At 42.0% G+C, this 72,089-nt stretch overlaps 2 protein-coding genes across 2 annotated transcripts; both read right to left on the bottom strand.

Annotated features, from left to right (window-relative positions):
• Window positions 1-47,545: 47,545 nt before the first annotated feature.
• Window positions 47,546-61,495, bottom strand: LOC120304092 (metal transporter CNNM4-like). Its single transcript, XM_039334235.1, has 7 exons — window positions 58,794-61,495; window positions 56,942-57,082; window positions 55,497-55,625; window positions 51,186-51,355; window positions 50,898-50,997; window positions 49,396-49,565; window positions 47,546-48,592 (listed from the first exon to the last, which is right to left on the bottom strand). Exons 1-7 carry the CDS (start codon window positions 60,148-60,150, stop codon window positions 48,431-48,433), a joined length of 2,229 nt encoding a protein of 742 aa, XP_039190169.1. The 5' UTR covers window positions 60,151-61,495; the 3' UTR covers window positions 47,546-48,430.
• Window positions 61,496-61,645: 150 nt separating this feature from the next.
• TRNP1 (TMF1 regulated nuclear protein 1) lies at window positions 61,646-66,490 on the bottom strand. Its single transcript, XM_039334236.1, has one exon. It carries the CDS (start codon window positions 65,958-65,960, stop codon window positions 65,343-65,345), a length of 618 nt encoding a protein of 205 aa, XP_039190170.1. The 5' UTR covers window positions 65,961-66,490; the 3' UTR covers window positions 61,646-65,342.
• Between the last annotated feature and the right edge of the window lie 5,599 nt (window positions 66,491-72,089).

Here is a 72,089-nt window from a genome sequence, read left to right as displayed (position 1 = left end):
AAGCTGGCTTTGAGGAGCTGCTTGAAGAGATAGTCACTATTTAACTGAGATCTCCATTTACATATTGTTGGATTCAGAGATGCACATGTCCTCTTTGACAAAAAGGTTTGTTTAAGAACGGATTGCACCTATCGTCCTCTCGCCAAATAACAGAGTGAAGACAAAATTCAAAGGAATGCAAAATGATGTGGCCCCATGACGGCTTCTTGAAGTGTGAACTCTGATGAAGTGTGAAGGAATGGAAAACCCTAGGACTCCGTGGCTTGAGCTAAACAGATGCCAAGGCTATTTCTCATGTTGCTTTCAGCTATAGTGCTCCACATGGTCTCATGCTTCAGCATTCCTTTCCTAGTGAGACACACACACACAGGTAGATCTACTACAACATGAAGTTGGATGTTGTATGCTTTGGTCAAAAGAGGTGTGTCATTTTTGCAGGTGGAGTGGTTATGGGAGCAATGATCTCAGCAGCGAGGCTAAATTGGTTCTTCTGAAGAAGGATGTAGGGAGTAGAATGCACTGAGATGGGTAATGGTTCTCCCCATACAGAGAACCCAATGAAAAGTTCCAAGAATGATATTCCCAGATGCAATAGTTTATTCCAGAGATGGACATCCTTTCTTTTGGGTGGAATAGGGTGTCACACATTTTAAACACTTTTTCAACAATTGAAGACCACGAAGTGTGTGGGAGGGGAGTGGCAGGCTGTCTCTGTGAAGGACCAGAATTTTCAGTCACATTTTCAAAAGACAACTGGACTTTGTTTTTCCTTGAAGATATTTCATTTCTCAGGAAATAAAGAAAAACAAAGTCCAGTTGCTTTGTGAAAAAAGCATCTTTGGGACAACTATGACCTGGATGACTGATAATCTCCATGCACAATAAGGTATTTGCGATTTGATTTATTTATTCATTAAATTTATATGCTGCCCATTTCACCATCTGGAGTCTCTAGATAGCTTACAAGATAAAAACCACAATATAAATCATGAAAACAAGGAAACAAATTTAACATTGAAATTAACAAAATTTTTGTTTTGTTTCCTTTAAGGAAGGAACCAATCTGCAACCAGGTGAAGATGATTTTTTTTTCTTAAATCCATTAACTACCTCCTTATTTTGAAGGATAAGGTCTTATGTTGATTGGAGAAAATATATGAAACTCAAAATTTATGATAATAAAATGCTATTGTATAATCTGATATTTCAACCAAAACAAAGCCTAATGCATAAGCAGCAAAAAATTAAACTGAACTGATTATCAGCCTAATCAAAATATTACAGAGATAATGGGGAAATCTAGGCTTTTGTCTCCATAGGAAAAGTTTACATTATTTGCGTTCAGTAGAAATTAACTTTCATGTAAGATTCTACTAAACTGCAGTCTCTATTGAACTGATTGTATTTTAATCTGCATCAAGAAACATAAAAATAGGATAGTTCCTTCTCAAATTTGATGCCAGCCATTCAAATGATACATCGCAAAAAAGAAACCCTCAAATCTCTTTTTTTTAAGGATAGTCCTCCACTTGTGACTGGTTGCTTAATGTCTCTTTTATGTTATGACAGACTCAAAAAAAGTTACTTATGATCTGAACCCAAAGATTTAGGCTTTCAAGTTTAGGAGTTTCTTCTCCCAGCTGTGCTTGACAATATGAAACAATGATTAGATTAACAGAACATGCAAAACTATAAAACTACAGTTTTACAAATGCAGTAGCTCAGTTCACATCTCACTCAAGGCTAAAATAAAATAAACCACATTACACTTCAATGCAAAGTTTATTACTTATGAAACACAACCACAGTTACACACAGTTATTGCCAGGTTCAGCCAAAAATAAAAGACTGTTAGTGGCAAATTGGCAGCCTAGCTGGATGATTATCCTCCTTAGTGAACCTTACTGAACTTTAAGCAAAAGTTAGTTTTAAAATCAAAGACCGGTAGAAAACTCCAGCCCTGTAAGTTAGGCAGGAGAGTTTTTAAATATCACAGAAGAGGGTAATGGAAAATCACTTCTCTATTGTTGCCAGAAAACAGCATGCACGTGACTATGAGGTCATCAAAATCACCCATGACTCAAAGACTATCCTAAAGTTGTTGTGGCATGTGAGGTACTTCACAAACACTTCCATTCACTGTCGGTTAAAATACAGAAACAACAAATTAAATTGCTAAGGGCTTGCTGTCAGTTGATGACACCCCCAATCTACATCCTGGGGCTGCCCTAATGGGAGAGCCAGCATTGATATTTGCTTAGGCATACATATTTAACTGATGATGCATTTCCTATGACTTTGTCAGGGCAGAAGAAAACCTTCCGCCAGGGAAAGGCAACTAGTTTTGCAGTTGTTCATAGCACAATAGAGCTTTGGGTGAATGGATGGGTCCAGCTTTTTTCCTGTAGCAGAGAAGCTGATATTGCAAAAGCTTAAGCAGGGATGAGAGCAAATGTTAGTCCAACACCAAGAATTTATTCTTTGGGTATCAGACAGTCCAGGCATTTTTCATATAGGGAAAGAAGATATTTTTATTTATCACTTATTTCAAAAGCAACATAAAATTTGTATGTTACACGAATCAAAGCACAATAGCTTAGATCTCTCCATTCATATCATGAAACATACAGTAGGTACCTGATTTTATTTAGAAGGAGATATTATATTAGTCAAACTGCCTTAGATATGAGGCAGGTTTTTGACAATATTATGTTTTACTGTATAATATTATATTGTGTTTCAGCTGTGGTTGGTTGGTCGCTGTCAGGCTCAAAGACCAAGGAGGACATGAACAATTTCTTCTAAGCACTTGGAATACTGCATCCAGTTTTGGTCACCACAATGTAAAAAAGATATTGAGGCTCTAGAAAGAGTACAGAGAAGAGCAACAAAGATGATTAGGGGGCTGGAGGCTAAAGCATATAAGGAAAGGCTGCTGGAATTGGGTATGTCTAATTTAATGAAGAGAAGGATGAGGGGGGACATGAGAGCAAGGTTCCAATATCTCAGGGGCTGCCACAAAGAAAAGGGGGATCAAGCTATTCTCCAAAGCACCTGAAGGCAGGACAAGAAGCAACGGATGGAAACTAACCAAGGAGAGAAGCAACCTAGAACTAAGGAGAAACTTCCTGACAGTTAGAACAATTAACCAGTGGAACAATTTGCCTCCAGAAGCGGTGAATGCTCCAACACTGGAAGTTTTTAAGAAGAAACTGGACAGCCATTTGTCCGAAATGGTATAGGGTTTCCTGCCTGAGCAGGGAGTTGGACTCGATGACCTCCAAGGTCCCTTCCAACATTTGATGATGATGATGATGATGATGATGATGATGATGGATCATCGCACAGTCAGCCAGATATTCAGACTGGATTTGGCATTTTGTCTACCTATCGAGTCCTTACCCAGGACCTGGGATAGGGAGATGTGGATGTTTGATGGTATTACAGATATCGTTGCAGGATGGAAGCAGTTCCTCGTAAGGCCAACTTTTGCAATTGACTAATAGCGAATTTGTCAATGCCAATGTCAAGTAGTGCTCCATAGGTTCGCCACCACTGGAATATGGTCTCTTGGTTGAGCAGGGGGTTGGACTAGATGATCTCCAAGGTTCTTTCCAACATTATTATCGTTACTATTACTATTATTATTATTATGGATCATCGCACAGTCAGCCAGATGTTCAGACTGGATTTCGCATTTTGTCTACTTATCGAGTCCTTACCCAGGACCTGGGATAGGGAGATGTGGATGTTTGATGGTATTACAGATATCGTCGCAGGATGGAAGCAGTTCCTAGTAAGGCCGCCTTGTGCAATCGCCCATAGACAGAAATCTAAAGCAAACTACTTGCACCATTAAAGATATTCTCTGAGAACTTCTAGGGAGGAGCTGTCTTGACCCTCTTTCTCCCAACACAACTGCCTCTTGTTCCTCTGAAACATAGCCCGTCCCTCCTGGGAATCCAGCCTACATTCTACCACAATTGCATCTAGATCCCATCTCAACTCTGATAGCTCAAAGGGATTAGAATAAGGGTCTCTGTGGCCTTATCCCAACAAGAAAAACACTGTGGATATGGGGACCTGTCAGGAACGGAGCCTGTCATACTTTCAACTGGTCCTCACACTTATGATGGAAATTCCAACCCCAATTGTGGTCATAAGTCAAGGACTACCTGTAATACAGGCAATAGGGTCAATAAATCAATCATGACCATCTGTCCATCCTCACAAGGCTATACTTTTCTTTTCTTTTATTCTTGCCTTTTCTTTCATGTACAAGAAGAGGAAAGAGTTCCATATAAACCAACAAGGCTGTTGGAATTTTGTAATGCAAGAACGGTTGCTGTTCCATACCTGACTTTTATCAGCAAGGTAGGAAAGGTATTGCCATCTCAGATATTAATAGCCCTGGTTGTTAATATCAAGTTTTCTTACCTTGGTTAGCCACTGATTTTTCCATTTGATACGACACTAATGACACTAAAGAAGTGGTGAGCCTTATCAGAACATACAAGGCTAGGGAGAATTTCCATTTGCTTTTCTTATCAAGAGATAAAGACAAATTTCAGATGACTGAAAACTAGAGGGTTTCTCAAGGGGAAAAAAAAACAAGAACATATAGTATTCTTGCATTACTCTCTGTAGCTGATTTGCTCTGAGATCACCATTCCTATCTACCTCCTTTCCCCAAGGTTTTGCTTCCACTGAAATAATCAGCAAAGTCATAAGGACTTATCTTTGTAGGCAATATATTAGCTCTATTCCTGCAGCACATTTACTGGGTCAGCTCATATGCAGTGACAATATTAAAAAGAGCAAAATCAACCCATTCAAGCAACTGCTAGAGAATATTTTTAGGTTCTAACAAACCCCATCTTACATAAACTGATTCTACCCAGTCAGATCTGTTGTGGGAACACCAGAACCTAACAAATCCATGTTACTTGCTGAATCTGTCAAGCTTATGAGAAAGAACAGCTGAAAGGCGAGACTCAGGCAAGACCCAATGCCTGACAATCCAGAACAAATGTTGGGAGCTGCCCCTGAAGACTACTCAGAAACTTCTACTTATCCAGTAAGTAGGATTACCTATTCCCCATTGCAGACCAAAACATGTTTGGAGATATGCACTCATATTGTCATAAACCTATAGATGTTTATACAGACTTTTTTTCTTATCACCATTATATATAAAATGCCTTTTATGATCCTGTAGACCCTTAATTCAGGGTATAGTTGGGGCAACTGGATCGAGCTGAGCATTTACTGGCTGGATGCCCTTCCTGATGCCACACAAAGTTCACAGCAGATTTTTTTTCTTTGCACCCTAGGAGAGATACACCCACAGTTACCGAGGACTGAATTCTCAACCTTCTGAGTGGGAGGTGAGCGTCTTCAATACTACTAGGCCACCATGCCACTCAATCACCATTATATATAAATATACAAAAATGAAAGAGTTCAGTGCTCAGTTTCTGAAAACTTGGGAAAAGCAACAAAAGTTTGTCAAATTTGTGAAGAATGGGAAGCTGAGCGAGGAGGAATTAAACTGACAGATTTGCGGAAATGAAAAACCTAAGAGAACCCAAAACGGATAGATTTACTCATCCGTAATTGGAACAAAGGCAAATTCCATGGAGCTTATGCAACATTTCCTAGTGGTTTTTTTTTTTTTTTTTTTTTTTTTTTTTTTTTTTTTTTTCCGCACTGACCAAACTTTGTTGGCAGCTTTCTTTACTCGCTGGCCTTTCTCTAATGCTGCTCTGTACCAGATTCCCTCTCTCACATATCTAGCTATTAAAAGCATAGAAAATCCGTTTTGGTTTTTTTTGTGTGTGTGTGGTTGTCCCTGATTGTCCCTGATTCAATCCTTCTTTTCTCTAGGGAAAGTTCTCAGATTCAAAGGAAAGAGATTTTGACCAAGACCTTTTGAAGAACCCTTCTAAACTATCACAGAGAGTGCAAGAGACAGAGGGGTTGTGGCTGTGACGAAGGAACTTATTTTTATCCTTGTGATTGTAGGCACTAGACATATTTTGCGTAAGAAACTAAACTGGCTGAGACCCAGGTGAAGAATCTGCCCACTCCTTTTCATGCCTTCCAACAAATCAGCATACGCATTGCTAAAATGTTTGGAGCATTACACTCAGGCCACAGTAAATGAGATGCATGCATTTGATGGGATTACGAAACAGCAGCATGGCAATGTAATTTTTCTGCAAATAATAGAACAGCAGGTATACATTTGCCAGTTTAATGACCAGGATAATCTGCAATATGAAGCCTGGAATGAGAATGTGAATATTTTGGGAGTGACATTTAAACAGTGATCAATCTACTGGTGAAGAGCTGGCATTTCACCCTCCCCACCCCCTCCCCCCAATTTGGGACTGCTCCAATTTCCACATGTTGGACAAACTGAGCATATGAAACACTGAGTTGCCCGTCTTTCCAGATCCAGGATTCCATAGGGACCACATTCTCCCACAACAGCCTGGGTTCATTCAAATGTTTTATGGAGAGAATTTTCTCACGATGTCCCAAATGAGGCAGGAAGATAATTGGTGGGAACAAAAAAGAAGCATTCTCAATGGTTGCATACAAATGATCGAATCCCTGTCCTTGGGACTGGGTAAATACCTAATACCATCCCTATTTAAGAAGGCATTCATTCATCATTTTAAATTTTGCATTGTAATAAGTTATGACCCTAACTCTTGCTTATACTGAATGATCATTTTGTTCTTCTTACATAATTCAGCTTACGTATTGTTTGGGCCTAAGAGATAAAGAATAATAAAATCATGTAAATTAAAATCATCTTTTCATAAAGTGGCCAGCTCATACACAAACTAAAGTGAGAAAAGAAGACACAGATTCACGTAAAATTTCCAACTGCTCAGATATATCTGAAGAGGCACATTCAGAAATTATTTCTGTGCTATACTATTATTTTCCAGACAGACAGTTCTCTTTGGTCAGGAATTTATGGCCAAATCGGGATTCAACAGCTAGTTACCTGTTTTGTAAATTTTCTATTTGAATAGTGTTCACGGTCTTCATTATTATATTTTCAGAATCATTTGACTGTCCTTTGGAGTATTATGGGTCAGCTACCTTAATGTGTTTCTAGTGAACAACCCAAAGTCTGGTGACTGAGGGCGGTAGATATATGTTGTAAGAAAAAAATAAGCTTATTATTAATTCAATGGGATAAAGAAATCTCACAACATTAAGGTGAGAAGACACATGAGTTGCAGGCTTGTGTCCCAGATGCTGTTATTAATGGGCAATCCAAGACTTCCCTTCTCAAGGAGCTTATGTTTTAAGAGGCTTGGAATGAACAAGGAAACTTTGAAGAGAAGTGCTGTCCTCTACAGGTAGTATAATCCTTCCTCACACTTATGACGGTGGTAGCATTCCCACATTCAAGATCAAAATTTTGATGCTTGGCCACCAGCATATTTTTATGACGGTTGCTGTATCCTGGGGTCATGTTATCACAATTTGGGTCCTTCCCAACCAGCTTCCAAAAAGCAAGGTTAATGTGGGAAGCCAGACCTGCTTAATGACCATGTGATTCACTTAACAACTGCAGTGATTTACTTAATAACAGTGGCAAAAATGTTGTAAAATTGGGTGGTGACTCCCTTAACATCTTCCTTGCTTAGCAATAAAATTCTGGTCCCAGCTATGGTTGTAAATAGAGGTCTACCTATACAACAGGATACAAAACCTTTCAACCAGATTATCTTAAGCCCAAAGCAAGATTTAAGCTAAGGATGTCCTTATTTGTAACTTAGTCGCTTTAGTCACAACTGTGTACTAATTTGATAGCCCACACATTGCAGGTAGCTATACCCCTGCCCTTAGGTTCCTGGAAGTCTTCAGTGTAGGTTCCAGAAACCCCCAAAATGTGTTACAGAACTGGAATATCTAATGTGACAAAAGGGAGAAATGTGTGGCTGGATGTATTACAACTAATCTTACCATCTGTTTATAGTTTGAATTAAATTCAAAGTATTGGTGAAAGCAGAGTTTTGCACAGAAATCATCTACTATTTTGGACAATAATCAGGAATCTATCTGGCAGCACTTTTTCCCTTCAACACATTGTGTTCAAAGGCGCAAAACAGGGGTGTCCAACCTTGGCAACTTTCAGTCCTGTGGACTTCAGCTCCCAGAATTGAAGTCCGCAGATCATAAAGTTTCCAAGGTTGGTTATCCCTTGGAAATAATAAAATAGCATATGGCTTTTACTAAAATAGATTAACACAGCTCTCCTCCTACACTACTTACTTTAGGCAACATGATTTCAGACACCCTGAAGCAGTGCACATAAAGCACGAAGGAAATTCTCAGCCGGAAAAAAAATTGCATCTGAACAGAAAGCATCCGATTGAGCAGACTGAGCTGACTTTGAGCGTGAGTTTGAAAGGGTCCTCTGTGTGACTTGGGAACAAATGAGTTAATTATAATTTTCACAGGGCTCTAAGTTTACTGTAGCCATAGTGTTTGGGACGAGTAGATTCTTGGTGAGATCCAAGTAAGGTCTTTAATAAGGAAATTTCACTTGGAGTTTTCCAGTCACAGCAGCTTTTTCCTCCCTCTGGCCCCACCAAGGGCTGCCAGCTGGGAGTTGGAGAAGTAACCAATGTCTGGGCTTTGTTTCAAGAAAGAAAGTAGATCTGTTAACTCAGCGGGTTGCTATTTCAAGAATTCCGACCTCCGCTCTCTCGCTCTCTCGTTCCATTTCAGGGAGACATTCCCAGCCTTCTTTAGTCCTTGGGCAAGTCAGGGGAAAATGCTGCAATTTGCCTGGGGGAAAAATGTTAATAGGTTTGGGAGGTCATTGCATAACTTTCAAATATTGTTTATAAAAGTTCTAAAATAATGAATTGGTCTCATTTATTTATCTCCTGCAAGTCCCCTGGACTGCAAGGCATTCAAACCGGTCAGTCCTAGAAGAGATCAACCCCGACTGCTCTTTAGAAGGCCAGATCCTGAAGTTGAAACTCAAGTACTTTGGCCACCTAATGAGAAGGAAGGACTCACTGGAGAAGAGCCTAATGCTGGGAAAGATTGAGGGCAATAGAAGAAGGGGACGACAGAGAATGATGGCTGGATGGAGTCCCTGAAGCAGTAGGCGTGAGCTTAAATGGACTCCAGAAGATAGTAGAGGACAGGAAGGCCTGGAGGAACATTGTCCATGGGGTCGCGATGGTTCGGACACGACTTCGCAACTAACAACAACAACATGGCATATCATACATGGACTTGCAGTATATATTAGCATTCTGCCTAGACTAAAAAAAAACATAGTGAAATCTGAATGTTAAAAAGATCTATATATTCAGATACCAATGTCTAGGCCAGGACAATGACTAGGGCAGGGGTGGGGAACCTTGGCTCTTTTATGACTGGTGGACTTCAACTCCCAGAATTCCTGAGCCAGCATGGCTCAGCTTGGAAACCTCTCCCTTTCCCCTCAGCATGGCTGGCTCTGGAATTCTGGGAGTTGAAGTCCACCAGTCATAAAAGAGCCAAGGTTCCCCACCCCTGGTCTAAGCCATCTAACCACTGAAGCACAGCATCATTTATATGAAAAAAAAATCAGGTACAGATAGTCCTCGGGTTACGACCACACTTGAGCCTAAAATTTATGTTGCTAAGTGATAAATTTGTTAAATGAGTTTTGCCTCACTTTTCTTGCCACGTTTGTTAAATGAATCACTCCAATTGTTAAATTAGTAACTCGGTTGTTAGGTGGATCTGGTTTCCTCACTGACAAAAAGATATCCTCACAAGATTCCACTCATGACGAATAGGCTTAGTAGCTATTCAGTGCCAGCTGACAAGTGAACAGAGTGCTTGTGGGCAGAGGGGTAATGGATTGTCATATGGTAGAAGATGGCATGGTTGAGTGCCAGTTTGGTCTAGTGCAAGGGTGGGGAACCTTGGCTCTTTTATGACTCGTGGACTTCAACACCCAGAATTCCTGAGCCAGCTATGCTGAGGGGAAAGGGAGAGGTTTCCAAGCTGAGCCATGCTGGCTCAGGAATTCTGGGAGTTGAAGTCCATGAGTCATAAAAGAGCCAAGGTTCCCCATTCCTGGTCTAGTGGTTAAGGCACCAGGATAGAAAGCAGGAGACTATGAGTTCAAGCCCATGAAGCCAGCAGGTCACTTTTGGGCCAGTCACTTTCTCTCAGCCCAATCCACCTCACAGGGTTGTTGTTGTGAAGAAAATAGGAGTAGGAAGGATATGTTTGCCACTTTGGGTTATATGTAAAAAATAATAAAGGCGGAATACAAATCAATCAGTCAATAAAAAATATGGAAAATAAATGGCTGGCTGGCTGGCAGGTTGGTTGGTTGGTTTTTTTGTGTGTTGCAGCTTTCTTTGGTAACCTTTCAAATACTTACTTTCCTCTTGGCTCCTTCCTCCATGTCATTTGGGTGATATGGCTGGAAAAAACTACACTGACTCACTTTTTCCACTACCCAAAGACCCAGGGATCCACCCATGAGATCTGTCCTATATGATTCTGCACGGGGGACTCACCGCTGCAGGGCTGGGTGGAAGGGACTGTTTTTCTGTATCTGCTGCCTATCTCTGACGGGGGTAGGAGTGGGTAACCGATTAATCAGAGGGATGGGAAAGCCCAAGCAAGTCCAAAATAGAGACCTGGTGGTAACCAGCAGATACATTCTTCAGCTTTGGTAACAAAAAAAAAAAATCACTGTAGTCTTTCCCATCATTCAGATGACTTTACACAGATCTAATTGCACATCTTTCCACTCTGATGTTAGTGAGTTGTTTAGAATGTCATGGCTATCCTGTGCAAACAGATGATCAATAGAATAGAATAGAATAGAATAGAATAGAATAGAATAGAATAGAATAGAATAGAATAGAATAGAATAGAATAGAATAGAGCTGGAAGGGACCTTGGAGGTCTTCTAATCCAGCCTCTGCTCAAGCAGGAGAACCTAGTCCTATACCATCTCAGACAGGTGAATGTCCAGTCTCTTCTTGAAAATCCCCAGTGATGGAGCGCCCACGATTTCTGAAGACAAGCTGTTCCACTGGTTGATTGTCCTCACTGTCAGGAAGTTTCTCCTTAATTCCAAGTTGCTTCTCTCTTTGATCAGTTTCCAACCATTGTTTCTTGTCCTGCCCTCTGGTGCTTTGGTGAATAACAAGACCCCTTCTTCTTTGTGACAGCCCCTCAAATACTGGAATACTGCTATCATGTCTCCCCTATTTCTTTTCTTTAGACTAGCCAAACCCAAGTCCCGCAGCCGTTCTTCGTATGTTTTAGTCTCCAGGCCTTTGATCATCTTAGTAGCTCTTCTCTGATTTTTTTCCCTGTTTCATCCTGGTTTTTCTGGCTACCTAACTTAATAGCAAGGTTCAGCCCAGAAATGTTTGCAGCTTGTAACCGGGATTATCCTTAAGCAGGCAACATGGCATTCTATTCCCTTCTTATTGGATAATTACAAATGCTACCTTGTTGTTGTTGTTGTTAATTGCGAAGTCGTGTCTGACCCATCGCGACCCCATGGACAATGTTCCTCCAGGTCTTCCTGTCCTCTACCATTTTCTGGAGTCCATTTAAGTTCACACCTACTGCTTCAGTGACTCCATCCAGCCACCTCATTCTCTGTCGTCCCATTCTTCTGTTGCCCTCCATCTTTCCCAGCATTAGGCTCTTCTCCAATGAGTCCTTCCTTCTCATTAGGTGGCCAAAGTATTTGAGTTTCAATTCTGGCCTTCTAAAGAGCAGTCAGGGTTGATCTCCTCTAGGACTGACCGGTTGGATCGCCTTGCAGTCCAGGAGACTCGCAGGAGTCTTCTCCAGCACCAGAGTTCAAAGGCCTCCATTCTTTGGCGCTCAGCCTTTCTTATTGTCCAACTTTCACAGAAATGCTACCTATGGGAGTTCAACTACTTCTTTTCAATTTGGAGGGTGTGACATACTGACCTATACCACAACTTTCTGATAGTGATGGAATGGGACAATTCGCTGCAGTCAACTCACCACAATCAACTCGGCAATGGGCAACTCACCAGGGGACAACTCGCTGCAGCACAGTTCAGTTTAATTATTTAAAATAGTCAAACCATTTTTTTTTAAACTTTGGTCATGCACTTTTTTTTTTTTTGTCTCTTCTTAGGCACTCTTTTTTAAATGAATCTGTTAGACTATTTCTTCAATATTAGTGTAACTTGTCCCGTGGTGAATTTGCCATAGTGAGCTAGCCATGGCGAGTTGTCATAGACCCTCTAGCACAGGGGTCCTCAACCTTGGCCACTTTAAGACTTGGGGTCGCAAAGCTGGCTGAGGAATTCTGGGAGTTGAAGTCCACAAGTCTTAAAGTGGCCAAGGATGAGGACCCCTGCGTCTAGTAGTAAACTGCACTCTGTTTGGAACACTGGAAAAGCACTAAATTAAACTGAATGGGGAGAATTCTTATAATACTCTCAGTTTTTATTGTTGAGTAAATGAAGGAAACATTGCATTTATGACCCTCATGGCTTGCAATTCCTATCTTTTTGGTGGAATCGTGCTTCGGTCCTGTAGTTTTCTTAATTGTCTTCTATCTTCTGTCCTTACACAGGAAGGAGAGACACAATGCCTATAAGCACAACTTTTTATAAGTATTTCATTTCTTTGATTAGGCTTTTTATACTGTTGATGGTTTTGATGGCAATTAGCGTACAACTGTGCAGTAATGTGTTGGTGTCATAGCTAAAGCCAGAGATGTGTACCAATTTTGGAACCAAGAACCACATTTGACCTTTTAGGGTGCCATGTGAGAGAATCTGCATACTGATTCCCTTACATTAATTAAATGTGGTAAATACAGTTGTTCCAGTATGCTTAATAGTTTCCCCTTCCGTGATACTAAAAATACAAGTGGATGGCAAATTTTAAGGTTTTGGGAGATGCTCTTCAAGGAAGTTCTCCAATTAGGCAGCTCCTGCTGAACTGCTTGTGCCAATACAAGTTGTCTTCAACTTACAATTATTTATTTAGCAACCATTTCAGGTTAGAAGAGCCCTGAAAAAGGTGACTTGCAAGTGGTTCTCACAGTTATGACTGCTGCAGTATCCCCGCGGTCACTGCAACAAGCATGAATTTATGATGGGTGCAGTGTCCCAGGGTTATGTGAGTGCCATTTCTGACTTTTGCAGCTGGCTTCCCACAAGCAAAGCCAATGGGGAAAGCCGAATTTGCTTAACAACCATGTGATTTACTGCCGTGATTTGCTTGACAACTGTGACAAAACGGTTGGTAAAATTGAGCACAACGTACTTAACAATCCCCTTGCTTAGCATTGGAAATTCTGGATGGACCTGATTGTGGTCGTAAGTCAAGGACTACCTTTACGGGGGGGGGGGGGTTAGCTTGGTTGTTTACAGACCTTGGAAAAGTATTCCTCTTGGTGAGGATGTTCTGTGGCAGGTTCACTTTGCGTGGTGGAAAAAAGTCCTGCAGCCCCTCGGCCTGGTAAAAAGTGGAAGGTCCAGGAGACACGAACCACCTAGTCTTGCCTTGCTTGCCCCTTTGCAAAAATCTCAGACTCTGAGACTCCGTGTTTGTCATCCTCAAAGTGCTTGGTATTTTCCACTGCTCAGTAGCTGGTCCCCAGCCATTCCTAACAGCTGCTTCCAGCCAAGCCAGAGTTTGTGTGTCTTTTTTTTTTTTTCTTCTCTCACAATCTAGAGAAATGTCCTAAGCCGCGTGCCAAGAGAAACAACTCTGTGTTAGCAACTGCAGCTTAGGGAGTGGCAGACAGGGTGGTTGGGATGCAGGCCTCACAATGAGGCTAAGCTGGATTGATGACGTTCATAACGCTCCTGAGATGGGCCGTCTCTGTTGCTGGGGATGAGTGAATGGAAAATAGAGGCGTTGCATTGACTTATGCATTTAACAGGAATCCTTGGAGGAATAACATATATGGGAAAGGATAAGGTAATAATAAAGTTGGAAGGGACCTTGGAGGCCATCTAGTCCAACCCCCTGCTCAGGCAGGAAACCCTATACCATTTCAGACAAATGGCTGTCCATTCTCTTCTTAAAAACCTCCAGTGTTGGAGCATTCACAGTTTCTGGAGGCAGATTGTTCCACTGGTTAATTGTTCTCACTGTCAGGAAGTTTCTCCTTAGTTCTAGGTTGCTTCTCTCCTTGATTAGTTTCCATCCGTTGCTTCTTGTCCTGCCTTCAGGCACTTTGGAGAACAGCTTGACTCCTTCTTCTTTAGGGCAGCCCCTGAGACACTGGAAGACTGCTATCATGTCCCCCCTCATCCTTCTCTTCATTAAAGTAGACATACCCAATTCCAGCAGCCTTTCCTTATATGTTTTAGCCTCCAGTCCCCCGATCATCTTTGTTGCTCTTGTCTGTACTCTTTTTAGAGTCTCAACAAGGTGAGCATTGCCAGCTTCCATATCAAAGGACATGGGTCCTTCAGACTCAGGTTTCATCTTTTACTAACCCATGGTGGTTCCAACCCCATTTGTTAGAATCAGCCAAACTTATAGGTTGTCCTCCACTTACAACCATTTGTTTAACGACCATTCAAAGTTACAACAGCACTGAAAAATGTGATTTATGACCATAAGTGTGACTTATGTCACCCTTGTGACTGTTGCAGCATCCCCTTGGTCATGTGATCAAAATTCAGATGCTTGACAACTGACTCATATTTATGACAACTGTGACCCAGGATTATGTGATCTCCTTTTATGAAAATCAAAGTCAATGGGGAAGCCAGATTCACCTAACAACTGTGTTACTAACTTAACAACTGCAGGGATTCACTTAACAACTGTGGCAAGAATGGCCGTAAAATGGAGCAAACCTCTCGTAATAACTGTCTTGCTTAGGAACAGAAATTTTGGGCTCAGTTGTGGTCCTAAGTCAAGAACGTATGTTGACACATATTAAGCCCAGACCAAATGACTCATATTAGGGCTTAATACAGTGTGGGAACCAGGTCCCTCAGTTAAAAGTTGTGTTATAATTACAGTGACTATATTTTCTCAGAAAAAAGGACAACCCTGAAAAAGGAGCAAAGCTGAAAGAAGTTTATAAGAGTAAAAGAGAATAATAATTGTTTATGTTTGCAATTTTGCTTCCCAAAGGAAAATTCCAGGGCAAAACTAAGACAGTAAAACTTAATTGAAATATATCTAATAATAAAGGACATAGGGTCAGTATAGTAATAATTAGTTTCCTCGGTAAAGGAGTAATAACATTTAAAAAATAGTCAGCAGTGCTTTTATTACTGTGATGCAAGAAAATGACCCAGGTAGAGGAGGATTTAATCTGTAGTGAGCATAACCAGGCAAGATTGAAATAGGAGGGAAAAAAAGTAAAAAAGATTTGTGGAGCAGCAGTGGTGGGAGTAGTGGGGGTGTCATACAAGTCAAAATCGCAATCACAGCAGTGTGAGCAAAGCCTCAGAAAGTATGGGCCTCGGTGCTTGTCTTTTAGGGGTGAATAATGGAGGCCCAACTAGCATATTGTTCAAACCCCTGCAATACAGGTGGTCCTTGACTTACTCAGTGACCATTCAAAGTTACAATCACCTTCCCAGGGATACTTACGACCCAGTTCTGGAATCTTGATGACCGCTCTATCTTGTGTTCCTCTAATCCCATTTTGGATATTCGGCAACTAGCCTACATTTACAGCTGTTTGCATCTTCCCACGATCATGTGACCATGTTTATAATGTTTTTTCTGAAAAAAGACTTTACTTTTTCATCAGAACTGACCCATAGCAAACAATTGGTTCATTTAATGAATGCAGCAGTCACTTAATGACCATGGTGGTCATATCAAGACTGTGGCACAAAAAAGAGTGTAAAATCAGGTTGGTCACATGGGTGACTGTTTTACAACCATTACTTAATGACGGTAATGGCAGGTTCCATTACAGTCATAAGTCTAGTACTATCTGTAAATCTACGGCAAGTAAGCAAAATTAAATAATCCAGAACTGATAGCCCTAAAAAACATAAGCAATGAAAGAATTATATACAGATGGAGGATTCTGATGGTTTTCTTTTTCTCCTAATTTTTTTTTTTTAAATCATCCCATTTATGACTTGTGCAGATAATGAATTCTTACCAATTCTTTGGTTTTGTTTTTGTTTTTGTGCCTTCAAGTCGGTCTTGGTGACCCTCAGGAAAACATCCCAACAGTTTTCTTGGTAACATTTTCCAAAGGGGTTTCCCTTGCCTTCTTCCCAGGGCTACGAGAGAATGACTGTCCCAGCTTCACCCAAACTGGTTTTGTGTCTAAAGCAAGATTAGAACTCACATTTTTCCATTCCTAAACTAAGGCTTAACCACTAGACAAAACTGGCTGTCCTCATTTAACCATGCCATTCATAATTCAGTCATCACCGCTATTCTAGGTGACTTGGCTAGATATTTTGCCATGCAAATATGGGGCCTGGTGGAAACATTAGGATGTATCCACAGAGGCATATGATGAAAACAGACAAAAACAGAAATTCAAACCCACATTCTTAAGAGCTAAAACGACCTGTCCAGACAAAGCTGTTTCTCATTTTTCCAGATTCATTTTTAAAAAAAGAAATAAAGCTCAGTCATCTTCCATATCAATTATGAAGAAATGTGGTACAATTTTACTTTCCCCCCCCCCCCGAAAAAAAGCAAAATTAGTCCTGGGCATATTTTATTCTGTGCACAGAAATTAATTTAATTCCTCCTTTTTCAGCATTTTGAAGTTCATAAAATGTGCATACATGTGGGGAAAGTATAAAAAAGTGAGATATTCATGTAAATATAGAACATATCTGAGAAAACTTTGGAAACAGTGCAAATGCCTATGTGAGAAATCGCCACAAAATTAGCCCACATTTTGTTTTTCCACAAATTCTCTAACTGAAATGAGATAAGCCTAGGGATAATGAATAAAGAACTGAGCGAAATCAACCCGTAAAATTTGCCCTTTCCACTTAAGTGGAATCCATTAAAAGTAAAAGCGAATGAATTCTGTGCTCGTACTGAAAGATATTAAGATGAAAACCCCAATCCCGTGGAAGGAAAACATAGCTGAAGATGGTATAGGGTTTCCTGCCTGAGTAAGGGGTTGAACTAGATGACCACCAAGGACCCTTCCAACTTTATTATTATTTTTTATTATTATGCTCAGGTGACATAAAAATCTGTGTCCATTGATGAGAAATGTCAGGAAACTGGACGGGAGTAAGAATAACATGTCTTGGGGAGAAAGGGCAGGAGTTCTATTCAAACATAGAACATAGAATCATAGGGATGGAAAAGACCTCAGAGGTCTTCTAGCCCAACCCCCTGCTCAAGACAGGAGATCTTATACCGTCCCAAATGGTTTTTCAGTCTAATTTTGAAAACCTCCAATGATAGAGCAGCACAACTTCTGGAGGCAAGCTGTTCCATTGATCAATTGTTCTTACTGTCAGGAAATTTCTCCTTACTTCTAGGTTGGATCTCCCTTTAACAAGCTTTCACCCATTACTTCTTGTCCTGCCCTCTGGTGCTTTGGAGAATAAGTCAATCTCCTCTTCTCTGTGACAGCCCCTCAAGTATTGGAAAACAGTTATCATGTCCTGTCCTAATCTGTCTCTTCGATAAGCCAGACATACCTAGCTTCCTCAGCTGTTCATCAGGTTTGAGCCTCCAGACCCTTCATCATCTTTGTTTATCTTCTTTGAGTACTTTCTAGAATCTCAGCATCTTTTTTGTATTATGGTGACGAGAGTATTCCAAGTGTGGCCTCACCAGTGCAGGATAAAGCAGTGCTATCACTTCTCATGATCTGGATGCTGTCCCTCTGTTGATGCAGCCCAGGACTGTACAGGTAGTCCTTGACTTACAACAGTTCACTTAGTGACCGTTCAAACAGCACTGAAAAAAGTGACTTATGACCATTTTTCACACTACGTCCTTTGTGGCATCCCCTTGGTCATATGATCAAAATTCAGACGCTTGGCAATTGATTCATATTTATGACAGTTGCAGCGTCCCAGGGTCATGTGATCACCTTTTGTGACTTTCTGACAAGCAAAGTCAGTGGGGAAGTCAGATTCATTTAATAACCATGTTAATAACAACTGCCGTGATTCACTTAACAATTGTGGCTAGAAAGATTGTTGAATGGGGCAAAATTCACTTAACTGTCTCTCTTAACAACAGAAATTTTGGGCTCAATTGTGGTCATACGTTGAGGACTACCTTATAAAAAAATAGCATTATTAATAAATAATAAATAAAAATAAAATAAGTATGAGACACTAAACTATAACACTCTCTTGCAGGTTTCCATAAATCTTAATTAAAACGGAGGCATTAAATTCACAGCTCTTGGGTGTTTTTTTCTTGATTGAACTGAGATGAAAGGAAAATCAAGGTAGCTCAAGGCATGCACATCCTGCCAATAATCTGTTATATATTTGCATTAATTTTTAAGAACTTGACATCCAATCATCTTTCCTGCATTGTAAACTCTTTTGCCCCCCAAACAAACAGGTGTGCATTGACAATCTCCTTCCAATTTCTAACTAAACTCTCTTCCACCCCACCCTTCTTTGGTTGCCAGTTCAGGTCCCTATAAACAGTTTACAGATTTACAGTTGGGGAAGTTTCTATTTGCATTCCAGAGAACCAAAGTTTTCATTTCCCACATGTTAGAAAGGATGTTGGGGTGTGTTTGTCAAAATAGGTGCCTGCAAATCCATTGGGTTTATTTAGGCCTACCACGTGTGCACTATAATCATTTGGATGACAAACAAGGTGGCTGGAGAGAGATTCAGAAATTTCTGGCTTTTATCTCTTTGATATCAAATCCCAAGTGTGGTACCTACTGATCGCAGACAGATGTTGTTTACTGATGATGTGTCAGGCGCAAAGAATCAGGGTCATTCGTAAGGTTGCAGCATAGAAGATTTATTCAGACCTATACATAAGAATCTGGTCGACTGAAGCTCAACACTAAATTGGCGCTAGATAAGGGTCAACGGAATTCAGGGGGGATAGATTTGGAGCGCTTATGGCAGTGGTGGCGAACCTATGGCATGGGTGCCAGAGGCGGCACTCAGAGCCCTCTCTGTGGGCACATGCACCTTCGCCCCAGTCCTAGGCCTTCAGCTGGGTTTTGTAAAACCTTTTTGTTTTAGGCCTCCGCCGCCATGTGCAAAAAAAAAAAAGGTTCAATCAGTCGATTTCAACTTCTTGCGGGAAAAAAAAAGATCTTGCAAAGTTGGAATTGATTGATTGAACTTTTTAGTCCCACCCAGTCTGCCATTACCACCACAGCCATGCCCAGCCAATTGGCCATGCCCAGCCAATTGGCCACACCCACCCAGCACTCGACGATGCATAAGTGGGTTTTGGGTTGCAGTTTGGGCACTCGGTCTCTAAAAGGTTTGCCATCACTGGCTTATGGGAACGCAATGACTCTAAACTGATGACACATTTAACTCCCCCCCCCAGGTCTGCCTGCTGTTCTCATACATGATGTGACCCAAGTTGTGACTCCTTTGACATGGCACCAAGCACTTCAGGGTAGTCTGGAAAGACCCTTGGGCTGGGGTCCTCTCAAGTTCAGCTGGGTGAAAAATAGCTAATTTACAATGCCATCAGGATATCTTTCTAGAAAATAAACCATCGCTTTCCAAAGCCATAGACCCATGACACAGCTGCACATAATGCTTGGTGGACAAGTATCTTTTCCTGTGATAGATATCAACTGCTGTACACCGACAGTATATTTAATGGACATTTTATGTGTTCTACTTTTTGGGAAATGCCTGGCGATCAATGGTTAAAAATAAAACTCAAGATGGGGACTATGATGGCATAATTGACCTCTGGTTGGCTTTTATTTTTTTAAAAAAACATACCCTTGATTTTTTTTTTTTTTTTAATCAGATTCTGTGAACTCCCCTGTTTATTTGGAAACATTACAGAGCCAAAAGTATTTCAGGAGAAGTTGGGATCTTCAAATAGATAAGCCTATGGCCTGAAACAAAATATTGGATCACACTCGTGAGGGTTTGATGTGTTGTGTCAATTTTGCAATAATTCTAAAAGGGGGGTTTCGTTGTAGGTCTAATAATAGTAATAATAATAATAATAATAGTAATAATAATACCAAAACAACTGGAGCACCACTTGAACACCATTGGCATTGACAAATTTGCTATTAATCAATTGCAAAAGGCAGCCTTCTGCTGCTTCCATCCTGCGACGATATCTGTAATACCATCAAACATCCACATCTGCCTATCCCAGGTCCTGGGTAAGGACTTGATCGGTAGAAAAAATGCCAAATCCAGTCTGAGCATCTGGCTGACTGTGCAATGATCCATAATAATAATAATAATAATAATAATAATAATAATAATAATAATAATAATAATAATAATAGTGGGAAGGGACCTTGGAGGTCATCGAGTCCAACCCCCTGCTCAGGGAGGAAACCCTACACCTTTTCGGACAAATGGCCATCCAGTCTCTTCTTAAAAACTTCCAGTGTTGGAGCATTCACTACTTCTGGAGGCAGGTTGTTCCATTGGTTAATTGTTCTAACTGTCAGGAAGTTTCTCCTTAGTTCTAGGCTGCTTCTCTCTTTGGTTAGTTTCCATCCCTTGCTTCTTGTCCTGCCTTCAGGCACTTTGGAGAATAGCTTGGACTCCTCTTCTTTGTGGCAGCCCCTCAAATATTGGAAGACTGCTATCAAGTCCTCCCTCATCCTTCTCTTCATTAAACTAGACATACCCAATTCCAGCAACCGTTCCTTATATGTTTTAGCCTCCAGTCCCTAATCATCTTTGTTGCTTCTCTGTGTACTCTTTCTAGAGTCTCAGCATCTTTTTTACATTGTGGTGACCAAAACTGGATGCAGTATTCCAAGTGGCCTTACCAAGGCATTGTAAAGTGGTATTATACTTCATGTGATCTTGATTCTATCCTTCTGTTAATGCAGCCCAGCACTGTGTTGGCTTTTTGGCAGCTGCAGCATACTGCTGGCTCATATTTAAGTGATTGTCCACTAGGACTCTGAGGTCCCTCTCACAGTTACTACTGTTGAGCAAGGTACCCCTATACTATACCTGTACATTTGGTTTTTCTTGCCTGAATATAGAGCCTTACTTTTTTCACCATTGAATTTCATTTTGTTAGATAGTGCCCAGCAAACCAAGTCTGTCCAGGTCCTCCTGTATCTTAAGCCTGTCTTCTGGAGTGTTGGCTATTCCTGCAGTTTGGTGTCATCTGCAAATTTGATGAGTTCCCCATCTATCCCTCGTCCAAATCATTGATGAAGATGTTGAAGAAACACTGGCCTAGAATAGAGGCTGGGGCACCCCACTATACACTTCCCTCCATGTAGATGCAGTTCCATGAGGATCACATGCTGAGTACGGCCAGTCAGCCATTTGGGATGGATCAAAGGAAAACTCAACTTCTAAAAGCCAATTCCTGGGCAACAATAGTGTAAAGAGTTTGAGTGGACTTTTTTTCCGAACAAGGAGGTTATTTTTATGTATGTACTTGACTTAAGATACATATCCTTTTACTCAACCTTCACCAACTCAGTATACTCCAGGTGGGATGGACCAACTCCCATGCTGGCCAAATGCATCAGGGTGGAGGGGGTCATTTCATTCCGGAAAGTTGTTTAAATCATATTTACTGACAGTCCCAAAGTACTATTGATCCTACAGTACGTCTAACCACCGATTTTTGGCTTCAGAAGGCCAACAAAACCTCTGCTATATTTTGTGAGCATCCAGTGGTTGTCCACCTGTTTGTTACCTATTTTTGGTGGACCTAAGAAAACTAGTACTCAGAATAGTCAAATTGGTACATTTTGATGAATCGAGGCAAAATACCACCTACATTACCGGAATTGGCAGACACGGCAGTCATTTAGTGGGCTACACCTTTTAAACTGGTAATTTCAAAGGATATGTCACTGAGAACAACAAACACTGGGGTGAGGCTCTCTAGAAATCAAGCACAAAGTGTGTCGCTCATAAAACTGCAGTCCTGCTTAACTACAGAAACAAACAGCATTCAAAGTGTGAGAATCAAGCTGGTAGCCCAGTAAAGACAGCAGATGTTTATCTGTCCAGGTGTGACACCTGTGCCTGAAAAACTAGACGTGACTTTTGGGGATGGTAATAGTTCCCAAATACTACGTCATGGGTGTATGCTACATTTCTGCATTGTTTGTCTGCAACCCCTTATCTAATTTTGGAAAGAAATGTGTTTATTTCATGTTTTGTTAGAGTAGCAACATTTTAGTGTGCAAAGGAGATATGACAGAAATAAATAAAATTATGCATGGTGTGGCAAACGTGAACAATGTTTTCAGCTCGGTTTCCCTTTCATTCTCTATCACAATGCTAGAATTTGAGAGGCATCCATTAAATTAAATGTGGGAAGATCCATGAAAGAAAATAATCCTTCATGGAATGCACAGCTAAACTGTTGCACACACCCACTGCTATCAGATTTGCTGATGGCCACACTTTGAAAAGAGAGATTGGGGGAATCAAACAAGCAGCAGCTATTAGTTCTGATGGCTCTTTATCCCTAGAACTATGGTCAACATCCCTCAAATCCTCGTTGCTCAGGAGTGACAATATGACTCGTTCTTTTTCCATATCCCTCAGCTCCCTGAATGTTTCTCTCAGGGGTACAGAATCCAGGATTCTGGCAGACTCTTCCCATATTCTTGAGGTCCTAATGAAAGCAGTAGTAAATCCATCCTTGTGATCTCTTAAAAAGCAGTAAGACGGGCCAATTGGAGGACACTCAGGGGTTCAACTGGTGAAAATGTATTCTGTGTGGTTCTTGGTTTTGAGATACTGAAAGAGAGTAAACTGCACATTCTGGCTGGCTAGTTATCGCTGGCCATCTTATGGGTGTGCATGATTAAGGCACCTGAGAATGTAACTATTTGGCCCAGAACTTTAGTAAAATCCTGCTGAGGAATTTCCCTACACTATTAGGGTGTGAGATGGCAGGTCTTCTTGATGTTAGCCCCTTCCATTTGGGACATCCTTCCCCTCTGAAGCAGTGTTTTCCAAACTTGACGCGTATTATTGTTGGTACTATCTTTGCTTTCTTTTGCCACAGCCATCATTATTTCTTTGCTCTCAATCTTTGTATGTTTGTAATGGGTAAAACAACTTTTCTTCTAGTAGTCTTGGAGCTGCTTGCCCTGGTTGCTAACCAAAAGGCCCAAGTCCATGTTGATCCAGGTGATGACCAGTCTGGTATGGTTTTCTGTAAATTACATCCCACCATATTGCTTATGGGAGAGACTCTTCATCTACATCATCTCCTAATGTAGGAGATGACCAGCTGAGCCTGAGAGAGGAGTCAAGCACGTCATCAGTCTCAAGTCCCTTCATGTTCATAAGAGATCCAAGTCCAGCCCACTTTGAATTCCATTGATTCTCATCTGTCGGCAATTTGCTTTGACCGTTAGTAGTTCAGATTGTTGTAGGGACCTTAAGCTTGCAATAAACTTTTATATTCGTTTGAACTGTCTGGATATCTTGATTTCCTCATGCTTGACAATGGCCCAGTATGGTTGAACCTCTAGCGTAACTCTCACATTCTTCAGAGCATACAAAACCCATAACCACATCAAGATATGCCTCACTGGGAGTCAAGGTAGCATCATCATCACAGCACCATCATCATCAATATCATCATCATCATCATCATCCCAAGTCCATCAAAGCTATTAACTGTGAGAGGGATCTTGGAGTCCTAGTGGACAATTCCTTAAATATGAGCCAGCAGTGTACTGCAGCTGCCAAAAAAGCCAACACAGTGCTGGACTGCATTAACAGAAGGATAGAATCAAGATCACGTGAAGTATTAATACCACTTTACAATGCCTTGGTAAGGCCACACTTGGAATACTGCATCCAGTTTGGTCACCACAATGTAAAAAAGATGCTGAGACTCTAGAAAGAGTACAGAAAAGAGCAACAAGATGATTAGGGGACTGGAGGCTAAACATATAAGGAACGGTTGCTGGAATTGGGTATGTCTAGTTTAATGAAGAGAAGGAGAGGAGGAGGACTTGATAGCAGTCTTCCAATATTTGAGGGGCTGCCACAAAGAAGAGGGAGTCAAGCTATTCTCCAAAGTGCCTGAAGGCAGGACAAGAAGCAAGGGATGGAAACTAACCAAAGAGAGAAGCAACCTAGAACTAAGGAGAACTTCCTGACAGTTAAAACAATTAACCAGTGGAACAATCTGCCTCCAGAAGCAGTGAATGCTCCAACACTGGAAGTTTTTAAGAAGAGACTGGACAGCCCACTTGTCTGAAATGGGTATAGGGTTTCCTGCCTGAGCAGGGGGTTGGACTAGATGACCTCCAAGGTCCCTTCCAATTGTATTGTTGTTGTTTCTAAGTGAGAAAAAAGGAGTGCAGCTTTCTCTACAAAAGGCCGGATAAGCATGAAGTAGAAATGTCCACCCAGATGTGCACAGCAAAGAATTAGGACAGCAAAATAGAGAATATTCAAACAACGTATCTTTTTGGATTGTTCTGGAGAGAAGCTCCATTTCTTCCCTTGCCAGGCCTGCAGGTTACGGGAGTTAAAAGAATATGTTTATCTGCCAACCATTATGTGCTATACTGGAGCACACGGCTTACTGAGCAGTTAATTACACAAATGAAAACTTGTGAGATTGTTGCACGAACCTGTCCAAGTAACATCTGGCCCAAAGAACTGGATGAGGATGTGGATGGGAAAGGGCACAATTCCATCTGGCGGTCGCTCTTCCACACAGCCATTCAAATGACGAGATTAAGGAGGGATGATTCCCAGCCTTTAAAAACGGGTCTGCCTGCCAGTTTTCATACCTATGGATGAACGGCTTGTCTCTCAGCACTCCTAACCTCAGAATTCCGGAGGTCTTAGAACAGTGTTTCCCAAACTTGACAATTTTAAGGCCTGTGGACTTCAACTCCCAGAATTCCTGTGGAATTCTGGGAGTTGAAGTCCACAGGCCTTAAAATTGTCAAGTTTGGGAAACACTGCCTTTGAAAGATGCAGCTCTTTGCAATCGGCTTGTTTACCTGCAGTCAAATAGGCTGGAAAGGGGGAAATAGGCAAAATCAGCTTCAGATTCTGGTGGTCAAATTCGGATCATATGCTGTGGGTGCATACAGGTAGTCCTCGACTTACAACAGTTCATTTAGTGACCATTCAAAGCCACAACGGCACTGAAAAAAGTGACTTATGACTGTTTTTCACAGTGACAATCTTTCCAGCATCCCCATAATCATGTGACCAAAATTCAAATGCTTGGCAACTGGTTCATATTTATGACTGTTGCTGTGTCCTGGCGGTCATGTGATCCCTTTTTGCGACCTTCTGACAAGCAAAGTCAATGGGGACGCCAGATTCACTTAACGACCGGGTTACTAATTTATCCACTGAGGTGATTCACTTAACAACTGAGGCAAGAAAGGTCGTAAAATGGGGTAAAACTCACTTAACAAATGTCTCAACAGAAATTTTAGAATCAATTGTGGTCATAAGTTGAGGACTACCTGTACTTTTAAATGTGCTCTATTTCTATGACCTATTTTATGCCCATTTAACTTGCTCAGTGTTGAATGTTATGTGTTTATCGTTTGAAGCCACTTCTGATACGAATAAAGAAAGAAACCTTCAGATTGACATGATCTTTCACATTTGACATATTTACATAACCTCAGCCCCACCCCAAAATTTGGTGGTGATAAAGATCTGGAAAAGAATGATGATTTCTGAAAGCTGGAGGTTAAAGTGAGATGATTAAACTTAAAGGCTTACTTCAGGAAAATCTACACTACATATATCAGCATCAGGGAAGTTTACGTAACGGGGATCATGGGGAAAGTTTCTGTTTAAAAATAATTATCAAAAATATTAATTACGTACATTGGGGAAAAACCGCATGCAAAAACTTAATGTTGGACATTTATGAACAAAGCAGATTGAGTATTTTGACAAAAAAAAAATAAGTTGACAAGTTGAGGAATTACTGCATATTTCAGATGGTGAAGTGGCCACATATTTTCCAATCCATGCTTCCCTAGAAAGGAAGATTATGATTTGATTGGGTGCCAATCCTACATCTATGGTCTTCCAAATCTTTGCAAAGAGCCATAAGAAGTTTGTAACATTCTAGAATCACCCTGTTCACTGGATTTTTTTTAAAAAAAATGCTGGGTCTGAAAAGTTCTAAAAAGATTCCAAACTATTTCTGATTTCAAATCCTTGTTTTTGAAAGTTAGCCTTGTCTGGTGGTGAAAAGGCAAAGTTATTATAGAGTACACGAGGATAGGCAAAGAAACCTCAATGTAATCCTATTTAATATTTAGGCCAGTGGTGGCGAACCTATGGCATGGGTGCCAGAGCCGGCACTCAGAGCCCTCTTTGTGGGCATTTGCGCCGTCACCCCAGTCCTAGGCCTTCAGCTGCGTTTTATAAAACCTTTTTGCTTTAGGCCTCCGCCGCCGTATACAAAAAAAAAAAAAGGTTCAATCAATCAGTCAGTTTCAACTTCTTGCAGGAAAAAAAAGATCTTGCAAAGTTGGAATTGATTGATTGAACTTTTTAGTCCCACCCAGTTTGCCATTACCACCGCAGCCATGCCCACCCAATGGGCCACATTCACCTGGCACTTGATGATGCATAAATGGGTTTTGGGTTGCAGTTTGGGCACTCTGTCTCTAAAAGGTTCGCCATCATTGATCTAGGCTTTTCTTGCATATGTACCATTACTGACTCTCCATCTTCTTTGGTGAAGCAATTGTTGACTTATCACAGCCATGTCGTTGAATAAGACAAAACATTGTCATGCCAACCCTTGCTCCAATGCTCTAGCTCAGGGGCTGGCAATTGTGGCCCCTTTATGACCTGTGGACTTCAACTCCCAGAATTCCTGATCCCGCAGGAATAGTTGCTCACCCTTGACTAATTGGTTGTGTCTGAAAGACCAGCTTGCAGCGATGCCTACTGTGCTTTGTGCTCTGTCCTCAGTAGGTTTCCCAGGCATGGGAAGAACTAAAAGGCCAAATTGGTCAGCCAACCCATTTCCACCCAAGGACACACACACACACACACACACACACACACACACCAAAACAAACAAACATCCTTTCAACCAGTTGCTAAACTTAGACTTCCAGGGTAAAATTCAGGGTGGGAAAAATTCCATTCCCAGTCATGTTATATTGTGTCGTGTCGTGTTGTGTTGTGTGTTATGTTATGTTATGTTATGTTATGTTATGTTATGTTATCCCACATTTATTATTGTTATAAATAAATCAAGGTGGCAAATATACTTAATCCTCCTCCTATTTTCCCCACAATAACCCTGTGAGGTGGGTTGGGCTAAGAGAACTGGCCCAAAGTCACTCAGCCAGCTTTCATGCCTAAAGCAGTACTAGAACTCATTGTCTCCCGGTTTCTAGCATGGTGTCTTAAGCACAACACTAATCAGGGTCTTTAAAATCTGTAAAATTATCCATAGGTAGAGTAGTCCTAATTTAAATTTAAAAACATATTCACTCCTTTTTAAAAAAACAGAATGATTCTAGCTGGGTGACTTGTAACTCTACAGATTCTTGCATGTCTCTTACAAATTTTCAATAGAATTCTAGCTAACTTTCCACACCCTTGGGACTGTTGCACAATTGCGTATCCTCTTATGTTCCTACCCACTAAGTTTCTATGCAAGGATCTTTAACCATGAAGCGCCCCCTCACTTAGGATCAGGTAACTAATGATTCTTTTTTCCTAACATAACATCTGGATCCTAGTCTGTACACATCTTCCTACTGCGGTGCAAATCCAAAATCAGACTTGTAAAAGCAACAAAATTATAACAAGACCCTGCAGGCAAGCAGGAATTGGGACATTCCATTTTGCACGTTTAGCACATAGAAAGGAAATGATTCAAGATGTTCTTGATGCTCAGAATCTTTCTCCAAAACCTCCCTATTTTTCTGCCCTGATGGAACTGGAGCTTCTAAAATGCTCACATTTATGCTTTCAAACAGCTGTGAAAGAAGCCCCAGTCCAACTGGCAAGAATTGCTCCCAGTCAGGAATGCTATTCTCTGACTCTCAAAAAGAAAAGGAATGGGGGGGGGGGAGGGAAGATTTGATTATTATTTATTTAATAGACTTGTCTTCCTTCTAGTCAGAAGGAACACTTGAATGGACATCAATTAAAACAATGAACACTTAGAAATACACAAAGTATAAAGATAAAAAGGAGAGAAACAGGCATGGGAAAGAACGGGATATTTTGAGAGGCATGTATCCTATTTCAAAAAGGACAGCTCAGTCTTTTAAAGGGCTCCTTATCTGAAATCTGCTTTAAAAAAAAAATTTAAATCTGCAAGAAGGGAAACTATAAGTCTTGACAATGTTCTAACTCAGAGCCAATTGGCTGAGTTGGAAGGTTGTCTGTGTGAAATAACACATTTCTGTTTAAATCGCTGTTAAGTTTGCTCCACTCTAGGCCTGCAGACAATGCAAATCAATGTCTTCTTTTGTCTGGTTTGGGGGAAAATAGCCACTTTTTGAAGAGCAGATGAGCGGGGAGGCTGACATGCAGGCCTTGCTGCTCCCCCCCCCCCATATCAAAAAGGAGTGGGAAATCTTTATTCTTTAAATCTGTCCACTTCTAGATATAATGACCATTACATTCCTGTTGAAAGAAAAATCTTCATTGGGGTCCAGTCCAAGCCAGAAATAAACAAAATGGAGACTGCTTTAGAAAAGAAGGTTGCAGTTTATTGAAGAGAAGAGCCAGAAAAGAAAGATGGCTCTGGGAAAACTGACCAGAGTGGTGGGGTTTTATACCTTCTGGGGCTTTTGTTTGGAGTTGTTCCTTTGGCATGAACTTTGACCTGAGTCTGAATGTGCCTTTCTGGTATTCTGATGGTGGTGGGTTAATTGGGTTAATCCTATTATGTCCCAAAAGTCATATCTTGCTTCCTTGGGGCTAGGGCTGATGATTGTTGAATTTTTGGCGTGAGGGATTGTTGAGTCTACAGATCTTTGTCTTTCTAATCCCAGCTTCCTGGCTCCAATCTTTCTGATAAGATTATCACATCTGCATTTCTGCAGACCTGGTTTCTGTTTGGGGCAGAGAGACTTGGGGGAGGGGCTTTCTGCCTTTAAGATCCTTTGGGGAAATATAATATTCTGCCTTTTAATATTCCCAAAAATATTTCTTTCTCAGGGAGGGGGAGGCTGACTTCCCACATTCCCATTTGCTCAGATACCACAGAGTTTTAATTTAGAGCCCTGGTTGAAATGCTGCTGCTTTCTTGAAAAGGTGCTGATCAAAGTTGGGAGATGAGCCCCTTGCAGAAAGAAAAACAGAGGCATTATAACTGCATTGCCTGGTGCTCTGGCTTGTGTGAAGTGATGGGGAGGCCTGGAATATTTCTTGCAAGTTTCCTCTGACATCAAGGGCTTCCCTTGCGGGATCTCCCCATAAGAGGAGCTGTTTTAGTAGCCGATGTGCTATGCAAAGGCCTGCACATTTTCCCTTTCCCCCCTCCTGGTGTTCTTCTCCAAAAGAGGCGAGGTGCACAAGCCAAAAAGAAAGCCACCTCCTTCTTTGGTACCCTGATGCATTCCATTCTGCTCTGTTACTGACCAATATAGCCCATCACTTCACTCTTTCCTGATGTCTGAAACATCAGGCTGGGCCAGCAGATCAGGCTGCCTTGAAAGCACCTGCTCAAGACTTTGAGCTCAATGTGGCTTCTGGCTTGGGATAACTCTATCCCTTCACTCTGGATCAGGTGACATTGAATTTATTGTGCAATAGAGGCAATGGTTGAATGTACTGGATGGCCAAAGTACTCTCTGTTCCTTTATGTCTTCCCCCATCTCAGTGTCCTGTTGGATTCTGATTCACTCCAAGATGACAAACCAGGCAGCCTTGCCTTGCCTTGCCTTGCCTTGCCTTGCCTTGCCTTGCCTTGCCTTGACTTGACTTAACTTGACTTGACTTTTCTAGATACTAGTGGATTGGTCATGTCCATCATCAAAGCCATTTTGAATAAGAGCATTGAGATCACCACATCTCAGATAGATTCGCTGGCTTGGCAGCCGCATAAAGATGCTATGATTTGATTGGGGATGGAGACATCTTCTTTCTTGACCAGAGGAAAAGAAGGCAGCTGCGCCAGAACAAATGCTTTGAGCATTCTGGTGGAGTTTGTGAATATTCTTTTGATGTTTTCTCAAGAAGTGCAGAGCCTGTTTGGAGGAGCCCAGAGATGTTTGTGATGCCATAATGACTTTCTTTTCATCTGTCACACCTCACTTGTCCCAAAGCTGTTGATGACCTTTCAGAAACTATAGCTTAATAGCCTTAACAGCTTAATAATAGGCTTAATAAGCTGTTTCCAGTGTAAGAGAATTATGCTCATTAAATTTATTGATTGATTGATTGATTAAATGTATGTTCCCTCTTTTGTCAAGGAGTTCAAGAGATGAAGGAATTTGCTACCTTGCACCAAGAGGGACTGAGCCAAGCATCCATTAGTCTCCACTAATCAAAGAAGGAACCAATCTAGAAATAAGGAGAGATTTTCTGACAGTTAGAACAATCGATCAGTGGAACCGCTTCCTTCAGAAGTTGTGGGTGCTCCATTACTGGAGGTTTTTAAGATTGGACAACCATTTGACCATTTACAGGTAGACAAGAAACCCAAATGGCTGTCCAGTCTCTTAAAAACTTCCAGTGTTGGAGCATTCACCGCTTCTGGAGGCAGGTTGTTCCACTGGTTAATTGTTCTAACTGTCAGGAAGTTTCTCCTTAGTTCTAGGTTGCTTCTCTCTTTGGTTAGTTTCCACCCATTGCTTCTTGTCTGCCTTCAGACGCTTTGGAGAATAGCTTGATTCCCTCTTCTTTGTGGCAGCCCCTCAGATATTGGAAGACTGCTATCATATCCCCCCTCGTCCTTCTCTTCATTAAACTAGACATGCCCAATTCCAGCAACTATTCCTTATATGTTTTAGCCTCCAGTCCCCTGATCATCTTTGTTGTTCTTCTCTGTACTCTTTCTAGAGTCTCAACATCTTTTTTACACAGTCAGATGACTAGGCAGCATCACGAGTTGAAAGGATCAAGTTCACAACTACCTAGGCTTTGATTTAAAGGCAGGATCTAATGAAGGAAGGAGAGACTGTTACGCCTGGAGGCGGTGTGCTTTGCAGAAGATCAGCAATTTGTGCTAGGAAGTTTCTCCTATTGCTGAGTGAAATATGCTTCTCTTGAATTTTCTACCTATTGTATCAGGTGCTGCGCTGAGTGCAGCAGAGAGCAAACTGCTTTGTGTTCTGTGCTTTTCAGGTACTTGAGAGCCACTTGTGTGACCTAAAAGGGTTGGGAGCAGAAGTTGGCTTCCAGAAAATCCATGCATTGAACTCCCACCTTTTACCATGATCCTGATAGTGTTCAGAAATAAATGTGCTTACCCTTTTATTTATTTATTTATTTTATTGGTTTATTACATTAATATGCTATCCAAAGCAACTCTGGGTGGCTTACACATAGCCCTAAAAACACTAATAAGGAACCCAGGATGGATAGAATTAGAAATGACAAGGATTGCTTCATTCTATGTTCCATCTGAATCCTATGGGTCCATCCTACCGTATTAGAACCAAGTTCTCTTGCTCAGCTGCTTCCCTTAAAGATACCGTACATAGCCAAGAGATATAGCACAGCTATAGCACAATCAACAAGGCAGCCTTGTTTAAGTGTAGCCCTTGGCTTAAAAGGAATTGTATACTCTGAATGCCCAAAGGGGGGGGGGGAAGCCTCTGCATTAGAAATTTCAGTGCCCACCTCCACTTTTATTCAGGAATGCTGTAGACCAGTGGTTCTCAAGCTGTGGTCCGCAGACCCTTGGGGGGCTATGATGTCCTAACAGGGGGGGGGGCATGAAGGCTTGAAAAAGTGTTATGGTTTAAATCCAGTGGTGGGATTCAGCCGGTTCGCACCAATTCAGCAGAACCAGTAGCTAATTTTTTGTTGCCCAGGCCCAGAATGGACTTCCAGAAGCAGCATCCACAAAGAGAACCGGTTGTTCACATATTTGAATCCCACCACTGTTTAAATCTTACATCTTTGGGGTCCACGGTCCTGGTCTGTGGCCACAAAAGGTATTTAAAGGGGGTCCGTGGTGAAGAAAAGGTTGTGAACCACTGCTGTAGACCTCAGGACCTTCCAATATCAGTCCTGTGGTCTATGTTAGATATTAAGGCTATGCAGTGCTTTTGATTCAAAAAAGAAAGAGAGGTTTGCAACATCTGGAATCTGTCAGGAGATTCTTAGGAAATTTCCAAGTGAAGAATTGTGCAAAAGAAAAAAAATGATGTGTAGGGTGTTTATGACTTTGGTGTTTGTCCTTTTGCTTGGACTAATCTTTTTTTTTTTTGTAAAAAAAAAATTTTATTTTCAATTTTACATTACATCATAAAAAATACTTCAGATAAAGAGTAAAATAAATTTATACATACAAATTTCGGTATTGCTCACCCTTTCCCCCCAAACCGCATCCACCCTCTAACCTCTTCTCTCACTTCCCTCTTTCCCTTTTCTTCTTCACTTTCCCCCTCTCCTCCTTCTCCTCAACCTTCCTACTTACTTCTCCCCTTCCTCCTATCTTCTCATTCCGGATGCAGTGCTTGGACTAATCTTTGATAGCTATCCCAATGGATTACAACTTTCTTCAATTTGGATGTCTTTCAGAAACTTGGACTTCAGCTCCCAAACTTCACTGCGATGGGCATGCTGGTTGGGGAATTCTGGAAGCCGAAATCTACTGGGCTGGAAGCTGCTCTGGTTGGCTAAGTCAGGTTATCCCCAATGTCTGATGACATGTTCTGATGGAACCAAGACAATGTAAATTTTCGGGACAATCACCATGCAATTATATGGCCAGATAGATGAGCTGATTGCAACAGCCATTTTTATCAAAGCTTTTCCTGGCTCTGGGATTACTGCAGTATGTCATTGCAATGAATTTTCTCTATTTGTGAACCTGTAGTTGAATATCTACTACTGTACATTGTTTTTTGTTCTGTCTTTGTGGTCTTTTTCCCTTACATGAAAAACTCAGTTCATATTGTTAAAATGATCTCTCTTCCAATAACACATTCAGTAGGGAGGCCTAGATTATGCTCAGGCTGGGCACTAAAGAGGGACCTTAAAGTTTTCCAAAATACATATATACACACACACACACAAAAGGAAATTCCTAAGGGCAAAGCATACTCAGGGCCGCAAAAGATTAAGTACCTGGGGAAGATCAGGATGAAAAAACAGGAAGATGTAGGGTCCTTGGTGTTCACTGAACTTGATGGTTTTCTTGCAGATGTTTCATTACCAAACTAGGTAACATCATTCATGCTAAACAGAAGTGGGGTTTGCTCTTATTTTTATACACTAGTGCAGGGGTGTCAAACTCAATTTCATTGAGGGCCGCATCAGCACTGCGGTTGCCCTTGGGGGGGATGGATGTGGCCAGGGTGGGTGTGGCCTACTGGGTGGGCATGGATGGAGTGGATGTTGCCTACTGGGTGGGCATGGCCAGCTCTACATCATTCGTATCAAGGGTGCCTGTGGGGGCCTGGACAGGAGTGGGACAGATCTGAGGGTCTCTGGCAGAAAGGGGTGGGACCAGGGCAGAGCCCATCAAGCTGGATATGTGAAATAGGCAAGGGCCATTTGCTGGCCATTTCCAAGCAATGGTAGATTTCTTCATTCCTTACAAAGGGTGACACCTCCCCAGCATGCACCCAAGGGCTGGTTCCTCGCTGTTTCCAGACGGCCTTGTGGAGCTAAGACTGAATGCATTTCAGCATAGATGGTCACCACAAAATTGTACATTGGCTCCTGACTGGCCTGGGCCAGGGCCAAGGCAGCAGGGGCCGTTCCCTCACTGTTTCCAGAATGGCTTTGCGGGCCACATGAAACCACTTCACGGGCCACATCCGGCCTCCCGGGCCTTGTGTTTGACATGTTTGCACTACTGCTTGCCCTGTCAGCGTTGATGGGAATAGGCTTGGTGGTTCCTTGATGAGGCTGTTGTTTATTGTTAATTTGTTTGTCTGTGCTGGTAGTTCCTTGTTTGGGGTATTGTTTACTTCTTGATTGTTGGTCTAGTGCAGGGATAGGCAACCTTGGCTCTTTTATGACTCATGGACTTCAACAGTCCTCCTTTTGTCAGTTCTGTCCTCCCTCGAAAAGTGTCCTCCTACATGTCCTCCTTTTCAATATTTGAAGACTAATCTGCAGGGCTTTTTTTTCCCCCTCATAGAAGGCTCAGAACGGCGTTCCGGCACCTTTTTTTTTTTATGGATTTTTTCAACTTTTGCATGAGCTGTGCTACTCCCCCTATTGCAGTGGTTCTCAACCTGTGGGTCGGGACCCCATTTGGGGTCAAACGACCATTTCACGGGGGTCGCCAAACAAGGCTGTCCACCATTTTTTTCCCCTTTTCTTTGGCCACGCCCATGGCACCTGGTGATGTATAAGTGGTTGGGGGTCACCACAACATGGGGAACTGTATTATGGGGTTGCGGCATTAGAAAGGTTGAGAACCACTGCCCTATTGGCTTTCGAAAGCCAATAGGAATTGCTGCTGAACGCAATTTTATTTACAATATTGTTTCTTCAATTTATTTGTGTCCTCCTTTTCATTGTAAAAAAGTTGGTCACCTTAGTAATGTTAGTGTTAATTTCTGTTTCTATGGCTGCTGGTTGTGGATGGGGAGATGTTTTGGTCTTTTTTGTTTCCTCTTTGGCTTTTTTATTGTCTCATTTGAGTGGTATGTCGATGGTGTTTATCTCTAAATGTGCAGAGAAGAGCAACTAAGATGATTAAAAGCCAGGAGATTAAAATATATGAAGAATGGTTGCAGAATTTGGGTATGGTTAGTCTAGAGAAAAGGAGGACTGGGGGGGGGGACATGATAGCAGTATTCCAGTATTTGAGGGGCTGCCACAAAGAAGAGGGGGTCAACTTATTTTCCAAAGCACCAGAGGGCAGGACAAGAAATAATGGATAGAAACTAATCAAAAAGAGAAGCAACCTGGAATTAAGCAGAAACTTCCTAACAATGAAAATAATGAACCAGTAGAACGACTTGCCTTCAAAAGTTGTGCGCGCTTCATCATGGGAGGTTTCTAACAAGAGACTGAAATGATAGAGGGTCTCCTGCTTGAGTAGGGGGTTGGACTAGAAGATCTCTAAGATCCCTTCCAGCTCTATTTTGAATTGAATTGAGTCTATCTGCTGGTTATGGCCAATTTATCTGAATGCCAGGCTTCCAGGTAATCTGGTGTTTTTGGACTTGGCTTGATCTAGGGTGTTCACAGCTTCGCAGTTGATGCTATGGTTGAATCTGTCCATGTGTTGTGAAATTAAGGAGTTTTCATCATGTCTTCTGGCTGATAGTTAGAGTTCATAGATGCGCTCTGCTAGTCTTTTGTTTATCCTACATAGTGGCTGTCACAGTCCTTACATCGATAGGAAGATATAGAGGACCGGAAAAGAACGTAAGTTTCTGGCTGGAACATTGAGTACATGTCAACATTTATTGCCTACTTACTTAAAGGTTAAAGATGACACACAGAATATACACAAACAATAACTGTTTTCCTTGGCTTTCACTCTGTCCAGTACGAAACATGAATTTAATGAAGTCCTCATATTGTTTGCCATCCATTTGATAGAAAGGTTATATTCCCAGCTTTCTATTTAGAAGAAATGACCTGCAGTTGAGAAAAGATTTATGTATTTATATATTCAGTTTCCTCTGCTTGTAACTATTTTACCAAGGAAAACTCACCACTTTCTGTTTCTGTTCCCTGTAGAGTAGTTTTACTATCAGGAATTGTTCCAATCTAATTACCTCAATTTCTAAACTACATCTGCCAAGGAGTTTTGTGATTAGCTTTAATTTGTCTGTTTGTGCCACAAATTTAATCAGATTACAGATAGTCCTCGATTTACGACCACAACTGAGCCCCAAATTTCAACACGACAGTTGTTAAGTGAGTTTTGCCCCATTTTATAACCTTTCTTGGCACAGTTGTTAAGTGAACCATTACATACAGGTAGAATCACTGAAGTTGTTAAGTAGCAACATGGTTGTTAAGTGAATCTGGCTTCCCCATTGACTTTGCTGGTCAGCATTAAACTAATTAAGGAGACTCTGGGAGAATCTTGTTTTTTTCTTTGTACTATAATTTTATTCCTTTGAATTATGTACCCACCCATTTCTTACACTTGACTCTGGGCAGCATACAAAGGAAACAATACAAAACAAAAACTATCAAAACACACTAATAATAAGAATCATTAGTCCCATTAAAAATAGAGGTTTAACAACCTGCTTTCTACATAAACCTGTTTTCTAAATTATCACAGTAGGACAATTTCTGAATTATCACAACCAAAGGAAGAATGATGACCCAAGGTTAAAAATAATTAAGTCTCGGGTGTTGTACAAATGCAGCCACTAGGTCCATAACAAATCTGAGCTAGCATTTGGTATTAAATAATACCAATATATTATTGCATTAAGTAATATTAATATATTATTGCACAAAACTGGAAATAGGTTGATTCAGTAGTCAGATATTTTTCCTGGAACATAAATGATACACCCCTTAGTATGTCCAGATGTGGATTCCTGGGTCTTTTACCCACAACCTCAGCCCAGCTCTAAAAAGAAAAACAGAAATTAAGCTGTTTTGGATCTTCCTGCACCAAGTCCAGTAAGAACTTTTCCTAAGAAGGAAAACATAGAAAAAACAATAATCATATATAAAGTATTCTATATAAACTCAATAAAATCTGTGTAGTTCAATTAGTTGCATATTACTAAAGCTCTTGATTTGTAGGATGGCTGACTCTCCTGCCTGGTTGTTCACAGGCAGGCCTTCTCGTTGGTTCTTGTGTCTTCCTCTTTTCTCATGTACACTTACAAGCCATCAAGTCAACTCTTAGCAACCACATAGAGAGATTTTCTCCATGATGATCTGTCTCTAACCTGCTCTTTCAGGTCTTCCATCAGTGGACCCATTGACTTAGAAATAGAATGGCACTTAACTTTACTTTCACAGAATGTGGGACTGAAGTCAAAGCCAGAATATCTGGGGAATTCATTCATTTGTTCGTTCGTTCCATTTCTATAGCTGCCCACCTCAACCAAGTGACTCTGAGCAGTTTACAATTCTAAAATTAATTAGTGTTTTCCCCAATCAAGGTCAATGTTCTACCCAAGACATCCTGAATCTAGCCAGCAAATGACGAATTATCTAAGAGCTAAACTCACTGACTTTTGATGGCGTTACAAATTGTAGTCTGGTTTTTATCAGTTCTACCTGTATATAATGGGAAATGTACTTTGGGCAAAATCAGAAAATTTGAATCGCCATATGTACAGGCTTCTCCACATGGGATCAGTTTATGGGATGCTGTCTAGAGCGCTGTAGGTGACATTAAGCATGTTGTATGAATAAGGAGAATGGGGATTTTGGTTTATTTGCTAAGCAACAAGGATTAGACTTGGGCAATCAGCTTCACAAGATGCAAACTATCTTTTGAAGTTAAATTAGATTAAAGAGGATCCTTTAGGAACAAGAAACAAGAACAATTTTAGCAGAATGCCCTATGGAACATATGGAAAGAAAGCTGTGAATCCAATTTACTTCATATTAACATTACCAATAGGTGTTACTTAAGTTTTCCCAAGATCATAAATTTCCAGGGATTAGCTCAGAGCAGTCGGTGTTATAAAAACATAGACTGGAAGGAGATTAAGGAAATACTCCACCTACTCCAAAGATGTACAACTTTTCCTGGCCCAAGAATCACACTTTTTCATTTGAGTGGCATACCTTGAGAAAAGCCTGCCAATGTTAAATTAAAATTAAAATGATTTTATTTGCCTTTAAATTGAGTAAATCAAATTACATAAATACTCCTCTGCCCTATGTTTCCAAATTTCTCCCTGCTGCCACATTAAGAATATCTGATGTGTCAGCTGTGTGATGGGACCAGCTGCCATCCTGAACTCACCATATGCTGTGATGGCAGCAGTTGGTAGGGGTTGGACTTAAGAGCATCCATCCATTCCTTGTCCTAGGAATGAACATTCCATTGCTGGTTATCATCCAGCAGTGAGGATGTCACCTAGAAGTGACTCACCAAAAAAGCAAGCTTGACTTAGAGCATCATAGACCATCATGGTAGACACCAAGTATGTAATCTAAAAAAGGTTGCCATTCATTATTTTAAAACAATATATGCATACATCCTTTAAAGTACCAACACTAGAAAGGCCGAAAATTACTAGGGCATAGCAATTTCATTTGTCATCCCAGCACAAAGGTTTCCGGATTAATTTAAACACAAAGAACTGACTTCAAACATAAACTGCAGGGTTGGGCCAGGCTATCATATTGGTTTAAGCTACTAGGCCTCTGGGCAGTTTCCCTAGGTGTCTCCTCAAAAGACAAACACAGTTCTTCAGCTCCTTGTCTCCAGTTTGCAAGTAGGAATTATAGGAAAATTCATTTAGAATATGTGATATTTTGGGCAGAAATAAGGAACCCCCGGATCTCGCTGAACTACAGTTCCCAGCAGTCCTAGCAAAAAACATGGATGCTTGGAGTTGTACTTCATCACATACCATAGATTGTCTACTATTAGGGTGGGGGATTAATTAACAGTGGCTTAATTCTATCTATTTCTTCTTTTTCATAATCGGTGCCCAAAATTCTTCCTGGCTCTGATCCTGCAATCAAAAGATAGGTGCAACTTCTTTGATATGTAATAGATTGGTTGATTTATTATGTGCCATTAAATTGGTATTGACTCTTAGCAATCCAGAGAAAATCATTCCGGAGAAAAACTATCTACACCTGGTCCTTAAGAAATGACATTGACTTGATCATTCTGATCTGTCCCCAAACAGTCTTCCAACTATATCTGCACTATTGCTGTATTTGAGTCTAACCATCCTGCTGTCAATCATCCTCTTCTCCTTCCTTCCTTCCTTCCTTCCACCATTATAGACTTCTTCAGTAGGCAAGACCTTCACATAATGTGTCCAAAGTAGGATATTTTGAGTCCTGGTTTATGTCATTTATGCCTCAAGCGAAAATTCTGGATTATTTGTTTGAGGATCCATTTGTTTATTTTCTTCTTTCGGTAAGGAGTGTAAGCAGGCAAATCTCATTGCAAACGGAGCATGTGAGGAGATTGTTCCCCCCTTTTGAGCCATAGGCTCAAATCATTCTCCTCCCCTATTAATATATAGAAAAGAAACAGCTTGTAATAGTGGCAGTCCTAAACCAACCAAAAGGTACAATCAGAATGGTTTTTGAGGGAATTTTGTGTTGGGCAAAAAGAATATCCATTTAGAAGCTCTCTGTATGAACATTCACATTTATTTCTGTAATCTCTAAAAGTTGAGGACCTATGCAGAAATTGAATAAATGGATGAATATCTGAAAATTGACCAGTTAATTTATTCTCTAGTCCCATGGTGGCGAACCTATGGCACATGTGCCATAGGTGGCACGCAGAGCCCTCTCTGTGGGCACGCACACCGTCGCCCCAGTCCTAGGCCTTCAGCTGGGTTTTATAAAATCTTTTTGCTTTAGGCCTCCACCATGTGCAAAAAAAAAAAAAAGATTCAATCAATCAATCAATTTCAACTTCTCGCGGGGAAAAAAAAATCTCGCGAAGTTGGAATTGATTGATTGAACTTTTTAGTCCCACCTAGTCTGCCGTTACCACCGCAGCCAGGCCCACCCAATGGGCCATGCCTACCCAATGGGTCACACCCACCAAATGAGCCATGCCCATCCGGCACCCGACTATACATAAGTTGATTTTGGGTTGCAGTTTGGGCACTCGGTCTCTAAAAGGTTCGCCATCACTGCTCTAGTCTGTAAATAAGCAGGAGTTGGAGTTGAGATTTCTTTTAAGATAAAAGTTGATAGGCACCTTAGTTTTCCTGTGCCTAAAACAAGATATTTGCATAAATAAATTCACAGTTAACACTTGAACTTGATGTTAACACACTCACCAATTTCCCCATCAGTAACCACCTATTGCACTGTGGCCTTTCACATATCACGGTACATCAATTTATTTAACCATAATTTGATAAAGAAACCCGAAACAACACAGATCTCTCTCGCACACACTAAATTATAGAGCGTGATGATAAACCACAGCCGGGTTCATCACTTTTTCTATTGGAGTGGCTGCAGGTTTCCCGCACTGGCAAAGCAATCAGATCAGATGATTTTTACACTTCTTTATAATTCTGGGACTCTTTGAGACTTCTCAAAACTTGATAAACCTTCTTTGAAATAAAAAGCAGTTTTGTGGCCACACTATCACTGAGGCTTATTTTGGGAGCCATAATTCAAGCAATCCATAAGTTAGCTCACTATGTGAATCTATGAGTTATTTGCATATAAGGATTTACAAAAGAGGTTTTGAGTAAATGTATGCAGAATGATTTGTACCCAAAATAGATGACCTCGCATTTCATGAGAAATATAATCAGAAATTTCTGCTTCTAACCAGGAATACTTCTTAACTTAGTAAGAAATAAAACCAGATTCCTAGCATGCCTGTCCATTACATAAATTTATCTTCAGCAATATCATAGCTTGATGTTGCTAGCACTTCTGGAGTTTCATCTGATTTAGAAGAATGTTCTGTTTGCTGTACTGAGGAGATTGATCCCAGTGGAGTGCTATTGAGAAAGGACACTTTAAAATACAGGTAGTCCTTGAATGATGATGATGATGGCAAAAGCAAGCAAGGGTAGTATCAATAGTAATAAGCACCTTGGGTGCAATCCCAAAACAACTGGAGCACCACTTGAACACCATTGGCATTGACAAATTTGCCATTAGTCAATTGCAAAAGGCAGCCTTACTAGGAACTGTTTCCATCCTGCGACGATATCTGTAATACCATCAAACATCCACATCTGCCTATCCCAGGTCCTTGGTAAGGACTCGATAGGTAGACAAAAATGCCAAATCCAGTCTGAACATCTGGCTGACTGTGCAATGATCAAATAATAATAATAATAATGTTGAAAGGCACCTTGGAGGTCATCTAGTCCAACCCCCTCCTAAATGAAATTACAATAGTTCATTTAGTGACCATTCAAAGTTATAACAGTACTGAAAAAAGAGACCATTTTTCACACTTATGACTATTGCAGCATCCCCATGGTTCACCTGATCAAAATTCACATGACTCACATTTGCGACAGTTGCCATGTCCCAGGGTCATGTGATCACCTTTTGTGACCCTCTGATAAGCAAAGTCAATGGGGAAGCCAGATTCACTTAACATCCGTGCTACTAATTTAACAACTGCAGTGATACACTTAACAACTATGACAAGAAAAATCATAAAAGGGGGCAAAACTCACTTAACAAACATCTCCACTTAGCAACAAAACTTTAGGGTTCAATTGTGGTTATAAGTCAAGGACTACCAGCAGATGGAAATGAAGTGAGTCATGATAGCATTTCAACCAATCTCTTCTCAGTATGACTAACTCAGACTCTACCTTATTGGTGGGACTCACACGTTGAGCTAACTTATGATTACTTGAACTATGGTTCCCAAAATAAGCTATGGTGATAGTGGCCACAGATCAAACCATAAACTATGATTTGTTAGCCCTGGGGCTGGGTATGTTTGATATGCTGAACAAAAATCAAACAAACTTCTTATTGATTATGCAGTGAGTGGTTCCAGCCCACCTGTATCAGCTATCAAATCTTGGATCCAGTTTCAACAGACTTTGTGTAATCTGGTGATGGGAACATAGTTTCCGTGGGAGGAGGCCAATACAGGGAACACAAAGGCTTCGTGCACCAACTTGAAGCCTATTGAGGAGCAGGAAAAGGACATTCCACTAGGATAGCTGTATGAGAAATAAGTACAGGAGACCCCAGGTTCAGAGCTGCTATGTAAAATCACAGAGACCTCTTGCTAATTAGGGTAATTTGAACTGATGGTTCCAAAAGGTAAGGACAGATTGCTTCATCCAAGCTAGAAATTCTGGCCAATTCCTATTGCTGATTTTTATTAATTGGTTATTTTTGTTCACCATAGATCTAATAATGGTTTTTAGAGTACCCAACTGATGTATGTACCCAACTGATATATAAAAGGTTTCTCCTGTCCAGTCATGCCTGACTCTAGGGGGCAGTGCCCATCTCTGTTTCTTGGCCAAGGGAAACAGCATTGTCTGAAGGCGCTTCTGTGGTCATGTGGCCAGCCTGGCTGTACGCCAAAGGTGCAAGGAATGCTGTTACCTTCCCACCAAAATGGTAAGTACTTATCTACTCACGTTTGCATGCTTTTGAATTGCTAGGTTGGCAGAAGCTGGGGCAAGTACTGCGAACTCACTCTGTCATGTGGCACTGAGGTCTCAAACCCGGGCTATCATAAACCCAGCATCTTTAATCTCTCAGCCATTGCGCACACACACACACACACACACACACACACAGAGAGAGAGAGAGAGAGAGAGAGAGAGAGAGAGAGAGAGAGAGAGAGAGAGAGAGATCTTTATATATGGTCTTCATTTAAGGTTTTAATAATAAAGGGGTTTTTTCCTTTAACATTTTTGTATTTGCCAATTTTTTACAGTTTGTCAATATATATTTGTATTTTGCTTTCCTTCCTTTTTTTCCCCTCTTTCTATTCACAAAGAGATTTTAAAAAGGAAAAGGAAAATTTATTTCTTTATTACACCACCTTTATTATTTTTATAAATGATATCCAACGCACCCTCCTATTTTCCCCAAAACAACAACCCTCTGAGGTGGGTTGGGCTGAGAGAGATGAACTGGCCTAAAGTCACCCAGCTGGGTTTCATGGTTAAGGCAGGACTTGAACTCCTGGTCTCCCACTTTTTAGCCTGATGACTTAACTAAACATGCCAAAAAAAAACCCCACCTGCAATTATCAAATCATCTGCATTGAATTGCCAAGAAATTGACCTGAAATCATCATACACAAGGGCTTTTTTACCATTCCTGTTCAGCCATGATAGTCACTTATGCTCAGAAGCCTCTTCCTTGGTGGAAGCTGGATTGTGCTTTATTTGTTTGAGATCAAAAGGGAGAGAGATTTGATGCTAGGATATGTTAAAGGAATCATTTTATTTAAACAATCTATCATAAACCTGCCTGGTTCACTGCAGATTACCAATTAAGAACGGATAGGCAGGCCACATCTGAACAATATAATGAATAACTTTAAAATATTAGTGAGTTGCTGTGAAGGTGGCTAGAATTCGCTTTTAATTCACTTTTTTAAAATATCAGCACTACCAAAATGATTCCTTGAGTCACCAGCCGTGTCAAGGAAGACAAGGGCGCCCTCTCGTGGACGAGAGTGCCCTCAGACAAGGCAGGATGCATTGAAACAAAGCAGACGTTTACTATCTTTTCTAGAGTTTAGATTTTAGAACAACTTAATATCCTCCAGACGTCACCGTGTCCAAGTGAATTCTAGTCCAATCTGTTCACAGGAGACCAGATTAGGGAATAATCATTCCTTAATTATTATTTTTTTCATAGTGAACTTCGTTTAGTTAAATCTAACTCTTAACATTAGAGATACTGTACTGCTTCTAAGCTGCCTTGTGGCTGAAGTTCTACAGCCTGTAATTTGCTATTTGAGGAAAATGAAATCACTGCTTCCCTTGAGGAAAGGGCAAATGATATTCCCAAAGCAATCAAGGCATGCAGAGTGTGGGCTGCAGAGGCTATCTGTATCCCCAAATCGTGTTTTGGCAGTCCCTTTTGATAACAACGGCCCGAAATTGCCCAGTGTTATTTCCAACTTATAAATGACTTGCTTATAGAAGTAGTTATGTATAGAATATTGCAGTGAAATAGGGTCATCCTTTATTGATACTGTTGTGTAAAATCACACAAACAAAATTATATATGTATGACAAGCTGTCACGTATATTCAGGTAGTCCTTGGATTATTACTATTCATTCAGGCAATCGTTCCAATTTACAACAGTGCTGAACCAGTGATACTTACAAACAATCCTCCAAATTCTGGGCATTCCAGCACCCCCCCATCACATGATCACTATTCAGGAGCTTGGCAACCAGTTCACACTTATGGTTACATGATCACAATTTCCAACATCCCTTGAGGATTACCCACAAGCAAAGTCAATGGGAAAGCCAGCAGGAAATCAGAAGTTGTATTCATATGAGATCTTTATGGTCCATGGTGATTTGCTTAATGATGGCAACTGGAATTGTTGAACTTCAGTCACTACTAAGTGACACGGTCACATGACATCATGTTTTACAACTGTGTCACTTAGCAACAGCAAGTCCCAATTGCCATCATAACCCAAGGACTGCCTGTAATTTGTCTATTGTTGTATTGATTATTTTTCTATTTGTTCTGTTTTATTAAATAAAGCCACCCATCCACCTACCTACTCACCCAGCAGCCCAATATTGTTGGAATTTTTTCTTGAAAGTTGACGGGTGGCCCCTTCACAAAATTGAATGTATTTTTAAGAGGGTTTTTTAAAAAAAATTCATCACAAACCTAGGAAGAAAGGGCCTGGCAAGGCCCTGCTCATTTTTGCATTATGTCTCAGCCTTTCCCTCCCAATTGTTAGGTGTAGCTACTCAACTCAACTTTGCCCAACTCTGATATATGTCACAGTGCCAACTACCAAGCCAGAATTTGGTTTAAGCCAACTGCTGGGTTCAGAGCCATTGGGTGGGGCAAGGCAATGTCTGAGACACTATGATTTAGCTTTTGATAAAGTAGGTAGAATAATAGTATTTAGTTAAAGCAACAGAACTAAATAAATATAATCTAGCCATTCATTCAGTGAATTTTTGCCTTAGTTTCCTGCTAGAGCACATGGTGATTTACTTAGGCGACGAAGCTGATTTGGGGGCAGGGAAGAACTGAGCCATTAAGGGGTGGTCTTGCAGAAAAGCTCACACAGTCCTGAAAAAAAGAACTTCCAAACCATCCCATCTTCATTTTGTTTAAGATGGAGCAAAAAGAAACGTGGATAGGCTTTCCATGCTCTGCTAGTCTACCGTCTGCAATGAAAAACAACGGTGGAAACCCCACCATGCCTTTTTCTTGATCTTGTCAGAATAAGAGACTTGGAAGAGAACTTGGAGGTTGTCCAATCTCTTCTTAAAAACCTCCAGTGTTGGAGCACCCAAAACTTATGGGGGCAAGTTGTTCCACTGATTAACTGTTCTAACTGTCAACCTACTTCAAAAGGGCTGCGCGATCTCCCTCCATTTTAAAACTACAGCTACATGTGGGATGGGAGAGTGAATGACTGTCTGACAGTCATCTAGTGATTGTGACACAAGATCTGAGCCGGTGTCTTCCTGCTCCTAGTCCCACACCTTCACCACCCCTCCAGAATTGTCCTGCACACTCCAAGGCCACAGACTTCAAGGGACACGAGCCAATTAAGGGAAGCCATGTGCTAAATAAATAATAAGGGAAGAGAAAATGTGGTGCTCTCAATCTCAGTGTAAGGGAAATGGAGAAAAGGTGGGAGCTGAAACTGATATTTTACCAATGAGTCTTCCCAGGTTTGGATCTCAAAAACAGATCCTACCTTCAGTCAGAATACAATGAACCAGCCTCTTTGTTCAGACTTTCAAAAACATGCCTCTTCAAGCTGAGAAAACAGAATCTTGTCTTATTCGCTGTGCCCTGGGGAAAGCTGGCAACCTTCAAAGCTATATCTAGTTCTGCTAACCTCTTTCCTCTTCCCTGATGGCAAGCGTGTTTTTCTTAGGATTGACGCAAAAGATTTTTTAATGTGGCTGTGTAGGGCGTGTGCTTCACCCAAGCTTACTTCCGTTGGAGCATCTGAATAGTATATAAAGACATGAGTATAGCAGCAGGCTGACTTGAAACTGGTTGGACATAATGAGGCCACAGCAGAAGCACCGAAGTTATGAAGTGACCCTTTGCTCTGACCCCTGCTCTTGCTAATTCACTAGATATGGATATCAGAGCAAGTACTAAGTCTTCAGAGTCCCCGGGTTGTGTTTTTTGTTTGTTTGTTTGTTTAAAACAAAGTAGACAGCCATGCAAGAACTACCATGGGATTAGTAAAATATTCATGTGGATAATTCAATTCAGAATACAAAAAACAAGAGAACCAGTGACCTGCAAAGAAATGGCTGGCTGGGCAATTCTTGGAGTTGAAGTCCAGACATCTCAACATTGGCAAGGTTGAGAAAGACTGGATTGATGTATTTATTGCACAATATATAGTGTGAATGCCACCTAGCCATTAACATGATGGAGAAGACTGCTGATGGATGACCCATATATCTGTTTAATCTGTTAGTGGAATGATGGGTGAATTCCAGGTCCATGCTTCATAATTCTTTCCCTCTCACCTGAATTTACTCTAGGCAGCACTTCAGATAGAGGAGACCTTGTGGCAAAGGATTGCTTGCAAATATTCTGTAAACAAAGGCCTGTCCTCTGCAAAGAAGGATGCAGGAAACTGCCTACACAAATCTTTAACAAACCTGAGATCTCAATGATGCTTTTTCCAAAGGGAACTGGACTGTTTTTTTTTTTCCTTGAGTCCAGTTGCCTTTTGAAAAAATATCTTTGAGACAACTATGACCTGGGTGACTGAGAATCCAGAATTAACACTGTTGAGCCCATGAGAATGGCAAATTGCAGTGTGCCCTCTTTTTGCAAGCTTTTTAAAATGTCCTTGTAGATCAAGGAGGGGGGAATCTATCTGTCAAGGAGAACAAGCAATGTAATTGTTGCCATGATGGTCAAAAGGAAGGCATGGTTTGGCCTGGATGTTCTATATTTTCCCAGGTTTTGAAAAGGAACCTTACAATTTGACATTTTCAAAAGCCATTTTAGTTTGTCTATTATTATTTTCCTGGAAAAAAAACTAAAATTCAATCATTCTAGTTAAAATTGCTGAATTTACTTTGAACAGCAATTTTATTCAAGAATAGTAGGATGAAAGCAAATTTGTGGTGGCGTTTGAGCTTAAAGGTGATCTACTTCTGGCATTGATTGATTTGCTTTTCTTGGTTTGTGAGAGCTGTGCCTTGCCTTCTATTTTAGAATAATATTATGGACTGGCTAAGAGAATAGATAATTGTGTGGGGCATCATGACATGAGCGTGAACCTTAATATGAATTGAATATAGATGTCTTCAAGTATGGTCAAAAATAAAGATGGTATCAATGAAGGAATAATGAAATCTCTGCCAATTTTTAGGCAAGACATCATCTTGATTTTTTTTTTTACCGTACTCTGGATGTCCTTTTCTGGATATCAAATCTTGACAGAACACATCCAAAGGACAAAAAAGGGTAGAAATAAATGTGCATTTTATTATCAACTCAAAAGTAGAAACCTCATTTTACAGGTGAGCAAGTAGCGTAATTTCATACGTAAAGAAATTCCACATTTAAAAAGAAAAATTACGCATTTCTATCAAAGTGGCCTGTGGCAAACTCAAATAAATAGTGAGCTGATTTATGATAAGAAAAAGTACAAATAGGAAAGCAGTCAAAAATAATTATAATCCACTTGTTAAATCGGTAGCTGAAACAGGAAATGTCATCCACTTCTCCAGGTATAATCCACTAAGCATTCTCTGTTTTATAAAAAAAATAAGCATGTTTTTGCTGCAGAATTATATTCTGAAATCTTATAAAGTACTCCTTTTAGGAAGAATCAAGCATTAGAACTTAATGCAATAAAGAAATGGCTGCCAAATTGTACTCATTTCAGCAGAGTTTATGCAAAAATTTCTGAGGCTCAGCACATGTTTGTGTTTGTTTTATTAATAAGAATGCCTTCTTTTGTTAATTCAGTAAGAAGTGCAAGCAGGCAAATCTCATTGCAAACGGAGCATGTGAGGAGAGGATTCTCATCCTTTCCCTTTTGAGCAATAGGCTCAATGAAAATTGTTCTCCTCCCCCATTGATAATAGAAAAGAAAAAAAAGCTTGTATTAGTGGCAGTGCATAAAACAACCAAAAATGAAGAAAGATGCGGAGCCCATTTTGGGGGGAAAAATAAGTAGATAAGAGATCCCTCACTTCCAAATGTGGAAATTGTCATCCTGGAGATGATAAATGATTATCTTGTGAAACAAAGGACCTCAGATGGCAACTGGAAAGTAAATGTTGAGATTTAAGTAGAAGGCTTTTTAGAATCAGGTCCTTATGATCTGTTTGGATTGATCTGTTTAACCACCTTATTCTGATTCAGATGGCTCTTCCTTAGCCATCTTCAAATTGGATGGAGAGTTGCTTGGGAGAGGGTTCAAGAGGTCAGGTGTCTTAGTAGTAGCTTCTCCAGAGCTATTGGTGTCTATTAAGGAGGCCATTAAACAGTGCTGGTATTGCTCCCTTGTGATCTGGATTAGGAAGAGAAAGCAATTATTCAAGAACTTACCACCAGCAATCAAGGGCATGGGATAATTTGGGGAAATGATGCTCCAGAGGTTTCTTCCAGCTACTTTGTGGAGGAACCAGCCAGAAATGTATTAAGCAGGCCAGAAACCAGAAAGGATCAGAAAGTGGTGATCTAAACCTTTTCTCTAGTTGAGAAGAGGCCTGGAAGCCAATGGACCAAGGAGATTGACTGGGTTGGCTTAGCATGCAAAGCCATAATTAGTTTAGCTATGGTTTGTAGAATAAAGATTTAGCTGGAGTCACAAATCAGATGAAGCCCAAACTAAATAAATAACATTATGCTTCGTGTGATACGAGTGTAACCACCGCGCCACATATAGGCTGGAAAGGTGGACTGGATGACAAGCTGCCATATCAAACTGGACAAATAGATTGTGCCAGATCTTTAGAGTTATGAAGCTTGTACACAAATGGACGGCATCAGGTTGAGGAACGTTTCCTTGTAGGAATATGCTAGAACTGAAGATTCAGCCCTCATACAAATCTGCCACCATAATATTTTGTCTGTCCCTAAAGAAGGGAGGAAAATAGTAAATCAACTGAAAGTTAATTATGTTCTTTAGAATTTGATAGGCAAATTTGTGGAAGCAGAAATGAGGAACCAATGGTTCTCCAGATGTTTCTGTTGGTGCAGTTGAGTAACATCTGCAAGATCATGGGTTCTCTTAATCTGATCTATAATTACTGGGTTATTGACAGCTTAGAATAGATTTATGACTCTCACAGAAGTCCCTCACTGGCTCACTTTGATGTACAGGAGGTCACTGAGGGCTCGGACAGTGAAATCAGCCATATATTGCAGGCTGGTGCTGGGGAGGACTTGGCTGGTGCTCATGCTTCTGATGGCAGAATTCATCTGTTCAAAGCTGATCCGGTTGATGCTGCTGAACCAAGACAGGGAGCTGCTCTCAAGCCCTAGACATTGTGGACAAGGAGATAAGAATTGTAGCCTGTAGTTCGATTCTCTCTCCGACTTGTTCATCGCTGTATTCTCCTATCCATCTCTCCAGGCTTGGCCTTTTCAACTGGGGCATTTTTAGTGGACTAAAGTATGGTTTATTTAAGCTTCCTTTGCTGAAAAATCTACAGTGCCATAGTCCCATTCACCAAGTTAATAAACTATAATGACTGGATTTACACAACATGTTAAAAAAAAAAAAAGACCAGCCATTTTGGAACTGAGCAGGATGGTGAATGCAGCCATTGACTAGCTGGGCTCCTCATGGTTTCAGGAAGAACTTTTCCAGCTCTGCCGTGGACAAAGACTCTTGAATCACCCGAAGCCACAGAAAGTCACTTTGAAATGATATGGGCAGTAAATAAATTTTAATAAATTAAATAAATTGCACTGGCTGCCCCTGTATTTTTGAGCAAATGCAGGGCAGTCAGATTTTCTAGCTACCGCAAGTCCCCCTTTTCCCCTCAGCTATTTTTCAAGGAGGCTTTCATGAAGAAGACAAAGTAAAACACGCAAGACTCTGGTTTTTACTTTGGTTGCTAAAACTCAGCTATAAACCCAGAGGCTGCATTTGCACAACAGATTGACTTTTAAGCTCATAGTTGTTTTTGCAAGATGGGCAACCACGCTAATTGATTCAGACTGACAAGATACTAACTTGTTTAAGGTTCATATGGTTAATTTTGGAGGGGCTTATCAGGCTGTATAAATCCAGCCTGGATCTTTTGATGATGATACAATGCATCATGCAAACATATGAATATCACTAGCATAAGAGGATTGTGTGAACACAGCCTTTGCCTAGCTCTCTTCCAGAAAAGATTGGACAGCCATTTGTCTGAGATGAATAAAATCTCCTGTCTTGGGCAGGAGGTTGGACTAGAAAACCTCCAAGGTCCCTTCCAGCCCTATGACGTTATTCCCTGAGCACCTTTTTAAAGGCAGAGAAGAATTAATGTGTAAACTATATTACAATTCAAACCACCAGAGGGCGCTAAATAGCACCTGATTTATTGGTGTCCTCGATCAGTCAGCAAAGAATCTTAGTCAGTGTCAAAAGTACAATTTGCAATTAGACTTTTCGGCCAAGGGGAGCAATTAAACTTTATAACTTGGACGAAGCTTCAAATCTCATGCTAGAGCTAGAGAGATTAAAAAAAAAACAGATTCAGCTTGTGGCTAGGGAATTCTGGGAGTTGAAGTCCACAAGCCTTAAAGTTGCCAAGCTTGGACACATCTGCATTAGGCAAAGCACACATTTGAGCAGAGAGCACAGACTGGCAAATTACCTGTTGGGATGGATGGCCCTAGAGCCATGACCCCATAGTAGGAGAAGGGTCCATTCTCAAACTTCATGTTTTCCTTACACGCTTCTACCTCCACCTTCCCCTGGAACAGAGAAAAGATTACAGTTGGAAAACTCTTATTTTAGCAGACAAGATATGAACTGGGCTGTATCTGAAATCTCACAGCATCTTAGCTGAACCATACAGGTAGAGCTCCTGTGCCACCCACAGTGTATGAGTGGAAAAGGCCCATTCATGGGCCTGAAGGGAGAAGAGAAGACTGTATAGTACCTGCAAGATGAGGATGAAGTAATCTGCCATCTTATTCCTTTGGTACAAGTAATGATGGGGGGAGTCCTTGAAGTTCTCATCAAATTTCAGCTCACAAATGACATCCCGGTGCTTCAGCAGACGCAGCAGGTATTTTTCAGAGATGAGGGTGGGGAAAAATTGCAAAATCTCTGCATGATGAGGAAAGGGCACGGGGATGAGTGTTCCCAAGGACATTTTTTTCCCAAAACTAAAGTCACAGTAGATAAATATTTTCCCAAAGCTGTAATACACAGTAACAGAATTGGAAGGGACCTTGGGGGTCATCTAATCCAACCCCCTGCTCCTGCAGGAGACTTATACTATTTCTGAAAGATGTCTATCCAGTCTCTTCTTAAAAGCCTCCAGGGTTGGAATAAAACACTTTATTTCAGCTGCTGAAATAAAAGTCTACCTGTCAACTCAGATACAGGATGTTCCTCCATTTACAGCCACAATTGGGGTTGGAATTCTTGTTGCCAAGGGAGATGGTTGTTAACAGAGTCATGTCCTATTTTACCACCTTGCTTGCCAGGGTGGTTAAGTGAATCACTGCAGTTATGAACTGAATCACATGATCGTTAAGCAAATCCAGCTTCCCCTATTAACTTTGTCAGAAGCCCCTGAAAAAGGTCACAAATCATATTCACGTAACTTGTGCAATCATCATAAGTACATGCTGGCTTGTGCAATCATCATAAATACATGCCGGTTGCCAAGCATCAAAATATTGATCCTGTGACTGTGGGGATGCTATGACAGTTTAAGTCAGACATGTCAAACACAAGGCCCGCGGGCAGGATGCGGGCCGGGGAGGGCCCAGATTTGGCCCCCTGGGGCTGTCCCAAAAATGGCAAGGGACCGGCCCCTGCTGCCCCAGCCCTGGCCCACCACAACCCAGCTGGGGGCCTTGGAGCAGGTGCAGGAAACAGTGCAGCATGCAGCAACAGCAGCTCATTTGCTTTAGCCCGCCCCTCCTCTCCCAGCTTAACCCCGTCAGGCCCGGTCAGGAATGGAAGAGGAGGAGGAGGAGGAAGCCTACAAAAAAGGAGAGCTTCCCCCATTCTCCCACCCCTTCTCTCTTTTTTTTTAACTTCCTCCCACTCCGTTCAGGTGCAGCTGAGGAAAAGGACGAGGAGAAAACAGGAAGGGTGTGTGGGTGTGGGTGGGTCTGTGTGGGTGTGTAAGAAAGACTGAGACAGAGAGAAAGCCAGGAGGGGAGGAGGAAGTTTTACAAAAAAGGAGAGCTTCCACCTTTCTCCCCCCTCCTCTTTTTTATTAACTTGTGTGTGTGTGGTGTTTGTGTGTGTGTGGAGAGAGAGAGAGAGAGAGAGAGCCAGCAGGGAGTTGCAGAGTAAGCAAACTTACAAAAAGGGGATTGCTCTCTCTTTTTCTCATACACATACACACATACACAGGAAGGTGGTGTGCTGGCAGGCGAGAGAGCAAACTTGCAGATTAGCTTTGTGGTCTATTCTTGCCTCCTCCCCTCCCTAAAATCCAGGCAATAATAAAACTCTTTGGATTGAATGGGAAGTTAGGAATTGGTGTGAGTTGAAATTAAAAGGCTGAGTCAACTCCCCCCCCCCAATTATTTTGTCAGAGACAAAAATAGTTCCCTTCATCTGCTCTTTTATAATTTAATCCAGCCTTACCCAAACTAATATATTTAGGGTGTCATGAACCACAGTTCCCATCATCCTGTGGCTATGCTGGCTAGAAATGCAATGCCTTATTTTCTCTGCAGTATGCGCCTATGAGGCAGTAGGTCTGTGGGATTTAGATGTATTTAAATATTTGTTTCTTCTGCCTAATTTATTAAATCAACATCTAATTTGAAATTAAAAGTTTCTGAGAAATCCAGGGTGGTTTACAAGAAAACTCTCAAAGACAGCTATTGTAAAGCATCACTAGCACTGCTTAAAACAATATTAAAAGTATGTCTTTTAAGAAAGAAAAATAGTAGTAGTAATTTACTAGTGCTGTTTGGTCATAAAATGTGTTGTTGTTTTACATATGCCTGGCTGAACAGTGTGTTTGGAGTTGCCTCTAAATAGGTGAGGGTTGCACTGTTCATATTTTCCTTGGGAGAAAGTTTTATAATGAGGGTGCTGTCTCTGAGAAGGCTCTGCTTGTGGCCACTGTTCTATAATCCAAACCAGGGGGACCATCTGGTCTAAATGGATGGTAAACATAGATGATTAGCGGGCTGGAGGCTAAAACATATGACAAATGTTTGTGGAAATTGGGTATGTCTGGCTTAGTGAAAAGGTGGTGACATGATAGTAGTGTTCCAATATTTGATGGGCTGCCACAGAGAAGAAGGGGTCAACCTATTTTCCAAAGCATCAGAAGGCAAATAATAGATGGAAACTAATCAAGAAGAAAAACAGCCTAGAACAACTAACCAGTGAAAAGGCTTGCCTTCAGAAGTTGTGGATGCTCCATCACTGGAGACTTTTAGTAGAGATTGGATATTCCATTGTCTGGAATGGTATATGTCCCCTGCTTGAACAGGAGCTTGGACTAAAGACCTCAAAGGTCACTTCCAACTCTTATTCTTTGAGAGAAGTGCTGCCAACCTCTCCCCCTCTCCTCGCCCCTTCCTGGGCGCAGAGAGAAGGAGGGAAGGAGGGGAGGGAAACAGGAAAAAAGTAAGGGAAGGAAGCAAGGAGATGGGAATGAAAAGGAGGGAGGCAGGGAAGAAAGGAAAGGAGGAAGGAAGGAAAGAGAAGGAAGGAAAGGAAGGAAGGAAGGAAGGAAGGAAGGAAGGAAGGAAGGAAGAAAGAAAGAAAGAAAGAAAGAAAGAAAGAAAGAAAGAAAGAAAGAAAGAAAGAAAGAAAGAGAGAGAGAGAGAGAAGGGAGGGAGGGAGGGGAGGGAGGGAGGGAGGGAGGGGAGGGAGGGAGGGAGGGAGGGAAGGAAGGAGATTGGAATAAGAGAGAGGGAGGGAGGGTCTGAAGAAAGTCCTGCTTTAGCACTTGGTCACCAGCAGCCCTGTTGCCCTTTTGCCTTCCCCTGGTGGTCTCCCATCCTTTGGTCTCCCATGCTTTGGTTACAAAGCCAGGTTTCCTCACATGGAGAGGGAATGGGCCTCCCTCTGACCCATACACTTTGTCCTCCTGTGCCCACCATGAGCAACCTGGCCAAGGAGAGTGAGCACAGCAGCAGCAGCATTGAGGAGGAGATAAGTGCAGCTGGGCACCCCCTCGGGGAAGTGTGGCTAGGCTAGGCAGGGCTGGGGGGTCCTGGTGCCGTGGGAGCTCAAGGGCCAGGCTGGGCACTTGACCTCCACTGCCCAGGGCTCTGGGCAGTCCATGCCACTGTCCAGGGGCTCCGTGCACAGCCTGAGGCTCAGTGAGGCTCCTCAGTGGACCATGCCCTGGCGCTCGCCCCGTCCCACCCACCCTTCCCCACCCTCGGATGCACCTCATTCCTGCCCAGGACCGCACAGGTTCCCCTGACATGAGTGACATGGAGCTGGCCACACCCACCCAGCCCCCAATGGCGACCACGATGCTGATGCGGCCCTCGATGAAATTGAGTTTGACACCCCTGGTTTAAGTCCAACAACTGATCATGTCACTTTTTCAGTGCCATTGTAACTTAGAATGGTTGCTAAACAAATGCTTGTAATTTGAGGACTACCTGTACAATACTAGGCATTGCCTCTGTTCCGTTTGTGCTGTTGCTTGGAACAGATCACTTATGCCAGGCAGGTTGCTGTTGCCATTGCCGGTGGGCTCCTGTGTGATGGAATGTGCATCTGGAGAAGAAGCGGGGGTACTTTGGACAACCCAGAGCTTTCCCAGAGGGAGGCCCAGATTAAGAGACTGGGCCGTCCTGATCTGGATGGGAGATGGGAGAAGAGATTCAGGGCAACCACACCCTAGAACAGAGGTGGACAATTAATTTTCCCAAAGGGCCACATGAGAAACTGGGGGTGTTGTGGACCCATACATTACTGGGAAGGTGCATAGGCACCCACGCATGCAGATATATGTAAACTGGAAAAAGAATTACGGTCACCTTCAAAATAAAGCAATGCAGTTGCACTGTATGCATGCATACACGGATTTACTTTTGATTTCTAATGTCCGAGTGATCTCACATAGGCCGGGAAAGGACAATCAAAGGGCTAGATGTGACCCGGGGGCTATAAAATGCCCTTGAAGTTCTGAGGCTACATCAAATAGGTAAGAAGGTTATATTCTGTCTGTTTGGGTGAAGCAAATAGAGGATTGGACTCGATTGGGTTTGGTGTGTTGGCTTTGGGCTTGCACCTGACGTGCTACCTGTGGAGAGGAAGCGATGGGCAGCCAAGAGCAACTGCTTGGAGATCTTTGCTTCGACGTCATAATCCCTGAAAGCAGAGAAATCCCACTTCCTTAGTCCAGTGACTCTTCTTTTAGACCGGTTGTCAACTACAAAGGTAAAAGGCAAAGAAAAGGTCACCAACAAATTCAGGCTGGACAGCCAAGGAGTTGTCAAGATGTTGGCCTTGAAGTGGAGAGAATTGGATTCAAACCTCCATTCAATCGTGGGTGACTTTGGGCCAGCTACTCTCCCAGCTTAGCCCACTAGCTTCAAATCAAGCCAAATCTTTATCAGTCATAGACCAGCATAAGACAGTGTGATGTGTGTGTGTGTGCGTGTGTTTGTGTAAGAGAGGGGGGGAGAGAGGGAGAGGAAGAGAGAGAGAGAGAGAGAGAGGTGCAGTCATTTAAAAAGCTGTATACATCAGAGAAAAATATATATTTTTAAAAAATTATAAAAAGCAAGAAGCTATAAAAGATGTAGGAATTAAAAAGAGAAATCATATGTCCAAACAGGAATTTAAAAGAAAAAGTGGGATATGAATGCAATAAAATAGGAAGTACAGGGAACTACATTCCACAGTCACAAATATTATTTATATAGAGTGCCCTGATGCTAAGACAGGAGCATAAGGAAAGTAGTGAGGGTTATTTCCAGTTGGTTAAGCTTCATGTGGACAGGAGGAGAAACTCAGGTACTTCCCACCCTTTTGCATCCTATCCCCATTCTTGACAATGTTCAATTTCAAGCACTTCCAGGTAGACCGGAGGGAGGTGTTAAGAAGGGGCCTAAACTAGAGTCCTTGCAGTGCAGAAAGCAGCAGAAGCTGGACCTCCCACAGAATCCTTGAAGTCTTATTTGACCTTTCCCAGGGGAATGCAGTTAGTCTGGTGAGCTTCTTGTAACATAGGTGACTAAAAAATAAAGCTCTATTCACAAGTGGTTCTGGTTGTTTGCTCCTGACAGTTCTCTTCCCTCCGTGCTGTGTAATTTTGCATCTTTTTTCTTCAGCATGCTTTCTGAAATAGCACAGATATTGTCTACATTAGACAAAGAAACTATGTTCCTGCAGCAGCTTCCTTTAAGGAAGCTGAATCTGGGGTAAGTTTCAACTTTTCTAAAACTCCTCACCCTTCAAAAGTGAGATGCAGGCTTATAATCATATGGGGTTTTCTTTCAAAACCATTTGCAGAAGAGAAGTCATTAGCAGCAGAAACAAGAAGGATGTTGTAGGTAGGATCTTCAAAGACTAATTTGTTTATTATGATGATTACCAGAATCTTTATGCAATAATAAACACAGTCATCTTTAAAGTCCCACAAAAAGTGGGACTGTTCATAAAGAGTGAGATTCTGCCGGTTGTTGTCTCCCTCACGCATATGGATACAACTATTTTCTACAACTATTTAAGAATAAAACTAACCGTAAATATCCGATTCGTCCACAATTTCAGACTTGATGATTTCTTCAATGACATCCTCCAAGGTTACTAAGCCCACCACTTCAGAGATTTGTTCGTGGCTAACCTCATGCATCTTTTGGACAATGGCCAGGTGAGACTTACCTGTAGGACAGATTTAGTTATCTGTCTAGAGCAGGGGTAGGCAACCTTGGCTCTTTTATGACTCGTGGACTTCAACTCCCAGAATTCCTGAGCCAGCTATGCTGGCTCAAGAATTCTAGGAGTTGAAGTCCACGAGTCATAAAAGAGCCAAGGTTGCCTATCCCTGCTCTAGAGTCACATCAAAATAGTTCTTTAAAAATAGATTCCAGTTTTGTATAACCTTGTAAAAGTTATATCTGATAAATAACCTATTTTTCATGTCACCTTGGTTTAGAGCTAGGGGGCATGAAAGCTCAGCGATTAAAGACGCTGAGCTGGTCAGATGGAAAACTGACAGCCCTGATTGAAGACCCAAGCACTGCACAACAGAGCGAGCTCCCGTTCCTTGCTCCAGCTCCTGCCCATCTAGCAGTTAGAAAGCATGCAGATGTGAGTAGAGAAACAGGTACCACTTCCGTGAGAAGGTAACCATGTTCCATGCATCTCAGCGTATAGTCTTGCTGGCCACAGGACCACAGAAATGTCTTCAGACAACGCTGGCTCCCTCAGCTAAGAAATGGAAATGAGCACCACCCCCTAGAGTTGGACACAACCGGACAAGGAAAGCCTTTACTTTTTGCCTTTATTGGTTCAGAGCAGGGATGTCTATTGCCTTATATATTGTCTCACAACAGTTTATACAAACTTTTGCTTCTATCTTGAACACAGCTGGCACTTTGGACAGAGATTTTAGGCATATCTCTCTAGTCCTGTTCAATAATAATAATGATAAAGTTGGAAGGGACCTTGGAGGTCATCTAGTCCAACCCCCTGCTCAGGCAGGAAACCTTATACCATTTTGGACAAATGGCTGTCCAGTTTCTTCTTAAAAACTTCCAATGTTGGCGCATTCACCGCTTCTGGAGGCAGGTTGTTCCACTGGTTAATTGTTCTAACTGTCAGGAAGTTTCTCCTTAATTCTAGGTTGCTTCTCTCCTTGGTTAGTTTCCACCCGTTGCTTCTTGTCCTGCCTTCAGGTGCTTAGGAAAATAGCTTGACTCCCTCTTCTTTGTGGCAGCTCCTGAGATATTGAAACACTGCTATCATGTCCCCCCTTGTCCTTCTCTTCATTAAACTAGACATACCCAATTCCAGCAACCGTTCCTCATATGTTTTAGCCTCCAGTCCCCTAATCATCTTTGTTGCTTTTCTCTGTACTCCTTCTAGAGTCTCAACATCTTTTTTACATTGTGGTGACCAAAACTGGATGCAATATTCCAAGTGTGGCCTTACCAAAACATTGTAAAGTGGTATTAATACTTCACGTGATCTTGATTCTATCCCTCTGATAATGCAGCCTAGCACTGTGTTGGCTTTTTTATAGCATCAAAATAATAAATTCTATTGCAAATATACTTTTATTTAAAAATTGCTACTTTTAATTTATTTTCTTATTGGCTTTTATTACTATTTTTTTTTCTCCTTATTCAGACTTAAACAGAACGATTAGATCTTTACAAAACTTTTAGGAGAGGGAGAAGTATGTTCATATGAGCAGGAATTATTCAATCTCCAGAAAAGTTAATTTACTACCTACTTGGAGGTAATTGTGTGACTGACCACAACCATTTTTTTAAAGATCAGGACAGCCACTTTTGCCTATTCTAAACATCCCAAATTGTTCTATTTTATGGACATCCGAAAGCCAGCATTAAATACAATCTGTCATTACCTTTTTTGAATTCTTCAAGCACAGCATCCAATGTGGTAGTGTTGGAGACATAATGGATTGGGTGGTTATAAAACTTGGTGATTGTCTTGAGTGGGGTGTGATCATCTGGGTCAACAAATGCAAGATCTTTGACATATAACATGTCAACAATGTTAGCCTTTTCATTCTCGTAGATTGGGATCCGTGTGTAGCCACTCTCTAGAATCTCTGTCATTGTATCAAAATCCAGGATGGCATCACTGTTGATAAAGAAGCAGTCTTTTAATGGGGTCATGACATTTTCCACCGTCTTAGTCCTCAACTCCAGGGCTCCTTCGATGATATTCAGCTCTTCTTTCAGCAGGTCATTATAAGGCTGAGTCAATCTAATCATCTCCATCAGTTTCTCTCGGTTGTAGGTAGTGCCCATTTCTTTCCCAAGTAGGTAGTCCAAGATCTTACTAATAGGGTAAGAGGCTGGGAATGTGATAACCATAACCAACTTGGTGACGAAGATGGTATTGGCACCTATTGCCAAACCATGACGGGAGCAGATGGCCTGTGGAAGGATCTCCCCAAAGAGGACGATGGCAATAGTAGAGATCACAATAGACCACATGTTTTCCCCAATAACTGTGTCTAACAATATGGTGAGTGAAGAATTGACTAAAACATTACCAAGCAGCAAAGAACAGAGCAAATAATTCCCCTTCCTTCGGAGGGGTTCAATCTTGGTGGCATATTCCCTCTCCTTAGGTGTGCCACAATTTTTCACAATGCGCAATCCCATAGGATCAAGGGCTATTAGGCCTAGGGTGAGACCACTAAACATCGCTGAGAGTGACAAGAGCACAAGTATTAAGATAATTTGAAGCCAGAGTGGTAGGTTCAGACTTTTGTCCTCTACCACTCGGAGGAGCAGATGACTATCCTTGAGCAGCTGGCGTGATCTCCCACGATGATCCTCAAGGCACATCATGTAGTCCTTGAAGCGGATATTCTTCCGCAGGTTTTGAACCTTCACAGAGAGTATTGCAGAAGTATTTTGCACCTCATCACTGTTTGGCTGTATCAATAAATCACTTGTTCTTTGGGGGCAGATTGAATAGTTCCTGACAAAAGTACTCAGGGAAGAAGTCTCCACAAACCGAATCCTCTGCCAGCTGAATTTGTGGATGCCTTCACCATAGATCCGGAGATGAATCAGGCTTCCTTCCATCACTTGGATCATGCCATTTTCCAAAATGTTTGTCTGGGCCTTGCTACTATTCTCCAGCCTCATGCCTATAATTAGGGTGTCATTAAAGGATGGCGCTCCCTCCCCAGCACTGGCTTGCAACAGGAAGACGAAAAGAAGCATCAACATCTTTGGAAGCATCAGTACTAGATCTGTGACCTAATCACTTGATTTCTGTCAACCACCAAAACAACTCAACTGATCAGATCCAGGAAGAATTACCTTTCTTTAATGTATCCATGGATTTCCTCCAGTTACTCATTAAACCACACCCCAAACCGGAACAGTAGATGTCACAAACCTATGCAGCCCCGCCCACCTCATTTGCATTCTACATTCTTGCCTGGCAACTTTGAATCCCACCACCATCATCAAAGCGTCTTGCAGTAAATTGATTCGCATTGATTTGAAGGCACCAGAAATCTCTGTGTTCTGAATGGGTGAATGTTGTATTTTACAGAAGGAAATCAGTTTTATGAGGACCAATTCAGACAATCTCCCATAAGCTGAAGTGTACAATGTGTTATACTTCCATCCTCTCCAGTTATGCCACTCCCACAAAGATGGACTTCTGCCTTCTCTGTGCCCCATGAAAATTCCTCCACCTCCTTCCCTTATTTTGCTAGATGGGATGAGACATTGCTGCCAATTACTGTAAAACAATATTTCTCAACCTTGGCATCTTTAAAATAGGTTGACTTCAACTCCCAGAATTCTGGAAGTTGCAAGTCCACCCGTCTTAAATTTGTTAAGGTTGAGAAATGCTGCTATAGACAGTGGGTCTATGCTGGTATGGAGCTGGTCTTCCTTTCTTCCAGCATATAAAAATCCTAGAATTCTGACTTGTATTGATCCAGAGCACTGATCTGGATTTCTGGATTTACCTCGATTTACCAGATTAATGGACACCAGATAGATATATTTTCCAGATCTACCTGGAGATCCTGAGACTTGATTCAAGGACTTTTTTACACCCAAGAGATGGGATCTTAACCTTCTTTTGTAAACTGTCTAGAAGCCTGGTAGTTAAACCCATGTTTTTCCAGGCCAGGGAAAAATGCAGCTGAAATGGATCCCTTTCTGTGATTCCACAGCCCTCTTTGGTTCTCAACCTCAGCTCACACACAGCTGCGTTTACCTCTAAAAGGATAGTCAGCATTGAGTTTGCTGCTAAATCTTAAATTAAGATTGAATAGAGAAAATTGTCTCTTGTTTTATACATTGCATTCTTGTTTTTCACCCCGGTCTACCATTCATGTATGTCATCCCATCTAAGCAAGATACTGGATTTTTATTTCCGTTTGCTCACCAAGGTTGCAGCTTTTTTCAAGCATCCAACAATAAGCCTACAGCTTATAGTATGGGGCTGTGTTCCCTCCTTCCAATTTCCATGAATCTAGCTAAGAAGCACTCCACTTTGGAATAAGGCTACTCCGGATTTCCCATTTGTAGATCTTCTGCTGAAGTCTTCTTGAGTTCAAGAATGTACTTCAGGCTCCCTGGATGTTCATATGATCCATAGGAGTCCTCGCTCATAACCCAAGTTGTTCTCCCAAGGTATCAACTTGTGTAAGATTCGTTCTCCTTGGCATCTCACCTTTTTCTTCCCACTTCTGATGCAATATCATAGACAATATACAGTGAAAAATATATTTATTTAGGTACAAATGATATGTTTCTTTCCAGTGGATGCCTATGCTAAAAAAAAAAAAAAACATACATTCATTCCAGCAGAGTAATTATCCATCAGAAATGATGGAGCCTTAAACAAACCATACAAATACAACAAACCATATAAATCAAGGATGCCCACCCTTGACAACTTTAAGACTTGTGGGCTTTGATAAGTGGTTAGAATGCTGCATTGCAAGCTAATTCTGCTGACTGCCAGATTGCCAGCAGTTCGGCAGTTCGATTCTCATCGGCTCAAAGTTGACTCAGCCTTCCATCCTTCCGAGGTTGGTAAAATGAGGATCCAGATTGTTGGGGGCTATGTGCCGACATTTGTAAAAAAAAAAAAAAAAGACTTGTGGGCTTCAACTCCCTGAATTGCCTAGCCAACGTGGGTTGACTGGGGATTTTGGGGAGTCGAAGTCCACAGATCTTAAAAGTTGCCAAGGCTGGACACCCCTGATGTAACTGGATCTCTCCCTTGTGTTCCCACAAACCAATTTTTGTAAGTGGGTTTTTTTCTCTATTTTTAAAGATACACATCAAAGTTGCTCAAATAACTTCAAGTTTTGTTTCACAGAGATACCACTGTAGGCAACAGAAGGCGTTCCTGATGGAATATAATGAAAGAAAATCAAGCTTTCCTATTTTGGGGGGGACATAGAAACATTACAGGCAGCTAGATCAGAACGAATGTTAATTCTCCCTCAAAGTATATTTGAAACCTGTACCCACTTTTCTTTATCCAACCTACTTTTTACTCTATAAATAAAAGCTGTTATCAAGCCATCTGCTGGGCCGAAAGGCTGGGCTTTTTTTAATGCAATTCTATGCCCACTTAGCTGGGATTACAAAAGGTCAAATTCTACAGGATTTACTTCTGCCTATACATTTTAGTATTACATCCACTGCTTTGGGAGAGCATACTTAGCACGGTCAGCTAAATATCTAGCAGCTGTATTTACATTGCATGTTAAGTTTAGATAGCTGAGTTTTAACTCATTTTCAGTGCGTTGTATGAACCCAGCCAGCTAAATGATTCAATGTATGTCAACCATGAAAACAGAGAAATCCAGTAGCCAAGTTAATTTTGGTGGTAAACCCATCTACTATGAAGCTCCTTTACTGTATATTTCAAAGAAAGTTATTATATGCTCAGATAATAGACCCACTTCATGGAAAACCTAAGCTAACAGAGGCATTTCATCCCTGCTTATATCATTTTCAATCAGGGCAGCATTTAATTATAATTAATGCCTATCCATGATTTCCACTTTTCACCATCTGCCAGTCCTGCCTTTAATAAAAACCTGACATGCAACTATTAAGAGGTGGATTTTTTTTAAATGACACAGGTTATGTTTGCATGTGTTTTTAGATGTCACCACAGCTTACATCAACTTTTTCTAAAGTTGGCAGTCTCCAGATAAGAGATCAGAAGTTTAAAAATTTTGGTCATAATTTAATACCAGTGATTTTCTAGGTTGGCAACAATATTTTTCAGGAAATTGCCAACTGAACCTTTGCAGGGCCTCTTTCCCCTCCATCAGCTCTTCCTGCTTCCCCACTGCTACTCTCCCCACATGTGGAAAACCAACGCAGCAAACAATAAAATGCTATACATCTTGATAGTGTTGATTGCTGCCTGAACTAGCATGGCTATGTTGTTGCAAAAAATGAGCCAAATTTTAAGCAATATTCTTGTGTTTTTACAATTGGTATATGATGCAATTTCAGCTGATACTGCTTATGCATGCTTTCAAACCAGTGCTGGTTCCTAGCAACTGCCTGGACGACTCCCTGCAGTTTTCTTGGCAAGATTTCAGAAGTGGTTTGCAATTGCCTCTTTCCCAAGGCTGAGAGAGAGGGACTGGCCCAAGGTCACCCAGTTTGTGCCTAAGGCAGCACTAGAACTCACTATCTCCTAGACCTAGTTTGTAGCCTGGGGCCTTAACCACCATAACAAATTGGCTCTCGTGCTGCTTAGACTATACAAATATTCTATTCCTATTAGTGGATAACATGCAGTTCTACCCAACCAAAACAGTGAGGCTTTTCTCCAAAAGCATTTTTAGGATGGCCTATTCATGTTTTGAAAAACATTTCAGTGTTCAGCTTCAAAGAAGCAGTATAAAGATGTGTGTGTGTGTACACCATACTCCCAGACCTGCTAAATGAAGAAATCAGTGTTACATTTGCTGCATATTGTGTTTCAGATTAACACACCGCATGAATTCAAATGACCAAGAAACTTGTATTGAAAATGCAAAGAACAAAGAGCCCTAATCACTCAATTCTGCCCGTGCACATCAATTTCTCAGTTATACAGAGAAACCTATGGTGTTTAGCAGCACATAAGGGTCTGAAGGCATCATGTAAGCTATTCCTTGCTTTAAAAAGCTGGCAGAAACACAAAGCTCTTTCTGGTCTTCCAGGCTACCTAGAAATCCATTAGTATCATATTTCTTCTCCCTGGATCCCCACTGAGTCAAGCAACCTTCCCCAGTGGCCTTGGTGATTAGGGATTCAGAGAACTGATGCTGAACAATGTGTCAGAGAAGGATGGACTAAAGAGTTTGAAGAGATAAAGATCAAAGCAACTACTGCCCTGCTGATTGGAAACAAGGCTGACCTTATCAAACCAACTCAGTGCACAATCCACTTTCTCTGGGCTGCTTCCAATCTTTGCACTTCAGAAGCTACTAGAGAACTGTGTGTGTGAAGGGGGGGGGGGAAGAGAGAGAGAGAGATCAATTTACTAAAACATTTTGTATATGCTTGAACTAATTTTAGGGCGTATGTTAGTTTTAAGTTTGTTCATAGAACACCAGATAAAGTTGACAACATACCCAACCGATCTAGCTTTTTAAAAAAAAAAAAATTGTGATTACTGCTTTACTGTCCTCTGCATTAAAAATGTTAACTCAAGTACAGAATATTGCAAAAATGATTGAAATAGTATTAAGCTAGGCAGATGAACATTCAGCTGGCAAGCATGTACTCTATTTAGAAATTCTAGATACAACAGGAATTTCAATCTTATTATTTAAAAAGGATTATATTGAAAAATAATTGGCATATTTTAAAAGGAAAGTAAGTACAAGGCTTCTTCAGCATTCCATCCTGTTTTAGAAAGTCTGAAAGGATTTTTTTCTCTCTCTCTAAAATATATGCTCTGCATTTCAGGGCATTAATTTCAAATAAATAATTCTATAATTTATAGTGATAGGAAAATTACTGATGTCCCTGCATTCTGTCAGATAACACACTGGGTTACAAAACACGTCTCCAACAACCGTGAGTCAACCAAATGCCAATTGCAGAATTCATATAACAAGCCATGCCCAAATAACTAGATGTTGGCTTGATGCGTAGCATAAACCAAAGCTGTGGCTGAACCCCTATCTATCAAATCCGAGTTTAGCAAAGTCTAACAGGCTGGGCGAAAGCCAGTCCGCGGGAGATGGGCAGAGGAGCGGCCGCCGGTTAATGCGGCGAGAGTCACGCGCATCGAAGGGAGGAAGAGCTGCCGCCGCACGGTTCCCACTTCCACCAGCCTCCCTTTCCCCCTCCCGGTCGGGATTCGGCCGCGATCCCGCCGTCCTCCCAGCTCTTGCGCGCTCCGCGTCCTTCCCTGCCCGGCTGCGGCCCGCCGGGGACGCTCAAGAAGCGGCGCCGCTGCTCTTCCGCTGCTCCGCGCCGGATAAGGGCTCCGTCTGGCTCAAAGACGTCGCGCCCTGCAAACTCCTCCGGAACGGGGATTCCGGTGGCTCCGGGCCGCCCCCTCGCCGCATCCGGCAGGCCGCCCAAGGCACGCAGCTGCTCAGGGCCAGCGCCGAGGCCAGCAGGGCGGGCGGGCGGGTCTTGTAGCGCCGCGCGCTCTTCTTCAGGCGCTGCCCGTGCGCCGTCAGGTGCAGCTCGGCCTGCGCCACGCCGCTGCCCAGGCGGCCGACCGTCTCGGCGCGGGTAGCCATGCGCAGCTCGGCCTCGAGGAAGACGCGGTGCAGGTGCTGGACGCGGGTCTCCAGCTCCGAGACCAGGTGCCGCCGCCCCTCCGCCTCCAGCAGCCGTCGCCGGGCTTCCGCCAGCTCCAGCGCGCCCCGCACCGCCGCGGGTAGCGAAGACGAGGAGGAGGAGGCGGCGGCGCGCACTTCCAGCTCCTGGCTGCTCGCTGGAGGCGCTGCCGCCGCCGCCACTTCCGCCGGCTTGGCAGCCTCCTCGACTCCTCTAGGCGCCCTCAGGGCTCCGACAGCAGGAGGCGCAGTCCCGCAGCCGGGCATTAAGGCTTAGCGAGGAGGGAGGGAGGGAGGGAGGAACCGCGTCGGTGCTTTGGGGCCCCGATGGAGATGCGCGCCCTCGGGGCGTCGGGCGCTTCTGCTCCAGGCGTAGAGCGAGGCCCCCGTAGCCCCGGTCCTGCCCACCAGCGCTCCGGGAAACGCGCGCCGCTCCCCACCGCGGCGCTCCAGCCCGGTAACCGGTTCGGAGCGTGCGCGCGCGAGACAGAGAACGAGCCCTGGTTTCCAGTGACGGCTCAGTTCAAGTCTGGCCAACCAGCCTCCGAACGCGCTTATAAGGCGGCGGAGGAGGGCGAGGGCGGGGGCGGCGGGGAGTTGAGAGACGTTTCGCTGAGCCAGTCACAGAAGCTGCCTGGAGCTTTGCTGGTCTCTCTAATCCCCCGCCTGGCATCTGTTCGGCCGCTTTCCGGAACTCATCTGGCCTCCGCCCGCTCTCCCGACTGTTTTCTTTTCTAAGGTGGTCATAATAGCGCTTAACTATTACAGTAAGGGCTGTGGGGGGAGGCTCTTTCTCATCTCCCCCCCCCTTTCATCTCCGAAAATTGCTAGGAACATTATGGACGATCGGGGCACTTTTTCATTCTGTCAGAATGACTAGAAATGCCAGGATGAATCATTTGCAGCCATTTGAAGGGCATCCAATGGCAACAACAACAACAACAAAAGCAGATTTAACCAATAGAGGTAATCCTCAACTTACAACAGTTCATTAAGTAACTGTTCAAAGTTGCAAGGGCACTAAAAAACGTGACTTATGTCCTTGTTTCACAGTTAATGACCTTTGCAGCATCCCCATGATCGTGGAATCAAAATTCAAATGCTCGGCAACCGGTTCATATTTTGCTGTGTCCCCAGGTCAAGTGATCCGCTTTTGCATTCTTCTCGCAAGCAAAATTAATGGAGATGCCAGATTCACTTAACAACTAGATTACTAACTTATCAACTGTAGTGATTCACTTAACAAGTGTGGCAAGAAAGACCATGAAATGGGGGCAAAACTCACTTAACAAATGTCTCACTTAACAACAGAAGTTTTGGGCTCAATTGTGGTCATAAGTTGAGGGCTGCCTGTACAGTTTTACTCATTCCTGTTCAGAAAAGACTAATGATTTCACTGACTTCTGATAGTGAGAACAATTAATCAGTGGAATAGGTTGCCTTTAGACATTGTGGGTGCTCCATCACTGGAAGCTTTTTAAAAGAGATCAGCCATTTATCCGAAGTGGTGTAGGACAGTGGTGGCGAACCTATGGCACGGGTGCCAGAGGCGGCACTCAGAGCCCTCTCTGTTGGCACGTGCGCCACCGCCACCAGCAGCAGATCCATCAGGCCACCACCGCTGCCCGGAGCAGGAGCCCCACCCACCATAAAGGAGGCGAAGCAGCCAATTAGCAAGCTTGAGTAGAGGTGGTAGAGCAAAGATCACCAACCATTGTCGATTGGTGGATTGGAAGAAAAGGGAGGGGGAAGCATTTTACATGTGCACATGTGCTCATGGAGCCGTGAGCACGCACGTGCTGCAAATGGGGCGGGGCTAGTGCCTGCGTGATACTAGCCTTGCCCCGTTCTTGGCGTGATGCAGTGCCTTGTATCTGCACCCTGTGGCGCGGTGGCAGCCATTTTTGTGCCTTGCAGCACAGTGGCCCATTTTTGCGCCCCTGGTTTTTGCGTGCCAGAGGCGGCACTCAGAAGCACCTCCTTGCCCCCCCCCCTCCGTGCTGATGCGGCCCTGGCACTTTGTGATAATTAAGTGGGTTTTGGGTTGCAGTTTGGGCACTCGGTCTCTAAAAGGTTCACCCTCACTGGTATCGGATCTCCTGCTTGAGCTGGGCATTGAACTGCTAGAAGACCATCAATGTCCCTTCCAACTCTGTTACTCTGTTACTCCTCACATATGAAAGCTTCCTAAAGGGCAGTTTTAGGTCTTAACTGTGTCCCCTCTCTCTTCACTCTGTCTCACATAAAAGGCAGCTATTGCAGATCCGAATCAGTTTCATTTGCTTCTGCTATGACTCACCTTGACTTCAGAAAAAAGAAAAAAAAACAGATGGGCTAGAACAACCTTGTAGCTTCCAGGAGGAATTGTTTCTATAGTGATCCATGAGTAGGTATGTTCCCAGAGGAAGAGCTGTTGGAAAGAACCTTTTATTGACAGAGCAAGCAAACAGTCTCTAAAAGCTATAGCCTATCTAAGCTGCAAAAAAAATCCAAATAATCACTAGTGGACATCTGGGCTTTTGCAGTCAGAAGTGTAGTGCTAGTGACTTTCATGACTTGGCTATGTAGGGTTATTTCACTGCAACATGAAAGTGGTTTATTTATTCGTTCGTTTGTTCGTTTATTATTTATTCCATTGCTATCTTCTCCATTTTAAACGTTTAAGTTAGTCTAACCGAGAGGTATGTTTGGAACCGGGGTGTATGCGGTACATGTGCATATGCAGCTCAACGTGCGCAAGTGCCAGGCTGTTGTGCGTGTGCACAGCACACAAAGGCCCCCACTAGGGGGAGGTTATAAAGGTTGGGGACCGGTTCGTCTAACCTACAGCCTTGATCAACAGGTCCTCCGTCCTAATCTAAATTCACTGACTTTAATATATTCTAATTTGCAACGATAAGAGATTACAGGAATTAAGAATATTTGCAGTGATGAAGAAGCTCTTCCAGTTTGCCACATTTGGTTTTATATTAAATGCTGATTACAGAGGAAGAGTGTAAAATTTTGAACAAGCGGTAAGAGTTATAGTAATAGTAGTAAAGTTGGAAGGGACCTTAGAGGTCATCTAGTCCAACCCCCTGCTCAGGCAGGAAACCCTACACAATTTCGGACAAATGGCTGTCCAGTCTCTTCTTTAAAACTTCCAATGTTGGAGCATTTATTGCTTCTGGAGGCAGGTTGTTCCACTGATTAATTGTTCTCACTGTCAGGAAGTTTCTCCTTTGTTCTTGGTTACTTCTCTCCTTGATTAGTTTCCACCAGTTGCTTCTTGTCCTGCCTTCAGGCGTTTTGGAGAATAGCTTGACTCCCTCTTCTTTGTGGCAGCTCCTGAGATATTGGAACACTGCTATCATGTCCCCCCTTGTCCTTCTCTTCGTTAAACTAGACATACCCAATTCTAGCAACCGTTCCTTATATGTTTTAACCTCCAGTCCCCTAATCATCTTTGTTGCTCTTCTCTGTACTCTTTCTAGAGTCTCAACATCTTTTTTACATCGTGGTGACCAAAACTGGATGCAGTATTCAAGTGTGGCCTTACCAAGGCATTGTAGAGTGGTATAGGGAAATAAGTATGAGATAACAGCTAGATCAGTGATGATCTGCTCCCCCCCCCAATTCTCCAAAGAATGGTTCAAGTTCACACTGGTAGAAAATGAAGCTGGGGGAAAACTTTGGGTTTTTTGAGTTATAGCTTCCTTTCAGAAAATATGCCACCTGATATTGCAGCAAGTCTGCCAATAGCATGTTACATAATGATTTATTAAAGCTAAAGTGGGTTGATTTGGCAGGAAATCAGAGACTGTTCACTCAGAGCCAGCTAACGAGTCCTGTGACACTCCAATGTCATTGTCACATCTGCCTAGATTTAACTAAGCCTAACGGGGCCTCATTCACTAACCTTTAAAGATCCGCTTTTGGTTTTGCTTTTCTTACCAGATTGTTTTAAATTTAAATTGGAAAAAAAGCCTGTATAGTTAGTCCTTGACTATAATTGAGACCAGAATTTCTGTTGCTTACAAAGGCAGTTAGCAATAGCACTTAGACTTATATACCGCTTCACAGTGCTTTACCTCTCTAAACGGTTTACAGAGTCAGCACATTGCCCCCAACAATCTGGGTCCTCATTTTACCAACCTCAGAAGGACGGAAGGCTGAGTCAACCTTGAGCTGGTCAAAATCGAACTCCTGGCAGTGGGCAGAATTAGCCTGCAATACTGCATTCTAACCATTGCGCCACCACAGCTCTTTATTAACTAAGTTGTGCCCATTTTTACAACATGTTTTGCCATGCTTAATAAGTGAATCACTGCAGTTGTTAAGCGAATCACTCAGTCATTAAGCGAATCCAGCTCCTCTCCCCTTGACTTTGTCAGAAGTTGGATGGGAAGGTTGCAAACAATGATCACATCACCCTGGGATAATGCAGCTGTCACAAATACATGCCTGCTGCAAAGCATCCACATTTTGATTACATGATTGTGGGGATGTTGTGACAGTTGTAAGTGCAAGAATCAGCCATAAGTTACTTTTCTCGATGCCCTTGCATCTTGGACCAATCGCTAAATGAATGATTACAAGTCAGGGACTACCTGTATGTGATTTGCAGACTGCAGAGTGGGATTAGCAAGTAATCTCAACTGGGTTTATATCAGAGCATTGTCTTACTTTGATTCTTACATGGGTGCTACAGAATAAGAAAACTGCATGGAAAATATAGACACTAACTATATAGTTCCTGGGAAGGGGTTAGATGCTTATAAACACTGCAAATTGGCCCATGATAACCATGCTGACTGGGGAATTCTGAGAGAGGAAGGCCATCATAATGTGGTCAAGGTTGAGAAACAGTTCTAGAGATTCAATAGGTCCTTAGTCCTAACCCACATTCATCAACTTTGATATATTCTAATTTGCAAGGATAAAAGATTACGTAAATTAAGATGGGAGAAAAAGGGAGAAGTTAAAAACAAAACAGTTTTTAAACTTTATTCTTTTTTTCCCTTTGCCTAATATACATAAACAACAATAAGTAACAATATAGTGATAGCCTTTAGCAGTAAATGTTATGCTTATGATACAAATGTTTGTTACATAACAAATAATTACAATTGTTTATCAATGCCACACTTGGTTCTAGATCAGTGGTTCTCAATCTTTTTAATGCCGCGACCCCCAACCAGTCGTAAGTCGAGGACTAAACCGATCGTAAGTCGAGGACTACCCAACTGGTCGTAAGCCGAGGACTTTCCCTGCCCGGGAGTGCCGCTCATGCGTGGTGCCGCCCCCTGCGCCGGCCGAGGCGTGGCTGGCAAGCGGCAGAGACGGAGCAGGCCAACCACCGGCTGGGCTACCAGCTGGCCCAGCCCAAGGGAGGTAAGGCACCCGCTGGAAAAGGGGGAAAAAATGGCGGACAGCCTTGCTTGGCGACCCCCGTGAAATGGTCGATCGACCCCAAATGGGGTCGCGACCCACAGGTGGAGAACCGCTGCTCTAGATGTAAAATCTAAGCAAACGTATGCTTATCAACATTAACACTTTACAAATCATAATTAAGATTGACATAAACTTTTCTTTATTTTTAAAGGTTTAAATCATCAAGATTCTTCATAATCTGTAGTCAACCCTGTATAAATACCACTGTTTCCAGATAATACAATATATTTGCAGTTTATACAACAATATGGAAAACAATAAGGAAAAAATAAAGCAACTTTGAGCATGGGAAAGAAGCAGAAACATCCCACCCACCAAAAAATCATGGGCTCTATTCCTTTTTGCAGTCCTCAAACACATCCAGCTGATTAAACATTTTTTGTCATGCTGAAACATACATATTAGTATCTAAACTTGATTAATCCTGGTAAAACTACATGCAACTGACTCATATTTATGATGATTGCAATGTCCCGGGGTCATGTGAACACCTTTCTTGTGGTAGAGTCAATGGGGAAACCAGATTCACTTAGCACAGTGTTTCTCAACCTTGACAATTTTAAGGCAAGTGGACTTCAACTCCCAGAATTCCACACCCAGCAATGCTGGCTGTGGAGTTCTGGGAGTTGAAATCCACATGCCTTAAAATTGTCAAGGTTGAGAAACACTGAATTAGCATCTTTTCTAAAAGGTTGCAACTAACGAATACGGCATATGGCTATGGAAGAGGGACTAAAACAGATATAGTAGAAAACATGTTTCCTTTTTCCCCACATATCAAAATATGTCTTTTCTGACATTAGCCCTATCAGGGCATGCACAGTCACCTTCCACAGAAGAGAATATTTGTAGAGGATCCTGGGATGTGTATATTTACCTTCATTCGCAACAATATTTGTGGCTCAGGGTGGAACCCCGGGGTCCTTGGTGCACTCTTGCAGGCATTTCATTACCAAACTAGGT

The sequence above is a fragment of the Crotalus tigris genome, unplaced genomic scaffold, assembly GCF_016545835.1.
Source record: "Crotalus tigris isolate CLP2741 ecotype Arizona unplaced genomic scaffold, ASM1654583v1 scf7180000017628.32516253702:7417878, whole genome shotgun sequence".
Taxonomy (NCBI): domain Eukaryota; kingdom Metazoa; phylum Chordata; class Lepidosauria; order Squamata; family Viperidae; genus Crotalus; species Crotalus tigris.
This window is presented reverse-complemented; position numbering and strand designations above follow the sequence as displayed.

What these genes read in the sequence shown, in the direction of transcription:
- TRNP1 (XM_039334236.1), bottom strand. Translation starts at nt 65,960, where the DNA reads ATGCCCGGCTGCGGGACTGCGCCTCCTGCTGTCGGAGCCCTGAGGGCG.
- LOC120304092 (XM_039334235.1), bottom strand. Translation starts at nt 60,150, where the DNA reads ATGCTTCCAAAGATGTTGATGCTTCTTTTCGTCTTCCTGTTGCAAGCC. An exon ending in GGACGAATCGGATATTTACG is followed by an intron (nt 55,626 to 56,941) that starts GTTAGTTTTATT and finishes TTACCTTTGTAG; the next exon opens with TTGACAACCGGTCTAAAAGA. An exon ending in AGGGCCATCCATCCCAACAG is followed by an intron (nt 49,566 to 50,897) that starts GTAATTTGCCAG and finishes CACAATGTCTAG; the next exon opens with GGCTTGAGAGCAGCTCCCTG.